The sequence below is a fragment of the Symphalangus syndactylus genome, chromosome 9 (genome assembly GCF_028878055.3).
Source record: "Symphalangus syndactylus isolate Jambi chromosome 9, NHGRI_mSymSyn1-v2.1_pri, whole genome shotgun sequence".
NCBI classification, from domain to species: domain Eukaryota; kingdom Metazoa; phylum Chordata; class Mammalia; order Primates; family Hylobatidae; genus Symphalangus; species Symphalangus syndactylus.
The window spans coordinates 55,826,482-55,887,839 of NC_072431.2; the positions used below are offsets into that span (position 1 = coordinate 55,826,482).

Consider the following 61,358-nt stretch of genomic DNA (forward strand, 5'->3'; position numbering starts at 1 on the left):
TGCTATGCACAACACACACACACACACACATATTACAAAGATGTGGAGATGTGGCCTCTCTCTTTTTTGTTGGTATAGTTATGTATATTTTCAGGTGGTTTTTTTTGGTTGATTGAAGTATAATTTACATATGGCAAAATTCACCTATGTTAGGTGTATAGTTCTATAAATTTTTTTTTTTTTGAGACAGAGTCTCGCTGTCACCCAAGCTGGTGTGCAGGGCACGATCTTGGCTCACTGCAACCTCTGACTCACAGGCTCAAGCGATGCTCTTGCCTCAGCCTCCTGAGATGCTGGGATTATAGGCGCCTGCCACCACACCTGGCTAATTTTTGTATTTTTAGTAGAGACAGAGTTTCATCATGTTGGCCAGGCTGGCCCTGAACTCCTGGCCTCAAGTGATCCACCCACCTGGAACTCCCAAAGTGCTGGGATGACAGGCATGAGCCACCGCACTCAGCCTGTTGTGGTTTAATTTGCAATTCCTTGTGGCCAGTAATGTTGTGCATCCTTTCATGTGCTTATTCGCCATCTGTATATCTTCTTTGATAAAAGTCTTTTCAAAAATGAGTGCATTTTCTGTTTTAGAGGGGGAGTCTTCCTCTTTTGCCCAGGCTGGAGTGCAGTAGTGCCATCATAGCTCACTGTAATCTCACAGTGCTGTGTGCACAGCTGTGGTCCAAGCTACTTGAGAGGCCGAGGTGGGAGGATAGTCGGGCCTCAGGAAGTTGACGCTGTAGTGAGCTATGTTTGTGCCACTGCACTCCAGCCTGGGTGACAGAGCAAGACACTGTGTAAAAAAAAAAAAAAAAGACTGGGCACAGTGGCTCACGCCTGTAATCCCAGCACTTCGGGAGGCCGAGGTGGGTGGATCACTTGAGGTCAGGAGTTCAAGAACATCCTGGCCAACATGGTAAAACCCCGTCTCTACTAAAAATACAAAAATTAGCTGGGCGTGGTGGCGCGTGCCTGTAATCCCAGCTACTCGGAAGGCTGAGGCAGGAGAATCATTGGAACCCGGGAGGCGGAGGTTGCAGTAAGCTGAGATCATGCCACTGCACTCCAGCCTGGCGACAGAGTGAGACTCAGTCTCAAAAAAACAAAACAAAACAAAAACCAAAAACAACAAAAAAGAAATCAATGACTTTTTTTTTTGTCAATAATAACCAAACACTGGAAACAGCTCAGGTGTTGATCAACAGCAGAAGGATTCAACAAATTATGGGGCATCTATGCCCTGGAAAACCACTTGACAATAAAAATAAGTGAACTACCAATGCCCACAACTTGCATGGATCTCAAACACGTTCTAAGGAATCTAGAATTATTCCATTTCTAAGAAGTTCTAGAACAGGCAAAGCTAGTCAGAACAGGCAGTGAAGATGGACTGGAACAGGCATGATGAAACTTTCTGGGATTCTTTTTTTTTTTTTTTTTGAGACAGGGTCTTGCTCTGTCACCCAGGCTGGAGTGCAGTGGTGCAGTGGCATGATCATAGCTCAATGCAGCCTCGACCTCCCGGGCTCAGGTGATCCTTCTGCCTCACCCTCCCGGCTGGCTGGGACCACAGGCACGCCACCACATCTGGCTAATTTTTGTAGTTGTTGTAGAGGCAGGGTCTCGCCATGTTGCCCAGGCTGGTCTCAATCTCCTGGACTCAAGTGATCCGCCTGACTCAGCCTCCCGAAGTGCTAGGACTGCAAGCGTGAGTCATCACACCCGCCCCATCATTTTTTTTAAATGCGTTTCAAAGTAGCTGACACTTTGCATGCATAAGCACTTCAGCATGCATACCATTAACTAGAGTTGAACATGTGCTTACGGCTTCGTTTTTGGCAGGGGAAATTTACACAGTGAAATGCACAACTCTTGAGTGAATGTTCACTGATGGTTAACAAATGCAGATACATGTGTAAGCCAAAGCCCTTTAAATATATTTAGACTCAGCCGGGCACGGTGGTGCATGCCTGTAATCCCAGCTCTTTGGGAGGCCGTGGCTGTGGATTACCTGAGGTCAGGGGTTTGAGACCAGCCTGGCCAACATGGTGAAACCCCGTTTCTACTAAAAATACAAAAATCACTCGGATGTGGTGGCACATGCCTGTAATCCCAGCTACTCAGGAGGCTGAGGGAGGAGAATTGCTTGAACCCAGGAGGCAAAGGTTGCAGTGAGCCGAGATCACGCCACTGCACTCCAGCCTGGGTGACAGAGTGAGACTCCATCTCAAAAAAGGCAAAAACAAAAACAACAACAACAACTATATATATATATGTGTGTATATATGTATGTATACATACATATATGTATACATACATATATATATAATATATATGTATATATATAATATATATGTGTATATATATATGTATATATATATATAATATATATGTGTATATATATATATATATATATATTCTGGCCAGGTGTAGTGATTCATGCTTTGAGAGTACTTTGGGAAACAAAGTGGGGGGGTGGTGGGAATGGCTTGAGGTCAGGCGTTTGAGACCATCCCAGGCAACGTGGTGAAACCTCATCTCTAGTCGAAATACAAACTATTAGCCGGGGGTGGTTGCAAGACAGCACCACTGTGCTTCAGTCTGGACACAGAGTGAGACTCTGTCTCAAAATTTAAAAAAAAAAAAGGATGGATGAATGGTTGAATGTATCAAGGGATAGATACATGATAGGACAAATAGGCAAATAGGGTAAGATGCCAGTAGTAGCATCTGGGAGGTGGCCATATGTGTGTTCATGATACAATTCTGTTAAACTTCTCTGAATGCTTGAAAAAGTACAAGATAAAAATGTTGGCAAAATTAACTGTCAGTGATTTATCTTTCTGTCTTTTTTTGCTTGTTTCTGTTTTAGAGACAGGGTCTGGCTCTGTTGCTGAGGCTGGAGTGCAGTGGCATGATCATAGCTCTCTGTAGCCTCAACCTCCTGGGCTCAAGTGATCCCCCTGACTCAGCCTCCCCAGTAGCTGGGATTACAGGCATGTGCCAACACGCCCAGCTGATTTTTAAAATTTTTTTTATAGAGGCTGGGCTTGGCGGCTCATGCCTGTAATCCCAGCACTTTGGGAGGCCAAGGTTGGTGGATGACCTGAGGTCAGGAGTTCGAGACCAGCCTGGCCAACATGGTGAAACCCCATCTCTACTAAAAATACAAAGGAAAAAAACAAAAGAAAAAAAAATTAGCCAGGCGTGGTGGCATGTGCCTGTAACCCCCAGCTACTTGGGAGGCTGAGCCAGAAGAATCGCTTAAACTGGGGAGGCAGAGGTTGCAGTGAGCAGAAATCACGCCACTTCTCTCCAGCCTGGGCTACAGAGCAAGACTCCATCTCAAAGAAATTAAAAATTTTTTTTTTTTTGTAGAGATGGGTCTTGCTCTGTGGCCCAGGCTGGTCTCAAACTCCTGGGCTCAGGGGATCCGACCCCTTCAGCCTGCCAAAATGCTGGGATTACAGATATAAGCTACCTTGCCTGGCCTGATTTCTCTTTCTTAGTAGTACCTAAGAGAAACATGCATCTTACAGGTGCCCTAGATCTGATGAAATATGGTGTTATTGTTAAGCTCAGCCAGTCCAGGTGTGGTGGCTCACGCCTATAATCCCAACACTTTGGGAGGCCGAGGCAGGTGGATCACTTGAGGTCAGGAGTTTGAGACCAGCCTGGCCAACACGGTGAAAGCTTGTTTCGACTAAAAATACAAAAATTAGGTGGGCGTGGTGGTGCACGCCTGTAAACCCAGCTTCTGGCAAGGCTGAGGCATGAGAATCGCTTGAACCCAGTAGGCAGAGGTTGCAGTCCACCAAGAATGTGCTACGGCACTCCAGCCTGGGTGACAGAGAAAGACGACTCTCTCAAAAAAAAAAAAAAAAAAAAAGATGAAAAATAAAAGAAGCTCAGCAGCCAGGAACCTAGGCACTGCCCTCAGTGGCCATCACCTACCAATTTCCTTTGAAAACTCTGGACTCTGTCTCCTGGAATCTCCATTCTCTGATCCCCCAAGTCAATGCAGAACCCCCAGCTCCTGCCCTAAATGGCAGCATCACCTTTTCCCAGCACCCATGCCACACCCTCCTGTGACACTGAGTGTGTGGTTCCCCCACTTCCTTCCCTCCCTGGCACGTGGAGGACAGAAGCCAGACTCCTCACTCCAATTCTAGGAACCAGAGGGACTCCAATCACACCACACTGCTGCATGCCGCTGAGCCTTTATGGGTGCTGGTGTTTTTGTTTTGCTTTTTGTTGTGGTGTTTTTTGAGACGGATTCTCTCTCTGTCCCCCAGGCTGGAGTGCAGTGGCGTCATCTTGGCTCACTGCAACCTCTGCCTCCCCGGTTCCGGCTTTTCTCCTGCCTCAGCCTCCGAAGTAGCTGAGATTACAGGTGCCCGCCACCACACCCGACCTAATTTTTGTACTTTTAGTAGAGATGGCATTTTACCATGTTGCCCAGGCTGGTCCTGAACTCCTGATCTCAGGTGATCCGCCCCCCTCGGCCTCCCAAAGTGCTGGGATTACAGGCATGAGCCATCGCGCAGGCCGACTCCACTTTTTTTTTTTTTTTGAGACGGAGTCTCGTTCTGTCACCCAGGCTGGAGTGCAGTGGCACAATCTTGGCTCACTGCAAGCTCCGCCTCCCGGGTTCACGCCATTCTCCTGCCTCAGCCTCTCCGAGTAGCTGGGACTACAGGCGCCCACCACCATGCCCGGCTAATATTTTTTTTTTTTGTATTTTTAGTAGAGACGGGGTTTCACCGTGGTCTCGATCTCCTGACCTCGTGATCCACCCGCCTCGGCCTCCCAAAGTGCTGGGATTACAAGCGTGAGCCACCGCGCCCGGCCTCCGACTCCACATTTTTAAACAAAGCTTCTCTTCCTTAACCAATTAGAAATAAAAATATATATATTTGAATCTACCTATGACCTGTAAGCCCCTACTTTAAGATATCCCACCTTTTAGGGCCAAACCAACATATAGCCTCCATATACTGATTTATGACTTCATTGTAATGTCTGCCTCCTTACCTTTAAAGATGCCTACCTGCAAGCCAGCAGGGAGTTCTGGATGTAAACATGAGCTGCCAGATTCTCCTTGCTTGGCGCCCTGCAAATAAATGCCCTCTTTTTTCTCACTGTAAACCTTGGTGTGGATGGTTGGCCTTACTGTGCCAGGCATCTGGATCCCATGAAGGTCAGTCCTTGCTTCTTCTCATTGATTTTTTTTTTTTTTTTTTTGAGACAGGGTCTCACTCCCTTCTCCCAGGCTGCTGGAGTGCAGTGGTACAATCATTGCTCACTGCAGCCTCCACTTCCTGGACTCAGGTGATTCTCCCACTTCAGCCTCCTGAGTAACTGAGACCACATGCATGTGCCACAATGCCCGGCAAATGTTTTGTATTTTTAGTACAGGCAGGGGTCTTGCTATGTTGCCCAGGCTGGTCTCAAACCCCTGAGCTCAAGTGGTCCTCCCACCTCGGCCTCCTAAAGTGCTGGAATTACAGGTGTCTGCCACCGTACCGGGCCCAAGATGTTATCTTTAATTTCTATAGAGAACCAAATATCTGGTGACTCTAACTCCCTTGGCTATTGGTTTAAGCTACTTTTTTTTTTTTTTTTTGCAGACAGAGTTTCGCTCTTGTTGCCCAGGCTGAAGTGCAATGGCGCGATCTTGGCTCACCGCAATCTCCGCCTCCCAGGTTCAAGCGATTCTCCTGCCTCAGCCTCCTGAGCAGCTGGGATTACAGGTGCATCCCACCACACCCAGCTAATTTTTGTAGTTTTGTTTTGTCTTGTTTTTGAGATGGAGTCTCACTCTGTTGCCAGGCTGGAGTGCAGTGGCGCAATCTCGGCTCATGGCAGCTTCCGCCTCCTGGGTTCAAGTGATTCTCCTTCCTCAGCCTCCCAAGTAGCTGGGACTACAGCGTGTGCCACCACACCCAGCTAATTTTTGTACTTTTAGTAGAGACGGGGTTTCACCATGTTGGCTGTGCTGGTCTCGAACTCCTGACCTCAGGTGATCTGCCAGCCTTAGCCACCCAAAGTACTGGGATTACAGCCGTGAGCCACTGTGCCCGGTGGATTAAGGCTGTTATCATACGCATCCTGAGATCTGTTCCTTCTGGCTCTTTCATCCCCCCACAACCCTGTAGTTGCTTCTCTTGCAGTTACCCGCCATGATCCAGTGCTATTTAACCTGAATCCACGCTCAACGCTTCCCTATAAGTGCTAGGCTCCCTCCTGTTGGAAAGAAATAATTTCTTTTTTTTTTTGAGATGGAATTTCACTCTTGTTGCCCAGGCTGGAGTGCAATGGTGTGATCTTGGCTCACTGCAACCTCCGCCTCCCAGGTTCAAGCAATTCTCCTGCCTCAGTCTCCCAAATAGCTGGGATTACAGGCACCCACCACCACACCCCGCTAACTTTTTTTTGTGTTTTTAGTAGAGACAGGGTTTCGCCATGTTGGCCAGGCCGGTCTTGAAGTCCTGACCTCCGGTGATCCGCCTGCCTCCACCTCCCAAAGTCCTGGGCTTACAAGTATGAGCCACCACGTCTGGCTGGAAAGAAATATTTTCTGAGATTTATAAGCTTTTTTAAAAAATTGTCGGGCGCGGTGGCTCACGCTTGTAATCCCAGCACTTTGGGAGGCCGAGGCGGGCGGATCACGAGGTCAGGAGATCGAGACCACAGTGAAACCCCGTCTCTACTAAAAATACAAAAAATTAGCCGGGCGTGGTGGCGAGCGCCTGTAGTCCCAGCTACTCGAGAGGCTGAGGCAGGAGAATGGCGTGAACCCGGGAGGCGGAGCTTGCAGTGAGCCGAAATTGCGCCACTGCACTCCAGCCTGGGCGACAGAGCGAGACTCTGTCTCAAAAAAAAAAAAAAAAATTAAGGGCCAGGCAGAGTGGTTCACATCTGTAAGTGCAGCACTTTGGAAGGCTAAGGCAGGAGGATTGATTGAGGTCAGGAGTTGGAGGCTACAGTGAGGTATGATTGCACTGCTGCACTCTAGCCTGGGAGACAGAGCGAGACCCTGACTCTAACAATAATTACATCAATAACATTTAAAAGTTAAAATTAAGATTCTTCAGCCTCTTTTGGGCCGGGCATGGTCGCTCATGCTTGTAATCCCAGCACTTTGGGAGGCTGCAGCAGGTGGATCACTTAAGGCCAGGAGTTTGAGACCAGTCTGGTCAACATTGTGAAAGCCCATCTCTACTAAAAATGCAAAAATTAGCTGGTGTGGTGATGCATGCCTGTAATCCTAGCTATTCGGGAGGCTGAGACAGAAGAATCGCTTGAACTTGGGAGGTGGAGGTTGCAGTGAGCTGAGAGCATGCCACTCTACTCCAGCCTGGGGGACAGAACTAGACTCTATCTCAAAAAAAAAAAAAAAAAAAATTCTTCGGTCTCTTTTGATCTTCCTGTGCCTGCTTTATGGTGCCCGCAGCTGCTCATGTTCAGATTTGCCATGGGCTGGGCGCGGTGGCTCACGCCTGTAATCCCAGCACTTTGGGAGGCCGAGGCGGGTGGATCACAAGGTCAGGATATCGATACCATCCTGGCTAACACGGTGAAACCCCATCTGTACTAAAAAACAAAAAATTAGCCGGGCATGGTGGCAGGCGCCTGTGGTCCCAGCTACTCGGGAATCTGAGGCAGGAGAATGGCGTAAACCTGGGAGGCAGAGCTTGCAGTGAGCCGAGAGCATGCCACTGCACTCCAGCCTGGGCGACAGAGCGAGACTCTGTCTCAAAAAAAAAAAAAGATTCTTCAGTCTCTTGATCTTCCTGTGCCGGCTTTATGGTGCCCAGAGCTGCTCATGTTCAGATTTGCCATGGGTGGTGCTCCCCTACATCTGAAGATGCAAAGTTCTCTCTCCTTCCTTGTCACCTAATCTTGCTGGCCTTCTCAGGCTCACATGCAGGAGACCCCACTCAAAAGTAGGGTCTGGCCGGGTGCAGTGGCTCACGCCTGTAATCGCAGCACTTTGGGAGGCTGAGATAGGTGGATCACCTGAGGTCAGGAGTTCAAGAACAGCCTGGCCAACATGGCGAAACCCCATCTCTACTAAAAAATACAAAAATTAGCCAGGCGTGGTGGTGGACTCCTGTAATCCCATCTACTCGGGAGGCCGAGGCAGGAGAATAGCTTGAACCTGGGGGTTGGAGGATACAGTGAGTCAAGATCATGCCATTGGGTGAAAGAGCGAAACTCCATCTCAAAAAAAAAAAAAAAAAAGAAAAGTGGAGCCTTCTTCAGAAGATATGTTTGCATGATTTCCATGAGGAAGGCATGTGCCCTGTCCCTTTCTTCCTAATGCTCACTGAGTCTTTTTTTTTTTAATAGACTTTACTTTTTTAGGCCAGTTTTTGATTCATAGCAACACTGAGCAGAAGGTACAGAGAGTTCTCATATGTTCCCTGCCCATGCTAATAGCCTCTCCCTTTAGCATCTTCCACCAAAGTGGTACATTTGTTACAATTGGGGAACCTATACTGACACATAATTTTCACCCTAAGTCCACAGTTTGCATTAGGGTGTGTCTTGGTGTTGTGCACGTCGTGGGTTTGGATAGATGTGTCAGAACATGCGTCCACTGTTCCAGCTCTCTCACAGGAGTTTCCCTGCCCGAAAAATCCTCCGTGCTCTGCCTCTTCACGCGTCCCTCCCTTCATGCATCCGTCCCAGGGACAAAAGGTTGTCCCTGGCAACCTTTTGTTTCCAGACCCTGGCAACAGATCCTTTTACTGTCTCCATAGCGTGGCCTTTTCTGAATGTAATATAGTTGGAATCATACAGTATACAGGCTTTTCATATTTTTTTCCTTGAGACAGAGTCTGGCTCTGTCACCCAGGCTGGAGAGTAGTGGTGCCATCATATCTCACTGCAGCCCTAACGTCCCGGGCTCAATTGATCCTCCTGCCTCAGCCTTCTGAGTAGCTGGGACTATGGGTATGCGTCACCACGCCCAGCCAAGTGTCCTGGATTTTTTTTTTTTTTTTTTTTGGAGATGAAGCCTTGCTCTTGTCCCGTAGGCTGTAGTGCAATGGCGCGATCTCGGCTCACTGCAACCTCCACCTCCTGGGTTCAAGCAATTCTCCTGCCTCAGCCTCCCAAGCAGTGGGATTACAGGCGCCCACCACCACGCCCAACTAATTTTTGTATTTTTAGTAGAGACGGGGTTTCACCATGTTAGCCAGGATGGTCTTGATCTCCTGACCTCCTGATCTGCCCGTCTCGGCCTCCCAAAGCGCTGGGATCACAGGTCTGAGAAAAAAAAAAAAGCATTTTAGAGATGATGTCTTGCCATGTTGCCCAGGCTGGTCTTGAACTGGGCTCAATCGATCCTCCCACCGTAGCCTCCCAAAGTGCTGGGATTACAGGTGTGAACCACCAAGCCCAGCTAGAGCACTCATCTAGGAGTCTAGTTTTCTGACTCCTTTGGAGCCACATGGATTTTTTCTATGAGAAATAATCATTGGTGATTTTTTTTTTTTTTTTGAGATAGTCTCACTCTGTTGCCCAGGCTGGGGATTAGTGGCATGATCTTGGCTCACTGCAACTTCCACCTTCTGGGTTCAAGCAATCCTCCTGCCTCAGCCTCCCAAGTAGCTAGGACTACAAGTGTGCACCACCACACCTGGCAATTTTTTTTTTTTTTGAGACAGAGTCTCGCTCTGTTGCCAGAATGGAGTGCAATGGTGTGATCTTGGCTCACTGCAACCTCTGCCTCCTGGGTTCAAGCAATTCTCCTGCCTCAGCCTCCCGAGTAGCTGGGACTACAGGTGTGCACCACCACACACAGCTAATTTTTGCATTTTTAGTAGAGACAGGATTTCACCGTGTTGGCCAGGATGGTCTTTATTGGCACCCAGGATACAGGTGCCTGTAATCCCAGCTACTCAGGAGGCTGAATCATTTGAACCCGGGAGGTGGAGGTTGCAGTGAGCCGAGATCGTGCCACTGCACTCCCGTCTGGGTGACAGACCAAGACTCTGTCTCAAAAAACAAAAATATTATTTTTAATAATGATAATTATTGAAGGCCTTGGTCTTTCAAAGTGTTGGGATTACAGGCGTGAGCCACTGTGGCTCACATTGATTTATAATTAGTTCTGTCTGTGTTTGTTTCTCAAACCATAATGAGGAAAATGTATTCCCAAAGATGCTCAGTGACACTGGGCTGAGCTGAATGCTAGGTCAGGAACCTAGGCTAATTTCCCAGCCCGCACTGTAGTTTTGAACAATTAACCCGGATATACTTGAAATATTGTTAGCTTTCCCGTGTGTCTCTTTGACCTCTCGTTACATCTCATTACAACAGGCTTCTTACCTTGCCCAGTTTAGCTTTGTGGTAATTTTGCTTGCCATTGTTTATGGCAACCAAATGTCTTGTTAAAATAACTCTCTGCCTAGGTAGAAGGATGGCTTGAGGCCAGCGGTTCCAGACCAGCCTGGGCAACATAGTGAGAGCCTATCTCTACCAATAATAATAATAATAATAATAAATAAAATAAAAAATTAGCTGAGCATGAGCCAGGCGTGGTGGCTCATGCCTGTAAACCCAGCACTTTGGGAAACCAAGGCGGGCAGATCACCTGAGGTTGGGAGTTCAAGACCAGCCTGACCAACATGGAGAAACACCATCTCTACTACACATACAAAATTAGCTGGACGTGGTGGCACATGCCTTTAATCCCAGCTACTCAGCAGGCTGAGGCAGGAGAAATGCTTGAACCCAGTAGGTGGAGGTTGTGGTGAGCCAAGATTGCATCATTGCACTCCAGCCTGGGCAACAAGAGTGAAACTGTGTCCCAAAAAAAAAAAAAATTAGCCGAGCATGGTGACGCATATCTGTAGTCCCAGCTATTCAGAAGGCTGTGGCAGGAGAATGGCTTGAGCCAGGGAGGTTCAGGGTGCAGTGAGCTGTGATTATGTCACTGCACTCCAGACTGGGCAACATAGCAAGACCTCTCACTTTGAAATAAAATTTTTAAATGCCTCACTGCCACAATGGCATTTAGAGACAAAAAAATGAGTAACTAGGGAGGAGATGTATGCATGTGTGTATGACTCTGGGTGTGTGTGTGTGTGTGTCTGTACATATACATGTACCTATATCTCTATATATAATCACATGTTACCTCAGCCCATCTGGTCTTTCCACATAGTTCAAATAAACAGGACTGACAAATTTCCACCAGTGAAAATCTCTACAAGCCTAAGAATAAATTTAGCTGATCTTCAAGCCTGTTTACACATTACCAGATTGATTCTGTGTTTTCTGGCAAATGTTCCATCGAAGACTCTACCCTTTAAAATGTTTAAATTATTTGCCTAAATACTGCATAAAGACATTTTCATTTTACTTTTTATCAAGAGGATAGCTTGAAAAACAGCAATTCTGCAGCATGTGCACTGCGGTGCTGAAGGAGCGCATGCAATGTGCACTGAAAGGAAAAAATAGCTTCCAAAAAAAGGAAGTGAGCTTTTTAATGTCAACGATAAATGTGACAAAATATAATGCTGCAAAAATAAGGGAAACTAAAGGTTTGTGAATTTTTTTTTTTTTTTTTTTTTTTGAGACAGGGTCTCACTCTGTTTTCCAGACTGGAGTGTAGTGGTGTGATCATACCACACTGCAGTCTCGAACTCCTGGGCTCAAGCATTCCTCCCACCTCAGCCTCCCAAGTAGCTGGGACCACAGGCATGCACCACCATGCCTGGCTAGTTTTTTTCACTTTTTGTAGAGACAGGATTTTGCTATGTTGCCCAGGCTGGTCTTGAACTCCTGGGCTCAAAGGATGGACCTGCCTTGGCCTCCCAAATGCTGGGATTACAGGAGTCGGGCACCGCAACTGGCCTATTTTATTTGATTGATTTAAAAAATGCTAATCCCAGCACTTTGGGAGGCCGAGGTGGGCAGATCACCTGAGGTCAGGAGTTCGAGACCAGCCTGGCCAACATGGTGAAACCCCCTGTCTACTAAAAATACAACAATTAGCTGGGCATGGTGACGTGAACCTGTAATCCCAGCTACTCGGGAGGCTGAGGCAGAATTGCTTAAACCCGGGAGGCAGAGGTTGCAGTGAGCCAAGATCGTGCCACTGCACTCCAGCCTGGGCAACAAGAACAAAATTGAGGCAGGGCGCGGTGGCTCACGCCTGTAATCCCAGCACTTTGGGAGGCTGAGGTGGGCGGATCATGAGTTCAGGAGATCGAGACCATCCTGGCTAACACGGTGAAATCCCGTCGTCTATGCTAAAAAAAAAAAAAAAAATACAAAACATTAGCCAGGCGTGGTGGTGGGTGCCCGTAGTCCCAGCTACTCGGGAGGCTGAGGTGGAAGAATGGTGTGAACCTGGTAGGTGGAGCTGGCAGTGAGCCACGATCGCGCCACTGCACTCTAGCCTGGGCGACAGAGGGAGACTCCATCTCAAAAAAAAAAAAAAAAGCAAAACTGAGTCTAAAAAAAAAAATGCTCCTCAGCAGCATTTTTAATTCTGTTAAAAGCTACATAACATAAGATTTAGCACTGTAGGCCGGGCACGGTGGCTCACGCCTATAATCCCAGCACTTTGGGAGGCCAAGGCGGACAGATCACTTGAGGTCAGGAGTTCGAGACCAGACTAGCCAACATGGTGAAATCCCGTCTCTACTAAAAATACAAAAATTAGCCGGGCGTCGTGGCACGCGCCTGTAATCCCAGCTACTCGGGAGGCTGAGCCTGGGGAATCACTTGAACTCGGTAGGCGGAGGTTGCAGTGAGCCGAAGTCACGCCATTGCACTCCAGCTTGGCAACAAGAGCGAAACTCCATCTCAGATAAAAAGAAAAAAAGATTTAGTACTGCAACAATTTTTTTTTTTTTTTGAGACGGAGTCTTGCTCTGTCGCCCAGGCTGGAGTGCAGTGGCTCGATCTTGGCTCACTGCAAGCTCCGCCTCCTGAGTTCACGCCATTCTCCCGCCTCACCCTCCCGAGTAGCTGGGACTATGGGCGCCCACCACCACGCCCGGCTAATATTTTGTATGTTTAGTAGAGACGGGGTTTCGCAGCGTTAGCCAGGATGGTCTCGATCTCCTGACCTCATGATCCGCCTGCCTCGGCTTCCCAAAGTGCTGGGATTACAGGCTAACAGCGGCGTTAAATACATTCACTTTGTCTGCAACCATCGCTACCGTCCTTCGCCTCCCTTTGTCTTCATTTTCAGACTCACCAGTAGGGGGCGGACGGAGACAGCGCATCAGCCTCGACCCCCACGCCCCCTCTCCGGCGCATGCGCATCTTACCTGCAAAAAAAGGTGGCAAGGGCGTGTCCAGGGGCGGGGCTTGTGGGCCGCGCAGGCGCGTGGCTGGCTTTGTGACGTCAGGCTGCGCGGCCAGGCTGGGACAGGCGGCGGCTCGCGGAGGCGCTTCTTCGAGCGTGACGTGCGGTCTCCGCTCTGCTGCGGCCCGCCCGCCCGCCGGTCTAGCCGCCGCCTCCCTCGCTCCCTGAGCGCGCCAGGCTAGGGTCAGCGGCCGGGGCGACGCGGCGCGGAGAGGGCGGGCGGGCTGTGGGAGCGCCGGTTTCTATATGGCGGCGGCTCTGTCGGGCCTGGCTGTCCGGCTCTCGCGCTCGGCCGCCGCCCGCTCCTATGGGGTCTTCTGCAAGGGGCTGACTCGCACGCTGCTCATCTTCTTCGACCTGGCCTGGCGGCTGCGTATCAACTTCCCCTACCTCTACATCGTGGCTTCCATGATGCTCAACGTCCGCCTGCAGGTGGGTGAGCAGTGCCTGCCCGGTACCTCCCCGAGCGCCCGCCTCGCCCGCGGGATGCAGACGTCACGGCAGCTGCCACTGCCTAGAAGCTGAGTGTATGTCAAGCACCGTGCATTTTCCGTGCGACCACTGAGGTGGTCCTTATCCCCGTTCTGCAAACGCGGCACTGGGGGTCAGGTTAAGGGACTTGCCTTGGGGAAGGTCCCGCATCTCGGGAGGTGGGGTCCGAGATTGCATGGGCTGGAAAGGTGTTGAAGAGGACCTTTACTAAATGTTGGGTGAATTTTCTAGTTCCCAAACTTTGCAATCCTCCCCCCCTTTTTTTAATTGTAAAGACAGGGGTCTCGGCGGGGCGCGGTGGCTCACGCCTGTAATCCTAGCACTTCGGGAGGCTGAGGCGGGCGGATCACCTGAGTTCAGGAGTTCGAGACCAGCCTGACCAACATGGAGAAACCCTGTCTCTACTAAAAATACAAAATTAGCCGGGCGTGGTGGCGCATGCCTGTAATCCCAGCTACTCGGGATGCTGAAGCGGAAGAATCGCTGGAACCTGGGAGGCGGACGCTGCGGTGAGCCGAGATCGCTCCATTGTGCCTGGGCAGCAAGAGGGAAACTCCGTCTCAAAAAATAATAATAATAATAATAAAGGGGTCTCGTTATGTTGCCCAGGCTGGTCTCGAACTCCTGGCCTCAAGAGATCCTCCCATCTTAGCCTCCCAGTGCTGGGATTATAGGCATGAGCCACCACATCTGGCCTGCAAAGAGGTTTTATGTTATCCTTGAAGCTAAAAATGGATTGGAAGTTAACAGTGTTTTGATAAAGGTACCTTATTTTGGCCAGAGGTAGAACTGAGGTGTGAGGGTGAAGACCAGGGAAAATAAAGTGGAAGAGGTGGAAGTACAAAACGTTTCAGAGGCCTGGAACCATTCAGCTGATCTTAGAGTATGCTCACACCCCAGCACCCTGGAGACCGCCTATGCTATAAAAAATGGGCATTTCCTTTTTTTGTTGTTTGTTTTTTTCCTGAGACAGACTCTTACTCTTGCCTAGGCTGGAGTGCGGTGGCGCCATCTCGGCTCACTGCAACCTCTGCCTCCCGAGTTCAAGCGATTCTCCTGACTCAGCCTTCTGAGTAGCTGGGACTACATACAGGGCCCGCCACCACGCCGGGCTGATTTTTGTATTTTTAAGTACAGTTGGGTTTTCACCATGTTGGCCAGGCTGGTCTCAAACTCCTGACCTCAAGTGATCTGCCCGCCTCGACCTCCCAAAGTGCTGGGATTACAGGCGTGAGCCACCGCGCTCAGCCAAGAGACTGATATTTCTACATCCCTTGAATTTCTGTTGCGTTTTTCTTTTTTTCTTTTCCTTTTTGGTAGAGACAGGGTCTCGCTATGTTGCCAAGGCTGGTCTCGAACTTCTGGCCTCAAGTGACCTCCTGCCTTGCCCTCCCAAAGCACTAGGATTACAGGCAGAACCCAGTGAGCCCAGCCTCAGATGACTTTTTCTAGTGGAAGGAAAGGTTGTCAACTCGAGAATTCTTCCTCAAGGAAAGGTGGCTAAGTCCTGAGCCCCTCTTGCATTCTGTTTGCATACCTCTGTGATGAAGGAGGGACCCTCCTTTGGGGAGTTTACAGTTGGACGGTCCTTGGGTTGCTCCCTGGCGTGCAGAATGAACCAGTCTGAGCAGTAGAACCACCCAGTTGTGAGACACTGCAAGTGCCTTCCCTTTCTAACGTTGGTTTGGCCATATCAAAGTATGATTGTCCCAGTAGCGGGTCTTCAGGTGTCTGGTGCCTGACACAGGTGATGGTAGTTAACATGAAACCTAACACTGGCTGTTGATCAAAATTGAGTTAAGGTGGCCGGGCGCAGTGGCTCACTCCTGTAAGTAATCCCAACGCTTTGGGAGGTCAAGGCGTGTGGGTCGCTTAAGCTCAGGAGTTTGAGACCACCCTGGGCTACACGGTGAAACCCTGTCTCTACTAAAATACAAAAAATTAGCTGGGTGTGGTAGCCGGGCAGTGGTGGCGTGCGCCTGTAGTTCCGGCTGCTTGGGGGGCTGAGGTGGGAGGATCGCTTGAGCCTGGGAGGCAGAGGTTGCAGTGAGCCGAGATTGTGCCACTGCACTCCAGCCTGGGCGACAGTGAGATTCTGTCTCAAATAAGTAAATACATGAGTTGAGATTAACTGGCCTCTTTATTTTGAGGTCCAAATTGAGGTACTTTCATGGGATCAAGGGCTTGTAGCATCCTGAAATTATACCTGACTAGAGGGGTCAAAACCTCCACCAGGTGGCTTGAATTGAGTGAAGGGTGCTCCTGTGTCAGGTCAGGGGACTGGTAAACCAGAAGGCCTGCGTCCTCCCCAGTTACCACCTTTGGAAATAGGGGCCCAGTGTTTGCCGGATCTAGTCAGCACCAAGAGAAATCAGAAGTCAAGATTTTTAGATTTCCAATCCAGATTTTTAAAAAAGAAACTTTGGCTGGCCATGGTGGCTCATGCCTGTAATCCCAGTATATTGGGAGGCTGAAGCAGGCGGATCACTTGAGGTCAGGAGTTCAAGACCAGCCTGGACAATATGGCAAAACCACATCTCTACTAAAAATACAAAAATTAGGCGGGCGTGATGGTGCACTCCTGTAATCCCAGCTACACGGGAGGCTAAGGCAGGAGAATCACTTGAACCCGGGAGATGGAGATTGCAGTGTGAGCCAAGATCGCGCTACTGCACTCCAGCCTGGGAAACATAGCGAGACTCTGTCTCAAAAAAAATTAATAATAATCACCACTACCAAAAAAACAGATTTAAAAAAAAAAACTTTGAGGGCAAAACAAAAAGTGTCTGCGGGCTGTATTTGGCCCCTGTACTCCCCTTTTTGAAACCTATTGTCTAGAGTAACATAATTTGCAGTCATCTGTAAAAATCACAAGAACGACTGTAAGAGAAAACCTACTACATGATGCTGTTATGGTGAAAATTGTATGCTTTTTACCATTGAAAAAGTTACCTTTTTCATATATCCGCTTCTCTATTTATAACCACCTCTCTAGTCTACCCTACTGTATCCACTTGCCTGGACTATACTATCTGCTATCTCCACCAAGCAATCAGAGGCAACTTCTAAAAAACAGAAATCAGATCGAGGGCTGGGTGTGGTGGCTCATGCCTATAATCCCAGCACTTTGGGAGACTGAGGTGGGAGGATCACTTGAGCCCAGGAGTTCCAGACCAGCCTGGGCAACACAGCAAGACCCCAGTCTGTACAAAAAATAAATTAGCCGAGTGTCATGGTGCGTGCCTGTAATCCCAGCTACTTGGGAGGCAGAGGTGGGAGGATCGCTTGAGCCAAGGAGGCCGAAGATGCAGTGAGCCGTGATCATGCCACTGCATACCAGCCTGGGCAACAGAGTGAGACTCTGTCTCTAAAATTAAACAACAACAAAAAAAAACACATACCCTCCCATAAATCTGATCATGTCATATCTAAAAGAAAGCTAAACTCTGGCCGGGCGTGGTAGGATTTACGCCTGTAAATCCCAGCACTTTGAGAGGCTGAGGCAGGCAGATCACCTGAGGTCAGGAGTTTGAGACCAGCGTGGCCAACATGGTGAAACCCCGTCTCTGCTAAAATACAAAAATTAGCCGAGCGGGGTGGCGTGCGCCACTAATCCCAACTACTTGGGAGGCTGAGGCAGGAGAATTACTTGAACCCCGGGAGGTGGAGGTTACAGTGAGCCAAGTTCGTGCCACTGCACTCCAGCCTGGGCAACACAGTGAGACTCCGTCTCCAAAATAATAATAATAATAATAAAATTCAAAAAAAGAATTGTGTGGGCCAGGTGCAGTGACTCATCCCTGTAATCCTAGCACTTTGGGAGTCCAAGGTAGGAGGATCACTTGAACTGAGGAGTTTGAGACCAGCCTGGGCAACATGCGAAACTCCGTCTCTACAAAAAATACAAAAATTAGCTGGGTGTGGTGGTGTATGCCTATAGTCCCAGCTACTTGGGAGGCTGAGGTGGATCACTTGAGGCCAGAAGGCGGAGGAGGCAGTGAGCTATAATTGTGCCACTGTACTTCAGGCTGGGCAACAGAGCAAGACCCTGTCTCTAAAAAAAGAAACAAGTGTGAAGATTGTAGGCTTGGGCTTGACCAAGTGCAGCAAGCAGCCATGTCACATCCTGGGGGTGGGGAGTGGGGTGTCTGTCTTCTTGGCGGTGATATTTACCTCTGCTACTTTAAACTCCCCTGCAGGTTTTAGAGTTTTTGTTCATTTGTGAAAAACCACTAACTTACCTGATTTGAAGGTTTAATTTTTGTGTGTTTCTGGTAAAGGGAAGTGCAACAGGAAATAGAATCCGAAGGAATAAGGGGGACAGCCCCACGCCTTCTTTTTTTTTTTTTTTTTTTTTTTTTTTTCTTCAGAACATGCTTTACCCTTGCTTGAGGCCAGGAGCTTGAGAAGCCTGGGCAACATAGTGAGATGCCATCACTACAAAAATTAGCTGGATATAGTGGTGCATTCCTGTAGTCCCAGCTACTTAGGAGGCTGAGGTGGGAGGATCGCCTGTGCCTGGGAGTTCAAGGCTACAGTGAGCTACGATCCCACCACTGTTCTCCAGCATGGGTGACAGAGTGAGACCAAAAAGAAAAAGCCATACCCATGCTCTTCATTGCAGGAATGTTAGAATCTGTTTCGCGAGTAATAAGGCATAAAGAACTCCATTTTCCAAATTTATTTAGGGAGCCCCTCCCCCCTAGATCTCTAGTTTGTAGGGCAGTGAGGCATTTTAAGGAGGTTAATACCTCTTTAGGATGAAAGATGATTAAATGAGAAAATGATGCAGACAATTGTATATTGAGAATGGTTATGATTTTAAAATACTATTTGCAAGCAAGCCTTAATCTCCTGGAGTTGTTAGCATCCTTCTTATTTATACAGAATCCGAAATACAAGGCAGTTAAACAGAATCAATACCAAATACTAAATTTAGTAAAAGCAAGATTAAAAATGGTACTTTGAATCTGCTATAATTTAACAAGTCATGCCTACAACTTTTCAGTTATATGGCCTGTGGGAAGAATCAAGTGTTTCTTAGTCCTAGATCATATATATATATATAAAATTATTATTTTTTTTTGAGACGGAGTTTCGCTCTTGTTGCTCAGGCTGGAGTGCAGTGGCGTGATTTTGGATCACTGCAACCTCCGCTTCCCAGGTTCAAGCGATTCTCCTATCTCCGCCTCCTGAGTAGCTGGGGTTACAGGTGCCTGGTACCACGTCCAGCTAATTTTTGTATTTTTAGTAGAGACGGGGCTTCACCATGTTGGCCAGGCTGGTCTTGAACTCCTGACCTCAGGTAATCCACCTGCCTCGGCCTCCCAAAGTGCTGGGATTACATGTGTGAGCCACCGCACCTGGGTGATTTTTTTTTTTCTTTTTCTCTCTCTTTTTTTTTTTTTTTTTTTATGAGAAAGCGTCTTCCTCTTGTCATCCAGGCTGGAGTGCAGTGGTGCGATCATAGCTCACTACAGCCTCCAACTCCTGGACTCAAGCAATCCTCCCACTTCAGCCTTCTGAGTAGCTGGGGCTACAGGCATGTGACACCATTCTTGGTTGATTTTTTTCATTTTTTGTCTAGACAGGGGTCTCACTATGTTGCCCAGGCTGGTCTCGAACTCCTAGCCTCAACTAATCCTCCTGCCTCAGCCTCCCAAAGTGCTGAGATTACAAGTGTGAGCCATCATACCCGGCCCTCCTTAGTCTTTTGTTTTTGTCTTTTATGTCTTTTTATGTTGGACTTTTGGGTTGCTTTCACTTTTTGGCTATTGTGAAAAATGTTACTACGAACATTTGCATGTAAGCTTTGTGTGGACATCGGTTTTTATTTCTCTTGGATGTATACTTAGAGCAGAATTGCTGGATCATATGTAACTCCTCTTAAAAAAGATCACTCTTTTTTTTTTTTTTTTTTTTTTTTTGAGACGGAGTCTCACTCTGTCACCCAGGCTGGAGTGCAGTGGCGCAATCTCGGCTCACTGCAACCTCTGACTCCCAGGTTCAAGCTATTCTCCTGCCTCAGCCTCCCCAGTAGCTGGGATTACAGGTGCCCACCACCATGCCCAGCTAATTTTTGTATTTTTAGTAGAGATGGGGTTTCGCCATGTTTTCTGGGCTGGTCTTGAGCTCCTGGGCTCAAGAGATCCATCTGCCTCGGCGTCCCAAAGTGCTGGGATTACAGGCGTGAGCCACCGCGCCCGGCCGAGACACTGTTTCTGTAAGACAGAAAGAGAGAGAAAGAGAAAGTAAGAAACAAAGAAAGAAAAAGAAAGGAAAGAAAATAAAGGAAGCTTTAAGAAGAGACTGTCGGCTTGGTATACCAACCTAATACCAGCACCTAGAACAGCACCTGGCACCTGGCTTAGGGTAGGGGCTTAATGAGTGATTGCTCATTGAAAGTGTGGCAGAAAATCTTTAGAATCTCGAATCAAAGGTTTCCAGCCCTTGTGATTTTTTTTTTTTTTTTTTTTTTTGAGATGGAGTCTTGTTCTTTTTTTTTTTTTTTTTTTGAGACGGAGTCTCGCTGTCACCCAGGTTGGAGTGCAGTGGCGTGATCTCGGCTCACTGCAGGCTCCGCCTCCCAGGTTCACGCCATTCTCCTGCCTCAGCCTCCCTAGTAGCTGGGACTACAGGCGCCCGCCACCTCACCTGGCTAACTTTTTGTACTTTTAGTAGAGACGGAGTTTCACCGTGTTAGCCAGGATGGTCTTGATCTCCTGACCTAGTGATCTGCCTGCCTCGGCCTCCCAAAGTGCTAGGATTACAGGCGTGAGCCACCGCGCCCGGCCGAGATGGAGTCTTGTTCTTGTCGCCCAGGCAGGAGTGCAATGGTGTGATCTCGGCTCACTGCAGCCTCCACTTCCCGGGTTCAAGTGATTCTCCTGCCTCAGCCTCCTGAGCAGCTGGGATTACAGGTGCCCACCATCAAGCCTGGGTAATGTTTGTATTTTTAGTAGAGACAGGGTTTCACCATGTTGGCCAGGCTGGTCTTGAACACCTGACCTCAGGTGATCTACCCACCTTGGCCTCCCAAAGTGCTGAGATTACAGGGGTGAGCCACTGCGCCTGGCCAGCACTCATAATTTTTTTTTTTTTTTTTTTTTTTGACAGTCTTGCTCTGTGGCCCAGGCTGGAGTGCAGTGGCGCGATCTCAGCTCACTGCAAGCTCCACCTCCGGGGTTCATGCCATTCCCCTGCCTCAGCCTCCTGAGTAGCTGGGACTACAGGCTCCTACCACCACACCTGGCTAATTTTTTGAATTTTTTTTTTTTTTAGTAGATATGGGATATCACCGTGTTAGCCAGGATGACAGCGTTCATAATTTTTTTTGTTTTTTTTTTTGAGACGGAGTCTTGCTCTGTCACCCAGGCTAGAGTACAGTGGCACAATCTCGGCTCACTGCAAGCTCCGCCTCCCAGTTCACGTGATTCTCCTGCCTCAGCCGCCCGAGTAGCTGGGACTATAGGTGCCCGCCACCACGCCTGGCTAATTTTTGCATTTTTAGTAGAGACAGGGTTTTACCATGTTGGCCAGGCTGGTCTCGAACTCCTGACCTCAGGTGATCCTCCCGTCTCAGCCTCCCAAAGTGCTGGGATTACAGGTGTGAGCCACCACGCCCTGCCAATAATTTTTTAAGTCATTGTCAACCTGCCATCCTTTGAGTCTGTTACCCTGAATTCCCTCCCTGGCAATGTTGGGGGAGCTGTGAGTGGTCTGTATTTGCCCTTCGGCCGACTCCAAGTGCAGCACGGCCTCTGCACTTCAGCTGACCCCAGGTGCGGCACGGCCTCTGCCCTTCCACTGAAGTGTACTTACCCATGTTGGGGCTGTGTCTGTACACACATGCAGTGGTCGCTTCTCCGTCCTCCACCACACCGACCCTCTCAGCAGCGTTTTGTCCTTCCCTGAAACACTTTTGGTCATGATGATAGCAGCTGCTGTAGATTCTGATCAACAGCAGCTGGGATGCCCTTGGGATGCTAGTCAGAGAAGATTCTGGCTGCTTCTCATACATCGAATCTTCACAGAATCCTGGGAGGGGCTGGGCACGGTGGCTCATGCCTGTAATCCCAGCACTTTGGGAGGCTGAGGTGGGCGGATCACCTGAGGTCAGGAGTTTGAGACCAGCCTGGTCAACATGGAGAAACCCCATGTCTACTAAAAATGCAAAAATTAGCCGGGTGTGGTGGTGCATGCCTGTAATCCCAGCCACTCAGGAGGCTGAGGCAGGAGAATTGCTTGAACTCGGGAGGCGGAGGTTGCAGTGAGCTGAGATCGTGCAACTGCACTCCAGCCTGGGCGACAGAGACTCATTCTCCCTGCGGAAAGTCAGTTGCCTGACCCCGAGCTGGCACCTGGCCTCTGCACACTCTCCTCTCCTTGTGATCGCACCTGTGAGCATCCAGGGGACTGGAAGGGGGAGACAGGGCAGTGGTTAAGAGAGGGGTATGGCTGGGCGCAGTGGCTCTCGCCTGTAATCCCAGCACTTTGGGAGGCCGAGGTGGGTGGATCACGAGGTCAGGAGATCGAGACCACGGTGAATCCCTGTCTCTACTAAAAATACAAAAAATTAGCCAGGCATGGTGGTGGGCACCTGTAGTCCCAGCTACTCGGGAAGCTGAGGCAGTGGAATGGTGTGAACCTGGGAGGTGGAGCTTGCAGTAAGCCGAGATCGCGCCACTGCACTCCAGCCTGGGTGACAGAGCAAGACGGTGTCTGAAAAAAAAAAAAAAAGGGGTACACAGCTGGTTTTATAGGGGCAGGTGTGATTTATTTTTTGTGGAAATGGGGTCTTGCTATGTTGCCTAGACTGGTCTCAAACCCCTAGGCTCAAACGATCCTCCCACCTCAGCCTCCTGAGTAGCTGGGACCACAGGTGCGTGTACCACACCCAGCTAATTTTTTAATTTTTTTCGTAGAGATGGGGGTCTTGCTGTGTTGCCCAGGCTGGTCCCCAGCTCCTAGGCTCAAGTGATCTCCCCACCTCGGCCTCCCAAAGTACTGGGATTACAGGTGTGAGCCACCACACCTGGCCGTCAGGTGTGATTTAGACGCGCCAAGTGGTGAGTAGCAGGAACTCAGTGATGTTAGTGTGTTCCTTGTGATCATGATTCAGCTTAATTTAGAAGCGATGTGGTCATTCCTGTTTCTCCTCTAGGCTGTGTGGAAATCCGGGGGTCTGTTTCCGCTACCTCCAGTCTGAGCATTTGGGCCATGAGCATAGTGAGTTAAGGTGTGCCAGCATTCACACCTGAGGGGTGTGGAGCCAGCCCATCTGGGAGCGTGTGTGAGCTCTCCTTGCATGCAGGAGTCCCTCAAGGCCCACCGTGGCCCTGCTGGTTTTAGCTGTGTCTTCTCCCCTTTGGGACTAGCCTTGCCAGCCCTCTTTCAGAAACATTGGGGCCAAGATATTTTTAGTTTACAAAGCAACAGCACCGTCATGCCCTGGAGGCCAGGAATAGCTCGGGTTGGGGAAGGCGAGGGTACAGGCACCCATGAGGGCAACAGCTAAATGGGTCAGGCCATTGTTGTCCGGCAGGTCAGCTGGGCAGGGATCTGCGAGGAGGGTGACCGCTCCTGTTGTGGTGAGGATCGGGTATACCTGGACAGCCTCGTTTCCCCGGCACCGCGCCCCTGTGACCTCCCTGGCTTTGTGTTCAGCCTTTGTCATCCTTGGTGGGAGGCAGAGGGAGGTATAGGCTGCAGGATTTACCCTCTGGAACCCAGGGCTACACTTTATTTTTCCTGAACCATGCTTTCTTGAAGACTCCTTCCCCATTCTAGTGGTCTGAGCTTTGGTAGCTACCTTTGTAATACCAACATTTACACTGTTTTTTAAATTTTGTAGAATTGACATGGCATGAGGAGGCCAAAAAGAGCTGATTTTGTATACACTTAGGCATACTTTATCTGGTACAATATATCTCTAGCATACTGAGAATAAACTATGAAAAAACTCATAAATGACTTAAATTGCCTAGAAATTATTTAGAAGTTGTTTGTGGCCCTCAGAATACAGGTAATATGTGTAAGAGTCTAATATCAGAAGAGGTTAGTTGAGGGCTCTGAGCCAAAATGTTTTTGATAACCTATTGAAGTCTTTTTGTGGCTGGGCATGGTGGCTCACGCCTGTAATCGCAACGCTTTGGGAGGCCAAGGCGGGTGGATCACCTGAGGTCAGGAGTTCGAGAGCAGCCTGTCCAACATGTTGAAACCATGTCTCTACTAAAAATACAAAAATTAGCTGGGCGTGGTGGCGGGCGCCTGTAGTCCTAGCTACTTGGGAGGGTGAGGCAGGAGAATTGCTTGAACCTGGGAGGCGGAGGTTGCAGTGAGCCAAGATTGCACCATTGCACTCCAGCCTAGGTGACAGAGCAAGACTCTGTCTCAAAATAAATAAACCTATCGAAATCTTTTTGATGAGGGAATTAAATTGTTTATTACTGAATACTACAGTACTAGAACTTCAGGGAACAATTATATCATGATTGAATACATGATTACCTTATTAAATGATTTTTTTATGTTTCTGAGTTATAAAATAAGTGATTATTAATGGTACCTTATACTGCATTAGTTTGCTAAGGAAAATGAAAAAAAATAATGGTACCGTATTTAAAGTACTTTAACACAATTCTAGAAATGTTTCACCTTTCTGAACAATGCTAAATCCTTGTACAAGGACTTACTAAAAATGGTTAGAAACTTAATTTTTCTGAGCGCTGTCCCATATTATATGACCTGTTTTTCTTGATAATTAAAATACTGGGCAGGCTCACGCCTGTAATCCCAGCACTTTGGGAGGCTGAGGCGGGTAGATCACCTGAGGTCAGGAGTTAGAGACCAGCCTGGCCATCATAGTAAAACCCCATATCTACTCAAAATACAAAATTAATGGGCTGGCAAGGCTAGTCCCAAAGGGGAGAAGACACAGCTAAAACCAGCAGGGCCATGGTGGCATACACCTGTAGTCTCAGCTACTTGGGAGGCTGAAACAGGAGAGTTGCTTGAGTGCGGGAAGCAGAGGCTGCAGTGAGCCGAGATTGCACCACTGCACTCCAGCCTGGGTGGGACAGAGAGAGACTCTTCTCTCAAAAAAAAAAAAAAAAAAAGGAATTAAAATACCTATTTCAATCTGTATTGAAATATATTTAGGAATGCTTCCATTAAAAAAAAAGAAAAAGAAAAAGGAATGCTTCCATTTAAGGATAATGTTCATTCTTAGCACATTTTCATCAGCAAAATAAATGTAAAGTTTGAAAGAATATGGCCAGGCATGGTGGCTCATGCCTGTAATTCCAGCACTTTAGGAAGCTGAGGTGGGTGGATCACTTGAGCCCAGGAGTTCAAGACCAGCCTGGGACATGGCAAAACATTGTCTCTACAAAAAATACAAAAAATTAGCTGGGTGTGGTGGCACACACCTGTGGTTCCAGCTACTTGGGAGGCTAAGGTGAGGTGATGACCCAAGCTTGGGGAAGTCGAGGCTGCAGTGAGCCGTGACTGTGCCATTGCACGCCAGCTTTTTTTTTTTTTTTTTTGAGACAAAGTCTTGCTCTGTCTCTCAGGCTGGAGTACAGTGGTGCCATCTTGGCTCATGGCAGCCTCTGCCTCCTGGGCTCAGGTGATTCTCGTGTCTCAGCCTCCTGACTAATAGCTGGGATTATAGGCACATGCAACCATACCCAGCTAATTTTTGCATTTTTAGTAGAGATGGGGTTTCCCTGTGTTGGTCAGGCTGGTCTCGAACTCCTGACCTCGAGATCTGCCCACCGTGGCCTCCCAAAGTGTTGAGATTACAGGCGTGAGCCACCGTGCCTGGCCTGTATTCTTTTATGTGATTCATATAGATACAGTTTTTTCTTTTCTTTTTTGAGTCACAGTCTTGCTCTAATTGTGCAGGCTGGAGTATAGTGGTGTGACCACAGCTTACTGCAGCCTTGAGCTTCCAGGCTCAAGCAGTCCTCTCCCACCTCAGTCTCTGAAGTGACTGGGACTACAGATGTGCACCACCACCCCCAGCTAATCTTTTAATTTTTTTTTTTTTTTTTTTTTTTGAGACAGAATCTCACTCTGTTGCCCAGGCTGGAGTGCAGTGGTGCTATCTTGGCTCACTGTAACCTCTGCCTCCCAGGTTCAAACGATTTTCCTGCCTCAGCCTCCCGAGTAGCTGGGACCACAGGCGCACACCACCATGCCCCGTTAATTTTTGTATTTTTAGTAGAGACGGGGTTTCACAGTGTTGGCCAGGCTGATCTCGAACTCCTGTCCTCAAGTGATCCACCCGTCTTGGCCTCCCAAAGTGCTGGGATTACAGGTGTGAGCCACTGCTCCCGGCCACTCTTTAAAATTTTTTTGTAGAGACAGGGTCTTTCTGTCTTGCCCAGGCTGGTCTCACACCCCTGGGCTCAAGCCATCCGTCTGTCCGTGCCTCCCAAAGTGTTGGGATGACAGGGCTGAGCCACTGCACCTAGCCTGGTTCAAATATATTTTAGTGAAGTATATAGAATAATGGTCACAATTCTATCAGTAAAAACTTTTGAACATGTCCTACAAGATATATATAAGTATCCATAAAGTATATATTTTGCTCACTCAGAATATGATACATATTGTAAAACATAGAAAATGTTAAAAGGGAGAAGAAAGAAGAATGATAGACCAAGACGTTCTAATATTTTCTCCCATATTAACAACGGCTAGGCTGGGCGTGGAGGCTCATGCCTGTAGTCCCAACACTTTGGGAGGCTGAGGCGGCCAGATCAGCCTGGCCAACATGGCGAAACCCCATCTCTACTAAAAATACGACAACTAAAATTAGCCCGGCGTGGTGGCGGGTGCTTAGAATCCCAGCTACTCAGGAGGTTGAGGCAGGAGAATCGCTTGAACCCAGGAGGCGGAGGTTGCAGTGAGCCGAGATTGTGCCATTGCACTCCAGCCTGGGCAACGAGCAAGACTCCATTTCAAAAAAAAAAAAAAAAATTAGCTGGGCATGGTGGTGGGTTCCTGTAATCCCAGCAACTTGGGAGGCTGATGCAGGAGAATTGCTTGAACCCAGGAGGTGGAGGTTGTAGTGAGCTGAGATTGCACCACCACGGTCCAGCCTGGGTGACAGAGTGAGACTGTCTCAAAAAAAACCACTGGCCGGGCGTGGTGGCTCATGCCTGTAATCCCACCACTTTGGGAGGCCAAGGTGGGCGGATCACCTGAGGTCGGGAGTTTGAGACCAGCCTGACAAACATGAAGAAACTTGTCTCTGCTAAAAATACAAAATTAGCCAGGCGTGGTGGCACATGCCTGTAATCCCAGCTACTTGGGAGGCTGAGGCAGGAGAATCACCTGAACCCAGGAGGTGGAGGTTGCAGTGAGTCGCGATTGTGCCATTGTACTCCAGCCTGGGCAACAAGAGTGAAACTCCGTTTCAAAATAACTAACTAAGTAACTGTCCAGGCCGGAGTGGTGTGGTGGCTCCCGCCTGTAATCCTAGCACTTTGGGAGGCCAAGGCAGGTGGATTGCCTGAGCTCAGGAGTTTGAGACCAGCCTGGGCAACTCATGGAACCCCGTCTCTACCAAAATACAAAAAATTAGCCAGGTGTGGCAGTGTGCACATGTAGTCCCAGCTACGTGGGAGGCTGAGGCAGGAGAATTGTTGAACCCGGGAGGCGGAGTTTGCAGTAAGCTGTGATCCTGCCACTGCACTCCAGTCTGGGTGACAGAGCGAGACTCCGTCTCTTTTTTTTTTTTTTTTTTTTTTTTTTTTTTTTGAGATAGAGCCTCTGGGGCTCAAGCTGTTCTCCTGCCTCACCCTCCTGAGTAGCAGGGACTACAGGCATGTGCCACCATGCCCAGCTAATTTTTGTATTTTTAGTAGAGATGGGGTTTTACCATGTTGTTCAGGCTGGTCTTGAACTCCTGACCTCAGGTGATCCACCCATCTAGGCCTCCCAAAGTGCTGGGATTACAGGCGTGAGCCACTGCACCCAGCCAGTCAACAACTTTAAAAAAATACTTTAGCCAGGCATGGTGGTACACACCTGTAATCCCAGCTACTTGGGAGGCTGATGCAGGAGGATCACTTAAGAGGCCAAGAGTTCGGCCGGGCGCGGTGGCTCATGCTTATAATCGCAGCACTTTGGGAGGCTGAGGCGGGCAGATCATGAGGTCAGGAGATCGAGACCATCCTGGCTAACACGGTGAAACCCCGTCTCTACTAAAAATACAAAAAATTAGCTGGGCATGGTGGTGGGCGCCTGTAGTCCCAGCTACTCGGGAGGCTGAGGCAGGGGAATGGCATGACCCCAGGAGGCGGAGCTTGCAGTGAGCTGAGATAGCACCACTGCACTCCAGCCTGGGCAAAAAAAGAGCAAGACTCTGTCAAAAAAAAAAAAAAAAGGCCAGGAGTTCGAGACCATTCTAGGCAACATGGGGAGACCCTGTCTCTACAAAAAAAAAAAAAAACAACATCAACAAAAAAAACTTGTTCTTTAAGTCACCCACTTGGATCTCTTCGAAGTGCACTTTCCTTTCTCACTCTAGAGCTTTGTAATAAACTTCCGTTCCTGCTCTGGAAAAAAAAAAAATTTGCCAGGTGTGGTGGTGCCTGCCTGTAGTCCCAGTGACACAGGAGGCTGAATTAGGAGGATTGCTTGAGCCCAGAAGTTCAAGGCTGCAGTGAGCTGTGATCATGCCATTGTCCTCCAGCCTGAGTGGCAGAGTGAGACCTCGTCTCAAAAACAACAACAACAACAATATGAAACTTTAGTCTGTCTCTCCTTATGATCACAGCCCTCTTTCTTTTTCCTGCTCTATGGAATAGCCTCCTAACTAGTGTGTCTATTCTGAACCATTTCCAGTCTGTCCATCACAGTGCAGCCAGAATAATTCATCTGAAATGCAAATCCAGCCGACCTGTCCTTGTTGAAGCTTCTCGGCTGGCTCCCATCACTGGCTCCCTGTGACATGGCCCAGGGCCTCTTTCTCTAAACTCTCCCTGCTTTCTCCTTCAGCTTCCAATAATAATTGCATCGTTCATTTTCTTCCCAGTGTGTTTTTTTTTTTTTTTTAATTTTTTATTTGAGATGGAGTCTTGCTCTGTCACCAGGCTTTTTTTTTTAAATTTTTTATTTGAGATGGAGTCTTGCTCTGTCACCAGGCTGGAGTGCAGTGATGGGATCTCGGCTCACTACAACCTCCGCCTCCCGGGTTCACGCAATTATCTCACTTCAGCCTCCTTAGTAGCTGGGATTACAGGCACCCGCCAGCACGCCTGGCTAAGTTTTCTATTTTTAGTAGAGACAGGGTTTCACCATGTTGACCATGCTGGTCTCGAACTCCTGACCTCATGATTCGTTCGCCTTGGCCTCCCAAAGTGCTGGGATTACAGGCATGAGCCACTGCACCTGGCCAAAATGTATAACAAATCTTAATGCGGTTATACATCCATTTAGCATCAAGAGTCTCCTAGTTCCATAAGATGAGAGAAACAGCAGTCTCCTACCTGCCATTTCTCCATCCCCGTCAGCCACTTTCAGCTGTAGCTGATCCTTTCAGTGTTGCTGCTTTTTAATTTTAATTTTTATTTTTTGAGACAGGATCTGACTCCACTGCCCAGGTCGGAGGGCAGAGTGACTTGATCTCAGCTCACTGCGGCCTCTGCCTCCCAGGCTCAAGCAATCCTCCTACATCAGCCTCCTGAGAATCTGGGACTATAGCTGCTGAGTTTACAAGCGTGAGCCACCACGCCTGGCGGAGGGTGGTGGTGTTTTTTAAGTGAACACATCGTGTCAAAATTACATTTAACTTGTCAATTAATAAGGGAACTAATATGATGTTATAACCAGTTTAAAGGAAAATTCAGACAACACTCGAAAGTGAATTTACAGATAGATGCAAAGCTGGTCAGTATCCATAGGGCAGTAATCAGTCCATTCCATGAGACTAATTTAATTAGTTTAATTAAACTAATTAGACTATTTTCTTTGGACAGGAACTTTTTTGCCTTACTCTTAAGGTTTTTGGCAAATGACAGAGTTGTAAAGCAGCTCAGAGACAATGAAGGCGCTGGTCCCTATAAAATTACATAATCTGAAGGATGCACTAGGTAGCATGCCCAGTCATCTTATTTTTTGTTCATTTCAAAGCCTTTTTGCAATTTTTTTTTTTTTTTCCCTGTGATGGAGTCTAGCTCTGTCGCCCAGGCTGGAGTGCAGAGGCATGATCTCGGCTCACAGCTACTTCCACCTCTCGGGTTCAAGTGATTCTCCCACAGCCTCCCGAGTAGCTGGGATTACAGACACCTGCCATCACACCTAGCTAATTTCACTTGGCCAACATGGTGAACCCTCATCTCTACTAAAAATACAAAAAACAAATTAGCTAGATGTGGTGGCAGGCACCTGTAATCCCAGCTACTCGAAAGGCTAAGGCAGGAGAATCGCTCAAACCTGAGAGGTGGTGGTTGCAGTGAGCCGAGATTGTGCCATTGCACTCCAGCCTAGGCAACAAGAGCGAAACGCCATCTCAAAAAAAAAAAAAAAGCCTCTATTATTTGCTAATTTGAGGGTGGGGAACTAAGCCCACAAAATGTTCTCCACTAGGCGGGGCATGGTGGCTCACACCTGTAATCCCAGTACTTTGGGAGGCCAAGGCGAGTGGATCATGAGGTCAGGAGATGGAGACCATCCCAGCTAACTTGGTGAAACCTTGTCTCTACTAAAAATACAAAAAATTAGCGGGCTTGGTGGCACGCGCCTGTCGCCCAGTGTGGGTGACAGAGCAAGACTCTGTCTCAAAAAAACAAAAACCAGAAATATGGCTGGGCATGATGGCTCACACTTGTAATCCTAGCACTTTGGGACGCTGTGGTGGGTGGATCACCTGAGGTCAGGAGTTCAAAACCAGCCTTACCAATATGGTGAAACCCTGTACCGGAGACTGTCAGAAAGATCTTAGTGTTTGTTAGGAAATATTTGGTGGGTGTAGATGCTCTTAAGACCCATGTGTCTTTATTTTAGAACTTTGATTCCCTTTCCTAGGTTCATATTGAGATCCATTGAAGGCCCTCCCAGACTGACGAAGGCGTGACGTCAGGCCCACTGCATCCAAGAAGACGAAGCATGAGGGACAGAAGAGGGCCTCTCGGCACCTGCCTGGCACAAGTGCAGCAGGCCGGAGGAGGTGACTCGGACAAACTATCATACAGCCTTAAGAAAAGAATGCCAGAGGGCCCTTGGCCTGCAGATGCACCCTCCTGGATGAATAAGCCTGTGGTTGATGGAAATTCACAAAGTGAGGCATTATCACTGGAAATGAGAAAGGATCCGAGCGGGGCTGGCCTCTGGCTTCACAGTGGTGGCCCAGTGCTTCCGTATCTGAGAGAATCACTAAGAAGAAATCCAGCCTCAGCAGCCACTCCGAGCACAGCTGTGGGTTTGTTCCCTGCTCCAACAGAGTGTTTTGCTCGAGTGTCCTGCAGTGGTGTTGAAGCTCTGGGGCGGCGGGACTGGCTGAGAGGAAGGCCCAGGGCCACTGACGGCCACAGAGGACAGTGCCCCAAAGGAGAGCCTCGGGTGTCACGACTGCCACGCCATCAAAAACTGCTGGAAATGGGAAGTTTTCAGGATGACCCACCAAGTGCTTTTCCCAAGGGTCTGGGCTCTGAGTTGGAACCCTCTTGCCTGCACTCCATCCTGTCTGCAACACTGCACGCGTATCCCAAAGTGCTCCTGAGTGATGAGACAAAATGCATTTTCCTTGACCGTTTAAAGCCCATGTTTTCACAGCAAACAATAGAATTCAAGAAAATGCTTAAAAGCACCTCAGATGGTCTGCAGATAACACTGGGGTTACTGGCTCTGCAGCCTTTTGAATTAGCAAATACATTATGCCATAGTTAAGGTACAAGCAGAACAATACCAATAGATTAATTTTAAGAGTTGTCTTAGAATGATTTCTTTCGCATTAAGTCTGGATGCAAGCTGTGCAGCCCTTAGGTTCCTGCTGTAGTTTTGTACGACCCGGCAGACTTAAATTGAGTTTAAATTCAAAGCCGGTTGATGCGGAAGGAACTTTTTTAGCATGTGTTAAATTGTGCTTTAAAAGACATATAAAGAATTGGGAAACATTTCAGGAGACAATCATAGCCTGTATAAATACCAGATTAGAACATACGGATTTACCATGAAGTTCTGTCTTCAACACCCATTCTAAAGGGCTACTGTCCCAAATCCTGTGTGTCCTTTCGGCTTGTCTGATCACCCAATGGAAATGGATACTTGTAAAGTCTACACCACTGTACTTGGCGTTAAATCTTGCTGAATTCATGGTAAGCTGTTATCATTTCTACATTTTGTAGAATGATTTTGGTCTGCAGCAAAATTCGATTTCACTTCTCACACCCCTTTCCTTCCATTTGAAATGCAATTTAGACAGAGGCCGTGTGGTGAAAGTTGCAATATTAAGTTTATCTTTAGAAGATCCCTTCTCAAACTCGGAACCCTAGCAGTGTTACCTTAAACAAAAATGAGTTTGAGAAAAAAGTAGCTCAGTTACAGAGAAGCAAATCGAATTATTTCCCACATAAAAAGTTTCTCAGATTCTAGGAATTGCAGTATCCTGTACCCTAAAATTTTTCCAGGTGACTCCTTTTGTTGTCTGTTAACTTTGATAAAGGTCATTTAAGGACATAAGGTTTTAAAGACTCCCAAAGTGAGACTTAACCATTTTTGGGATTATTGATTGCATATATCAGTTTATGTTGTGTGCCGAATTACTATGCCATGTGCTATTTTAGTGTTTGGGGAAAATGAAAAATAAAATTTGTTCTTTAGCTTAATAAATAAGTCTTATTTTATATGTGTGGTCTTGGTTCTTCTTGTGCTTTTATTAATGCCATCGTCGTCCTGATGGTTTTTATTATTTGAGACAGGGTCTTGCTCTGTCACTCAGGCTGGAGTGCAGTGGTGTGATCACAGCTTACTATAAACTTGAACTCCTGGGCTCTAGCAATCCTCCCACCTCAGCCCCCTAAGTTGCTAGGACTACGGTTGCATGCCACTGTGGACAGCTATTTTTTTTTTTTTTTTTTGGTGAAACGGAGTTTCACTCTTGTTGCCCAGGCTGGAATGGAATGGTGTGATCTCAGCTCACTGCAAACTCCATCTCCCGGGTTCAAGTGATTCTCCTGCCTCAGCCTCCCAAGTAGCTGGGATTACAGGCACCCACCACCACTCCCCGGCTAATTTTTGTATTTTTATTAGAGACAGGGTTCTGCCACGTTCGTCAGGCTGGTCTCGAACTCCTGACCTCAGGTGATCCACTTGCCTAGGCCTCCCAAAGTGCTAGGATTACAGGCATGAGCCACTGCATCTGACCCCCTAATACTTTTTTGAGACGGAGTTTTCACTTTTGTCGCCCAGGCTGGAGTGCACCACAACCTCCGCCTCCTGGGTTCAAGCGATTCTCCTGCCTCAGCCTCCTGAGTAACTGGGATTACAGGCATGCACCTCCATGCCCAGCTAATTTTGTATTTTTGGTAGAGACGGGGTTTCTCCATTTTGGTCAGGCTGGTCTCGAACTCCTGACCTCAGGTGATCCACCCGCCTTGGCTTCCCAAAGTGCTAGGATTACAGGCGTGAGCCACTGCGCCCGGCCCTTTTTTTTTTTTTTAAACGTGGAGCTAGGTTGCTGATGCACAAGATTAGAAGCAGAGCTTGAAAAACTTTAAGGCTAGACGGGAACTCAACTCTCACTCTGCTTACAGGAAACAATGCAGTCCTGCCTTGTGATCCTTTGGGTTGGTGCTCAGAGTCCCAAAGAAAAAGTCCTTACAAGACAAACCATCTCGGCCAGGCGCGGTGGCTCACGCCTATAATCCCAGCACTTTAAGAGGCTGAGGCGGGCGGATCACAAGGTCATGAGATCGAGACCATCCTTGCTAACACAGTGAAACCCTGCCTCTACTAAAAATACAAAAAAATTAGCCGGGCGTGGTGGGTGGCAGGCGCCTGTAGTCCCAGCTCCTCGGGAGGCTGAGGCAGGAGAATGGCGTGAACCCGGGAGGCGGAGCTTGCAGTGAGCCAAGATCGCGCCACTGCACTCCAGCCTGGGCGACAGAGCGAGACTCCGTCTCAAAAAAAAAAAAAAAAAAAAAAGACAAACCATCTCCATCTAATCTAAGTGACGCTGCCTTGGTGGAGCAGTTAAAACCCTGTTGAACAGCCATTCCCTTTTGGTGTCACTGTGATTGACTGCAAAATGAGATGAAGACAGTTTTAAGTGTTTTAAAATAGAGACTGTTTTCTTGCCAAGCCCTCCTTTTACTTCCCGTTTTTTTTTTTTCTTTTTTGAGACAGAGTCTTGCTCTGTTGCCCAGGCTGGAGTGCAGTGGCGCGGTCTCCACTCACTGCAAGCTCTGCCTCCTGGGTTCTCGCCGTTCTCTTGCCTCAGCCTCCCGAGTAGCTGGGACTACAGGCACCCGCCACCCTGCCCGGCTATTTTTTTTTTTTTTTTGTATTTTTAGTAGAGATGGGGTTTCACCGTGTTAGCCAGGATGGTCTCAATCTCCTGACTTCGTGATCTGCCCGCATCAGCCTCCCAAAGTGCTGGGATTACAGGCGTGAGCCACCGCGCCCGGCCTTTTTTTTTTTTTTTTTTTTGAGATAGAGTTTTGCTCTTGTTACCCAGGCTGGAGTGCAATGATGCTATCTCGGCTCACTGCAACCTCTGCCTCCCGGGTTCAAGTGATTCTCCAGCCTCAGCCTCCCGAATAGCTGGAATTACAGGCATACAACACCATGCCCGGCTAATTTTGTATTTTTAGTAGAGACGGGGTTTCTCCATGTTGACCAGGCTGGTCTCGAACTCTCTACCTCAGGTGATCTGCCCACCTTGGCCTTCCAAAGTGCTAGGATTACAGGCATAAGCCACCGCGCCCGGCCTTCCTTTTTTAAAAAAACAAAGTTTACTCCTTTGGGATTGAACTTTCCATGCCCCACCAACTGTTTTATTTCCTTTGTTTTGTAGGTTGCAAGTATACAAATGTTCAACCAATTGCAAAAAGTACAGAATTCCCTATTAAGCATCCAGTGATACAGTAATAAATTTTTTTTTTTTTTTTTTTTTTTTTTTTTGAGAAGGAGTCTCACTCTTTCACCCAGGCTGGAGTGCAGTGGCGCGATCTTGGCTCACTGCAGGCCCCGCCCCCCGGGGTTCACGCCATTCTCCTTCCTCAGCCTCCTGCGTAGCTGGGACTACAGGCGCCCACCACCTCGCCCGGCTAATTTTTTGTATTTTTAGTAGAGACGGGGTTTCACCATGTTAGCCAGGATGGTCTCGATCTCCTGACCTTGTGATCCGCCCACCTCGGCCTCCCAAAGTGCTGGGATTACAGGCGTGAGCCACCGCGCCCGGCCATTAATAAATTTTTTACAGTTTTTTTTTTTTTTTGGTAGAGACAAGGTCTCACTATGTTGCTTAGGCTGGTCTTGACTCCTGGCCTCAAGCAATCCTCCTGCCTCAGCCCCCAAAGTGCTAAGATTACAGGCACGAGCCACCACGCCCAGGCTGACATGCTTTCATATTGTGACGTTAAAATATGGTGTGCATGCCGGGGGTTATGGCTCACGCCTGTAGTCCCAGCACTTTGGGAGGCTGAGGTGGGTGGATCATCTGAGGTCGGGAGTTCGAGACAAGCCTGACCAACATGGTGAAACCCTGTCTCTAATAAAAATACAAAAATTAGCCGGGGCGTGGTGGTGCGTGCCTGTAATCCCAGCTACTTGGGAGGCTGAGGCAAGAGAATCACTCAAACCCGGGAGGCAAAGGTTGCAGTGAGCCGAGATCGTGCCATTGCTCTCCAGCCTGGGCAACAAGAGCAGAACTCTGTCTCAAAAACAAAACAAAACAAAAAAAATCCTGCACTTTACATGCATTTTTCCCTTTCTTCCTTTCCTCCTTTCTCTCTCTTTCTCTCTTTCTTTCTCTCTCCCTTTCTTTCTTTCTTTCTTTCTTTCTTTCTTTCTTTCTTTCTTTCTTTCTTTCTTTCTTTTCTTTTTCTCTCTCTTTCTTTCTTCTCTTTCTCTCTCTCTTTCTCTCTTTCTTTCAGACGTAATCTTCTTGCTCTGTTGCCCAGGTTTGAGTGCACACATGCCATGATCTAGGCTCACTGCAGCCTCAGCCTTTCGGGTTCAAGCAATTATCTTGCCTCGGCCTCCCGAGTAGCTGGGATTACAGGCATTTGCCACCACTCCCAGCTAATTTTTGTATTTTTAGTAGGGACGGTGTTTCACCATGTTGGCCAGGATGGTCTCGATCTCCTGACCTCATGATCCGCCCGCCTCGGGCTCCCAAAATGCTGGGATTACGGGCTTGAGCCACCGTGCCTGGCTGAAAAAAAATTTAATACATTTACCTGAACAGTATGTATAAACTCAGAGATGGAAACTGCCAGTGAGTGGTAGAAGTTTTGAAACACACCCTGTTCAATGGATAATATATTCAACATAAAAACTCAACATGAGAAGCCTAAGTAAGATTTGATTCTTATTAAATGAGTTTAATGGCTGCTCCTACTTGGCTCTCCTTTGTTTCCAGAATGTTCTCTCTCTTTTCTCCAAACATTTTATGTTTATTGAAACTTGATGGCTGGCCTTGGTGGCTCATGCCTGTAATCCCAGGACTTTGGGGGAGGCCTAGGCAGGAGGATTGCTTGAGTCCAGGAGTTGGAGACCAGCCTGGACAACATAGCAAGAACCCCATTTCTACAAAAAATTAAAAAGTTAGCTGGGCATGGTGGTGCATACCAATCATCCCAGCTACACAGACGGCTGAGGCAGGAGGATCGCTTGAGCCCAGGAGCTTGAGGCTGCAGTGAACTATGATCACACCACTGCACTCCAGCCTGAGTGACAGAGACTCAAGTCGCAGGAAAATAAAAAATAATAAAAAATTAAAAAGCTTCATTAATCAGATAAATTTAAAAAAACATCTGATGGCTGGGCGCAGTGGTGCATGCCTGTAATCCCAGCACTTTGGGAGGCTGAGGTGGGTGGATCACCTGCAGTCAGGAGTTCGAGACCAGTGAAACCCCGTCTCTGCTAAAAATACAAAATTAGCCAGGTGTGGTGGTGCACGCCTGTAATCCCAGCCACTTGGGAGGCTGAGGAAGGAGAATCGCTTGAACTCAGGAGGTGGAGGTTGCAGTGAGCCGAGATCACGCCATTGTACTCTAGCCTGGGTAACAGAGCAAGACTGTCTCAAAAAAAAAATAAAAATCTGACTACTTTCATTTGCCCTTTAAGCCCTACAAACCATTCATTGAGAGCTATAATCTGTATGAGAAACATTTGGAAAAGATTTTCAAAGGTGCTTGCTTAGGAATGGTAAACTTCGTAGGATAATTTTTTTTTTTCTGCAATCAGTGGTCTTGTTTTATCGAGGTGTATCAAGACTTTTAACAAAGTGTTTTGGTTGAGTTGGGAGGGCATGTTCCATGTGGCCTGGTGTGTCTGAGAAGTCCTTGAGTGTGATGCTTTCGTATTTTTATTGCATTTTGTTTTGTTTCATTTTATTTTAGACAGAGTCTCACTCTCTCACCCAGGCTGGAGTGCAGTGGCACTAACTCGGCTCCCACAACCTCCGCCTCTTGGGTTCAAGCAATTCTTGTGCCTCAGCCTCCTGAGTAGCTGGGATTATAGGCGCCCCACCATACCCAGTTAATTTTTGTATTTTTAGTAGAGACGGGGTTTCGCCATGTTAACCAGGCTGGTCTTGAATTCCTGACCTCAAGTGATCCACCTGCCATGGCCACCCAAAGTGCTGGGATTAGAGGTGTGAGCCACCTCACCCAGATGTATATATATACTATTTTTTTTTTTTTTTCGAGACAGAGTCTTGCTCTGTCACCCAGGCTGGAGTGCAATGGCGCAATCTCGGCTCACTGCAAGCTCCTACTCCCGGGTTCACGCCATTTTCCTGCCTCAGCCTCTCCGAGTAGCTGGGACTACAGGCGCCCGCCACCACACCCGGCTAATTTTTTGTATTTTTAGTAGAGACAGGGTTTCACCGTGGTCTCGATCTCCTGACCTCGTGATCCGCCCGCCTTGGCCTCCCAAAGTGCTGGGATTACAAGCGTGAGCCACCGCGCCCGGCCTGTATATACTATTTTTATATCGAGATGAGGGTCTCGATATGTTGCCCAGGATGCTGCTGCCTCAGCCTCCTAAAGAGCTGAGATTACAGGCATGAGTGCCACTGCGCCTGGCTTGCTTTTAGTTTTTTTTTTAATGCAGTGGACTTAACCTGTTTTCTTTTTTTTTCTTTTTTTTTTTTTTTTGCATACAAAAACAATAAACATTTTCTAAAAATACATACAAACAAAAAGATGCGTATCAAACATATTAGGAAGGTTGCACATGGGAAGTCGGGGAATAGAAATGGGGGGTGGGAGTTAAAATAAATGAGAGAGGGACTTTATATGGATCAGTGATAATAACTCAATCCTCTATTTGACAAAGAAGAGGGAGAAGGAAGAGGAAGAAAAAGAAAGTGGGATAAAGGATCAGAAAGGGAGGAAAATAGAAAAAATTAGAGTATGACTCCAGGGTAGACCTGTTTTGTTGTCACTGAGTTGGTTGGTTGGTTTGTCTGTTGTATTCTTCATGTTTCGCCAAGTTGGCCAGACTGGTCTTGAACTCCTAGCCCGAAGTGATCAACCCGCCTCGCCCCCAGAGTGCCGGGACCACAGGCATGAGCCACCACGTCCAGCCCCCACATTGCTTCTGGCCTCCGTGGTAGACCTCCCAGACGGAGCGGCCAGGCAGAGGAGCTCCTCACTTCTACCCAGACACGGGGCGGCCGGGCAGAGGGGCTCCTCACTTCCCAGACGGGGCGGCCAGGCAGAGACGCTCCTCACTTCTTTCCAGACGATAGGTGGCCGGGCAGAGGCGCTCCTCACTTCCCAGACGATGGGTGGTCGGGCAGAGGCGCTCCTCACTTCCCAGACGATGGGCGGCCGGGCAGAGGCGCTCCTCACCTCCCAGACGATGGGTGTCCGGGCAGAGGCACTCCTCACTTCCCAGATGGGGCAGCCGGGCAGAGGCGCTCCTCACTTTCCAGACGATGGGTGGCCGGGCAGAGGCGCTCCTCACTTCTTCCCGACGGGGCGGCCGGGCAGAGGCGCTCCTCACTTCTTCCCGGACGGGGCGGCCGGGCAGAGGCGCTCCTCACTTCTTCCCGGCCGGGGCGGCCGGGCAGAGGCGCTCCTCACTTCTTCCCGGACGGGGCGGCCGGGCAGAGGCGCTCCTCACTTCCCAGACGGTGGGTGGCTGTGCAGAGGCGCTCCTCACTTCTTCCCAGATGGGGCGCCCGGGCAGAGGCGCTCCTCACTTCTTCCCGGACGGGGCGGCCGGGCAGAGGCGCTCCTCACTTCTTCCCGGACGGGGCGGCCGGGCAGAGGCGCTCCTCACTTCTTCCTGGACGGGGCGCCTGGGCAGAGGCGCTCCTCACTTCTTCCCGGACGGGGCGGCCGGGCAGAGGCGCTCCTCACTTCTTCCCGGACGGGGTGGCCGGGCAGAGGTGCTGCTCACTTCCCAGACGGGGCGGCCGGGCAGAGGCGCTCCTCACTTCCCAGACGGGGCGGCCGGGCAGAGGCGCTCCTCACTTCCCAGACGGTGGGTGGCCGGGCAGAGGCGCTCCTCACTTCCCAGACGGGGCGGCCGGGCAGAGGCGCTCCTCACTTCCCAGACGGGGTGGCCGGGCAGAGGCGCTCCTCACTTCCCAGACGGTGGGTGGCCGGGCAGAGGCGCTCCTCACTTCCCAGACGGTGGGTGGCCGGGCAGAGGCGCTCCTCACTTCCTAGACGGTGGGTGGCCGGGCAGAGGCGCTCCTCACTTCCCAGACGGGGCGGCCGGGCAGAGGTGCTCCTCACCTCCCAGACGGGGCGGCCGGGCAGAGGCGCTCCCCACCTTCCAGATGGGGCGGCGGCCGGGCAGGGGCTGCAATCCCAGCACCCTGGCAGGCCAAGGCAGGCGGCCGGGGGGTAGAGGCTGCCGCGAGGCCAGACCACGCCACCGCCCTCCAGCCCGGGCAACACCGAGCACTGGGTGAGCGAGACTCCGTCTGTAGTCCCAGTACCTCGGGAGGCTGAGGCGGGCAGAGCACTCGGCGTCAGGAGCTGGTGACCAGCGTGGCCAAGATGGCGAACGCGTGCCTGCATCCAAAGGAGAAAAAGCAGGCAGCGGTGGCGGGCGCCGGCAGTCCCAGGCAGTCCGCGGCGCGGGCGAAAGAAAGAGAGAAAGAGAGAAAGAGAGAGAGAGAGAGAGAGAGAGAGAAAGAAAGGAGGGAGGGAGGGAGGGAAGGAAGGAAGGAAGGAAGGAAGGAAGGAAGGAAGGAAGGAAGGAAGGAAGGAAGGAAGCTGTTTTCTTTTTCCTTGTTTGCCTCCTAAGAGTTCTGATCCTGGGTGGTGCATAACTGGCTCACACCTGGAATCCTAGCACTTTGGGAGGCAGAGGCAGGCGGATTGCTTGAGCTCAGGAGTTCTAGGCCAGCCTGGGCAACATAGCAAGACCATCTCTACAAAAATACAAAAAATTAGCTGGGTGTGGTGGCGTGCATCTGTAGTTCCAGCTACTCAGGAGATTGAGGAAGGATCACTTGGGCCTGGGAGATTGAGGTTGCGGTGAACTGTGCTTGCACCACTGCACTCCTGCCTGGGTGGCAGGGAGAGACTCTATCTCAAAAACACCCCCAAAAACCCCACAAAGAGTTCTGATTATGCTCTAAGATAAAAAACGATCAGTAATTTGAAGATTACTAAGTAGGCTCAGTTTTGTTTTTTTTTTTGAAACAGAGTCTCGCTCTTGTCGCCCAGGCTGGAGTGCAGTGGCGCGATCCCAGCAAATTGCACCCTCTGAATCCTGGGTTCAAGCGATTTTCCTGCCTCAGCCTCCTGAGTATCTGGGATTACAGGCGCCCGCCACCGTGCCCGGCTAATTTTTGTATTTTTAGTAGAGACAGAGTGTCACCATGTTGGCCAGGCTGGTCTTGAACTCCTGATCTCAGGTGATCCACCCACCTTGGCCTCCCAAAGTGCTGGGATTACAGGCACAAGTCACCGCACCTGGCCCTGTTTCTCTTTTTCAGAAGGGGTCTTGCTCCATTGCCCAGGTTGGAGTGCAGCGGTGCAATCAGCTCACTGCAGACTCCACCTTCTGGGTTTGAGTGATCCTCCTACCTCAGCCTCCTGAGTAGCTGGGACTACAGATATACACCACCACACCTGGGCAATTTTTAAATTTTTTGTAGGAACGGGGTCTTACTGTGTTGCCCAGGCTAGTCTCCAACTCCTGGGCTCAAGCAATCTGCCTGCCTCAGCCTCCCAAAGTGCTGGGATTACAGGTGTCAGCCACCACACCCGGCCAGAAAGCACTATTTCTTTTCACACTCCCACATTCCAAGACTTATGACTCATACTTGTTCAGGAAAACCTATTATGTGAGGGTGAGCTGAGAAAAGAGGGGAGTTTGGTTGATTTTAAATGCAGGTGCTTTGTTCCGTGTCTTAATTCATCTGGAAATTGAGAATGCGGCCGTAGAACAGCGCTTTTTAGCTTTGTGTCGTGATGCCTTTGGGAAAGTGGGAGGAGTAGGTTAAGTCGCAGGCAGGTTCATTGTTAAATAAATGTTCACGTTTCCTACTCCACGGTGTAAAAGCAAGGTTTGGCAAATACGTTAATTTAAAAATGTTGAAGCATTTGGAATTTCCATTAAAATCAGCTTCTCCTGGCTGGGGAGGGTGGCTCACGCCTGTAGTCCCAGCATTTTGGGAGGATCACTTGAGGCCAGGAGTTCCAGACCAGCCAGAGCAACATAGGGAGACCCCCATCTCTTTTAATTATAATTAACTAACTTATTTATTTATTTATTTATTTATTTATTTGACAGAGTTTCACTCTTGTTGCCCAGGCTGGAGTGCGGTGGCACAATCTCAGCTCACTGCAACCTCTGCCTCCTGGGTTCAAGCGATTCTCTTGCCTTAGCCTCCCGAGTAGCTGGGATGACAGGCATGCACCACCAAACCTGGCTAATTTTTTTTTTTTTTTTTTTTGAGACGGAGTCTTTCTCTGTCCCCTAGGCTGGAGTGCAGTGGCACGATCTCGGCTCACTGCAAGCTCCGCCTCCCGGGTTCACGCCATTCTCCTGCCTCAGCCTCCCAAGTAGCTGGGACTACAGGCACCCGCCAACACGCCCGGCTAATTTTTTGTATTTTTAGTAGAGACGAGGTTTCACTGTGTTAGCCAGGATGGTCTCGATCTCCTGACCTCGTGATCCGCCCGCCTCGGCCTCCCAAAGTGCTGGGATTACAGGCTTGAGCCACCGCGCCCGGCCTATAATTTTTTTGTATTTTTAGTAGAGACGGGGTTGCACCATGCTGGCCAGGTTGGTCTTGAACTCCTGACGTCAAGTGATCCGCCCGCCTCGGCCTCCCAAAGTGCTGGGATTACGGGTGTGAGCCACCGCGCCCGGCCTAATAATGCTTATTTTTGAAGCAATACGGGCATATATATATGTATTGCGTTTAAGTTGGCGGATGAGGTCATGTGTCATTGGAGGATGCCAAATAATCAGTTTAAGTGACCTTTATTCTGGGCAAATTTTAAGCTAGAATGTGAAATTCTCACCTCCCTCTGAAGGTGAAAGGCTGAATCAAGCCTCACTGGATGGAACGCTGCTGCGGGACAGACTGTTTCGTGAATCTCATGGTAATTTATGTAGCTGCATAATAATTTGCGGGGAGTGGGTGAGGTTGGGAAGAAAGCCCCGGGGCTGTGCCCGTGAGGTTCGCGTTGACCACAAGAGGGAGCCATGTGTTCACCTAGGGAGTGTGCTGTTTTGGGATGTTTTTATGGTTATTTTGTTTATCCAAATTCTTAAGCAAAAATTAACACAAAAACGTCAGACTTAGTTCAGTATGGGTTGTTAACGCAAGTGTGTGTAATGTATTAAACCTTACAACAAGATCGTAACTATTTCCTTTTTTAAATTTAAAATTTTTTTGTAGAGATAAGTTCTCACTATGTTGTCCAGACTTGTCCCCAACTAATAGGCTCAAGCGGTCCTTCCCCCTTGGCATCCCAAAGTGCTGGGATTACAATGTGAGCAACTGTGCCCGACCCAGCTGCAGCTCTTTATTTATTTGTTCATTTAATTTATTTTGAGATGGAGTTTCACTCTTGCTGCCCAGGCTGGAGTGCAATGGCATGATCTCGGCTCACTGCAACCTCTGCCTCCCAGGTTCAAGCAAAATTCTCCTGCCTCAGCCTCCCAAGTAGCTGGGATTACAGGTGCCCACCACCACGCCTGGCTAATTTTTGTATTGTTAGTAGAGATGGGGTTTCACCATGTTGGCCAGGCTGGTCTCGAACTCCTGACCTCAAGTGATCCGCCTGACTTGGCCTCCCAAAGTGCTGGGATATCAGGTGTGAGCCACCGCGCCCGGCCCAGCTGCAGTTCTTTAATTCAATACTCATAGATGGTGCTTAAAGAAAGAAGATAAATGTGATAGAGAAGTAAAATGTGTTTTTTTGTTTATTTTTATTTTGGTGCATGGCTTTCAGTAAGAAACCACATTTTCACACTGCATCAACACAAACAGTAGTTTTAGGGCCAGGCGTAGTGGCTCATGCCTGTAATCCCAACATTTTGGGAGGACAAGATGGGAGGACTACTTGAGGCCAGGCATTCCAGATCAGCCTGGGCAACACAGTGAGACCCCATGTCTATAAAAAAAAGATATAAAATAAAATGAAAATTTAAAAGAGCAGTAGTTTTCTTCAGAGTGGGCTGGTCAGAATTTTTACTTCTGCCAAGGATGTTCATAGGCTCCCAATGTTGGGAGCTTTTCTGGGCCCTTTCAGGTGGACGGCACAGGGGCAGGGAGGACCTGTGCTGATTTGCGGGCACACAGCGGGTTCCTCCTCAGTCTGTTCCTTTGCATGAGAGCCTCTTAGAGGCCCTTACAGGGAAATCTGTCACACAGAACAAGTCCATTATGGCCGAGCATGGTGGCTCACGCCGGTAATCCCAGCACCTTGGGAGGCCAAGGTGAGAGGATTGCCTGAACCTGGGAGGTTGAGGCTGCAATGAGCCGTGATCATGCCACAGCCCTCTATCCTGCAAGGCAGAGCGAGACCCTATCTCAAGAAAAAAAAAAAAGGCAATTTTTTACTATAGAAATCACAACTTTAAATTTCTTTCTTGGCTTGTAGTGAAATATCCTTAGAACGTAGGAATCTACTAAAAAAGATTGAGAACTGCTATTGTATTATTCTATAACATCAATAAATGATGGCTTTTTCTTTTCTTTTATTTATTTAATTTTTTTGAGATGGAGTCTCGCTCTGTTGGCCCAGGCTGGAGTGCAGTGGCACGATCCAGTTCACCGCAACCTCCACCTCCCGGGTTCACACCTTTCTCCTGCCTAAACCTCCCTAGCGGCTGGGATTACAGGCACCCACCACCACACCCAGCTAATTTTTTGTGTTTTTAGTTGAGACGGGGTTTCACCATGTTGGGCAGGATGGTCTCGATCTGCTGACCTCACGATCTGCCCGCCTCGGCCTCCCAAAGTGCTGGGATAACAAGTATGAGCCACTGTGCCCCGCTAATTTTTGTATATTTAGTAGAGACGGGGTTTCACCATGTTGGAACAGACTGGTCTTGAACTCCTGACCTCAAGTGATCCTCCAGCCTCAGCCTCCCAAAGAGCTGGGATTATAGGCGTGAGCCACTGCACCCGGCCAGGTATAAGTTTATTATAAAATCATATCTTTTTGTTATAAAAGCTCATATCTTTATGCACATAGTTCTCTCCCATATTCACTATTCTTCTAATATATGTTATTAAGAGAGAAACTGACAATAGTGGCATAATTCCTAAGAATATTTCATCCGCAATCAGGCAACTGATGATCTTAACAGCTAATAGCAGCTATTCATTGAGCTCCCACCTCTAGGTGTGAACAGGTGGTGAAGCTGCTGGGTGTAATACTATCTCATCTTCAGAACAGTCCTGAAAAGCAGTCGTTTTCATTTTCCCGCTGAAGCCATGGAGGTGGGGCCACAGCTCAGAACTGGCAGAGCTGGGAGTTGCTTGTTTGTTTTTTGAGACAGGGTCTCACTCTGCCACCCAGGTCGGAGTGCAGTGGCACCAACATTGCTCATTGCAGCCTCAAACTCCTGGGCTCAAGTGATCCTCCTGCCTCAGCCTCCTGAGTAGCTGGAACTACAGGTTTTTGCCACCATGACTGGCTAATTTTTAATGTTTTTGGTAGAGACGGGAGTGTCTCACCATGTTGCCCAGGCTGGTCTCAACCTCTTGGATGGCCTCAAGTGATCCTCTCACCTTGGCTTCCCAAAGTGCTGGGATTACAGGCATGAGGCACCACACTCAGCTTACTGTCTTTTATTTATTATTATTTTTATTTTTGAGATGGAGTTTTTCTCTTGTTGCCCAGGCTGGAGTGCAGTGGTGCTATCTCAGCTCACTGCAACCTCTGCCTCCCGGGTTCAAATGATTCTCCTGCCTCAGCCTCCCGAGTAGCTGGGACTACAGACGTACACCACCATACCTGGCTAATTTTTGTATTTTTAGTAGAGACGGGATTTCACCACATTGGGCAGGATGGTGTCAATCTCCTGACCTCATGATCTGCCTTCCTCAGCCTCCCAGGTGGATTACAGGTGTGAGCCACTGCGCCCGGCCCCACCATCTTTTATTATTATTATTATTTTATTATTATTATTATTATTTTTGAAACAGAGTCTTGCTCTGTTGCCCAGGCTGGCATGCAGTGGCACGATTTTGGCTCACTGCAACCTCCACCTCCTGGGTTCAGGTGAGTCTCCCACCTCAGCCTCCCAAGTAGCTGAGACTGCAGGCACCTGCCACCACACCCAGCTAATTTTTTGTATTTTTTAGTAGAGATAGGGTTTTGCCATGTTGGCCAGGCTGGTCTCAGACTCCTGGCCTCAAGTGATCTGCCTGCTCTGGCCTCCCAAAGTGCTGGGATTACAGGCGTGAGCCACCGCACTCGCCTTTATTATTATTTTAGATATGGTGGGGGGTACACGTGTAGGATTGTTACATAGATATATTCATAACGATGAAGTTTCCAATTCCAGTATACCTGTCACCCAAATAGTGAATGTTGTACTCAATAGATAATTTTTCAGCCCTCATTTCCCTTCCACGCTCTCCCCTGTTGGAGACACCAGTGTCTTTTTTTTTTTTTTTTTAATTGAGATGGAGTTTTGCTCTTGTTGCCCAGGCTGGAGTGCAAAGGTGTGATCTCAGCTCACCGCAACCTCTGCCTCCCAGGTTCAAGCGATTCTCCTGCCTCAGGCTCCGGAGTAGCTGGGATTACAGGCATGCACCACCACGCCCGGCTAATTTTGTATTTTTAGTAGAGAGGGGTTTCACCGTGTTAGCCAGGATGGTTTCGATCTCCTGATCTTGTGATCCACCTGCCTCGGCCTCCCAAAGTGCTGGGATTACAGGCGTAAGCCACCGTGCCCAGCCGCCTGGCTGCTAATTTTTAATAAATAAAATTTGAAATTCAGTTCCCCACTTACACCAGTCACATTTCAAGTGCTCAATAGCTGTATGCAGCCAGTGACTACTGTATTAGTATGCATAAAGAACAATTCTGTCATCACAGAAGTTTCTATTGGACAGCCTCTTAGCCCTTGTAGACATACTTGGGACAACTTTGCCTCTTCAGGAAAAGATCTGGCTTTAATACATTAGAGTATGTGATTTTTTTGTCTTGCTTTTAACCACCGTCCATCAATATAAGAGAAGGACACCATTCTCTCAAACTGATGGAAAAAAAAAGATCGTGAGTCTGCACATGCTTTTCTGTAAGCTTTTGTTCTACAAAAAGTGACTATCTTTGCCTCTCACTTTTTATCTTGTTTATGAGGTATTTCTTAGTTCTCGTTGAGTAAAAAATGTAAGAATTCAGCACAGTGCCAGGTACCTAGTTGGTTTCCCATGAGTGGCAGCATCACTTTGCCTTGATTTTATATTATTTTGTATATTTTAAAATGTAGGCGGCCGGGCGCGGTGGCTCACGCTTGTAATCCCAGCACTTTGGGAGGCCGAGGCGGGCGGATCACGAGGTCAGGAGATCGAGACCACAGTGAAACCCCGTCTCTACTAAAAATACAAAAAATTAGCCGGGCGTGGTGGCGGGCGCCTGTAGTCCCAGCTACTCGGAGAGGCTGAGGCAGGAGAATGGCGTGAACCTGGGAGGCGGAGCTTGCAGTGAGCCGAGACTGCGCCACTGCACTCCAGCCTGGGTGACAGAGCGAGACTCCATCTCAAAAAAAAAAAAAAAAAAAAAAAAATGTAGGCTAGGGGTGGTGGCTCACACCTGTAATCTTAGCACTATGGGAGGCTGAGGCAGGAGGATTGCTTGAGCCCAGGAGTTCAAAGCTGCAGTGCACTATGATTGCACCAGTGCACTCCAGCCTGGGTGATGGAACAAGAACCTATCTCTAAAATAAATAAATAAATAAATAAATGCTTAATCTTTTGCATTTTAAGTGCTTTATTGCACAATAGCAATTGGTTTCAATGTCTCATTGTCTCGAACCTTTTGAAAAACTTCTTTCTCAGCCCGGCGCAGTGGCTCACGCCTGTAATCCCAACACTTTGGGAGGCCGAGGCGGGTGGATCACCTGAGGTCAGGAGTTCAAAACAAACCTTGCCAACATGGTGAAACTCTGTCTCTACTAAAAATGCAAAAATTAGCCTGGCATGGTGGCAGGTGCCTGTAATCCCAGCTGCTCGGGAGGCTGAGGCAGGAGAATTGCTTGAACCCGGGAGGTGGAGGTTGCAATGAGCCGAGATCGCTCCATTGCACTCCATCCTGGGCAACAAGAGGGAAACTCCGTTTTTTTTTTTTTTTTTTTTTTGAGACGGAGTCTCGCTCTGTCGCCCAGGCTGGAGTGCAGTGGCGCAATCTCGGCTCACTGCAAGCTCCGCCTCCCAGGTTCACGCCATTCTCCTGCCTCAGCCTCCCAAGTAGCTGGGACTACAGGCGCCCGCCACTACGCCCGGCTAATTTTTCTGTATTTTTAGTAGAGACGGGGTTTCACCTGTTAGCCAGGATGGTCTCGATCTCCTGACCTCGTGATCCGCCTGCCTCGGTCTCCCGAAGTGCTGGGATTACAGGTGTGAGCCACCGCGCCCGGCGAAACTCTGTTTTAAAAAAAAGAGAAAAAGGAAAGATAAGAAAAACTTCACTTTTGGCTGGGCACGGTGGCTCATGCCTGTAATCCCAGCACTTTGGGAAGCTGAGGTGGGAGGACTGCATGAACTGGCGAAGCTGATGCTGTAGTGAGCCGCGTTCATGCCACTACACTCCAGCTTGGGTGACAGAGTGAGTCCCTGTCTCAAAAAGACAGAACAAAGAAAAACTTCAATTTCTCTTACACTGCAGCCTGAGCATGTGTCTTGTAGGAGAGTGCAGTTACCCTTTAGCACACTCCAGAGGAAATACATACTCAGGTTTAAAGCTTGACCTTGGCTCTGGTAACCGGACAGTTCATCGAACAAGGGGTGATTCATGAGAACATCCTGTACCGCCCCCTCTCCCTCTAGAGCCACTGGGGGCCTCAAAACGTGAGAGCGGAACCGCTCGAGGAATGGAGGCAGGTTTTGCAAGCGTCTGTCTCCCTGGAACGGCAGGCTTACTGAGGAGTCTCTGGGCTCCTTCCAGCTACAGGCTGGACTTGGCCTCCCCCTTACTGCCTCCAACGTTACCTCTTTTCCCAAAAATAGGATTTGGAACTTATTCCCCAAGTGACATAATACATCTTACAGTCATGGGCAGGAAGTGGCTGTTTTCCTGCCAGGCCTGTGAGGTCCTCTGGAGATGAGCTGGGAAGGGTACTCCTTCCTCGTCCTACTTCACAATAGAACGTCAACGCCTTCATTTTAAGGCGATTTTCTTCCATTTGGAAGCACAGCATGCTCTTCCACACTATGCAGCGAAAGAGGTTAGATTGGCTGGATTTGGAAGCTCTTGGATGTTTCTGCTTCATAAACAAAGCATGCTTGAATATTAATAATGATGCCCTCCAACATGGCGAGACCCCGTCTCCACGGAAAATATAAAAATTAGCCAGGTGTAGCCGGGCGCGGTGGCTCACGTCTGTAATCCCAGCACTTTGGGAGGCCGAGGTGGGCGGATCGCTAGGTCAGGAGATGGAGACCATCCTTGCTAACATGGTGAGACCCTGTCTCCACTAAAAATACAAAAAATTAGCTAGGCATGATGGTGGCACCTGTAGTCCCAGCTACTCAGGAGGCTGAGGCAGGAGAATGGTGTGAACCTGGGAGGCGAAGCTTGCAGTGAGCCGAGATCGCACCACTGCACTCCAGCCTGGGCGACAGAGCAAGACCCTGTCTCTAAAACATAAATAAAATATTATTTATATAATAATATTTATATATAATTTTATAATAAAATATTATATTTTATATATTATGTAAAATAAAATGTATTATATTTTATGTATTATATAAAATAAATTTATATTTTATAATAAATAAAATATTTAATATCTAAAATGTTATATATTAATATATAAAACATTATTTTATTTATTAAACATATATAATATTTTTTATTTATTAAAAATAAATAAAATATCATTTATATTTTAGACAGGGTCTCCGTCTGTCACCCAGGATGGAGTGCAGTGGTGCGATCACAGCTCACTGAAGCCTCGACCTCCCAGGTTCAAGGGATCCTCCTGCCTCAGCCTCCCGAGTACCTGGGACCACAGGCACGCGCCACCACGCCTGGCTTTATTGTAAGTTCTAGTGTAGGCACAGCCCCAGTTACTTAAGATGACAAATGGGGAAAATCCACATTAACTGGGTTTGCTATTAAGTGAGTGTGTTGAGGGCCGGGCACAGTGGCTCATGCCGGTAACCCCAGCACTTTGGGAGGCCAAGGTGGGCAGATCACGAGGTCAAGAGATTGAGACCATCCTGGCCAACACAGTGAAACCCCATCTCTACTAAAAATACAAAAATTAGCCGGGTGTGGTGGCATGTGATGTGTAATCCCAGCTACTCAGGAGGCTGAGGTAGGAGAATCGCTTGAACCCGGGAGGTGGAGGTTGCAGTAAGCCAAGATTGTGCCACTGCACTCCAGCCTGGCAACAGAGTGAGACTCCATCTCAAAAAAAAAAAAAAAAAAATTGTTCCCCTCCCCAAACTGAAAACACTGCCCAGGCGAGACTTCCTGACGTTGATATCATGCATTTTAGCACTTTGCTACCCAAGGCTGTAAAAAGCTCTGTTGCACTTTGGCAATGATAGGAATAAGTCTCTGCATCAGCTTTGACCCTGGCTCCAGAGCAAACTAAGCCAAGAACTGAGAATCTGTTGGCTCTGGCTTATTTTATTTTATTTTATTTATTTTTTTGAGGCAGGGTCGATTTTGGCCCACTGCAACTTCTGCCTCCTGGGCTCAAGCAGTTCTCCTACCTCAGCCTCTTGAGTAGCTGGGATTATAGGCATATGGCACCACACCCAGCTAATTTTTGTGTTTTTTGTAGAGAGGGTTTCACGATGTTGCCGAGGCTGGTCTTGAACTCCTGAGCTCAAGAGATCCTCTTGCCTCAGCCTCCCAAAGTGCTGGGATTACAGGTGTGAGCTGCCGCACCCGGCTGGGTCTGGCTTCTTATACTGGGCCTTGCCCAGGTTTTGTTATTTGTTTGGAGGTTATTTTTAGCCCTCTGGAACAGCTTTGAGACAAATCGTTTGGGTACTTATGCAGCATTATTTTTTTTTTAACCGATCATGACTATTTTCAACTCAGTAGAAGTTCTAAGGCAGAAACATTTCCTTTTTAAGGCGGTGTTTCTCTGGCAGTCATAAAGACTAATCCAAAAGATTAGCAAAAATAGCCACTTGTTAAATAGCTCAAATCTGGTAAATACAGGAGATGTTTCTGTTCAGGGAACCTCTTAGGGTGAGAGAAGAAAGGAAGAAAAAGAGAAGATTGCTATGGATGTCTATGAATAGTGAATTCCTTACTGGAACCAAGATTTGTCTTTTTTAACTGGAAAACTTACATTCATTGATGATAAATAGTATATATCTGACCCAAAACTGTGTTGCCCAAAATTTAAGTTATATTAAGAAACAGTCGGCTGCGGCCGGGTGCGGTGGCTCACACCTGTAATCCCAGCACTTTGGGAGGCTGAGGCAGGCAGCTCACGAGGTCAGGAGATAGAGACCATCCTGGCTAACACGGTGAAACCCCGTCTCTGCTAACAATACAAAAAACAAAAAATTAGCCAGGCGTGGTGGTGGGCGCCTGTAGTACCAGCTACTTGCAAGGCTGAGGTCGGAGAATGGCATGAACCCGGGAGGCAGAGCTTGCAGTGAGCCAAGATGGCGCCACTGCACTCCAACCTGGGTGACAGTGGCTCATGCCTGTAATCCCAGTACTTTGGGAGGCCGAGGCTGACAAATCACGAGGTCAGGAGTTCAAGACCAGCCTGGCCAACATAGTGAAACCCCGTCTCTACTAAAAATACAAAAAAAATTAGCTGGGCGTGGTGGCAGGCACCTGTAGTCCCAGCTACTCGGGAGGCTGAGGCAGGAGAATGGCATGAACCTGGGAGGCAGAGCTTGCAGTGAGCCGAGATCACACCACTGCACTCCAGCCTGGGCGACTGAGTGAGACACCATCTCAAAAAATAAAAATAAAAATAAAATAAATAAATAAATGCAGTGATCTTCTATAGGCCCATTTATGGTGATCTGGGGCCCTCAGCACCACTGTTAGTACTTTTTTTTTTCTAGCTAGCAGTCTGGTAAAAATTAACATTAAAAACTGATTTTTGCTGGGCACTGTGGCTCAGACCTGGAACCCAGTGCTTTGGGAGACCAAGACAGGAGGATCGCTTGAGGCCAGGAGTTCAAGACCAGCCTGGGCAACATACAGAGACCACCGCCCCCAATCTCTTCCAAAAAACAAAAAAACAAACAAAAAAAAACACCACAGGAGGCTGAGGCAGGAGAATGGGTGTGAACACCCGGGAGGTGGAGCTTGCAGTACGCCGAGATGGCACCACTGCACTCCAGCCTGGGCGACAGAGCAAGACTCCGTCCCAAAAAAAGAAACAACAACAAAAAAAAACGCAAAACAACAAAACAAAGCTAATTTTCAGCCTCATGGTTGCTAATCTCACATGCTTGTGTGCCTTTTTTTTTTCTTTTTTTGAGACAGGGTTTTACTCCTGTTGCCTAGGCTAGAGTGAAATGGCAAGGTCTTGGCTCACTGAAACCTTCACCTCCTGGATTCAAGTGATCCTCCTGCCTCAGCCTCCCAAAGTGCTGGGATTACAGACATGAGCCACTGCGCCCGGCTTGTTTTTTGTTTTGTTTTGTTTTGAGACAGGGTCTTGCTTTGTCACCCAGACTGGAGTGCAGTGGTGCGATCATAGCTCACTGCAACTTGAACTGCGCTCAAGCAATCCTCCTGCCTCAGCCTCCCAAGTACCTGGGACTATAGTTTCATGCCATTATGCCCAGGTAATTACTATTTTTTTTGGGGGGGGAGACAGGGTCTTGGTCTGTTGCCCAGTCTGGATTTGAACTTTGGAGCTCAAGCAATCCTTCAACTTCAGTCTCCCAAAGTGTTGGGATTGCAGGCATGAGCCACCACATCTGGCCAAATTTACCATTTTAAAGTAAACAATTCCAGTAGCATTTAATATACTTTGTGCAAATACTACCTCTATCTAGTTCCAAAACATCACCCCAAAAGGAAACCTGTACCCATTAAGCAATTGCTCCCCATTTCACCCACCCCTAACTGGCAACCACCAATCTATATTATTTTTCTATGGATTTCTTTCCTTTTTATTTTTATTTTTTTTCTGAGTCTGCTTGCTAGGGAATATGGATTTCTTTTCTTTTCTTTTTTTTTTTTTGGTGACGGAGTCTGGCTGTGTCGCCCAGGCTGGAGTGCAGTGGCATGATCTCGGCTCACTGCAAGCTCCGCCTCCCGGGTTCACGCCATTCTCCTGTCTCAGCCTCCCGAGTAGTTGGGACTACAAGTAGCTGGGACTACAGGCGCCTGCCACAACGCCTGGCTAATTTTTTTGTATTTTTAGTAGAGACGGGGTTTCACTGTGTTAGCCAGGATGGTCTCGATCTCCTGACCTCATGATCTGCCCGCCTCGGCCTCCCAAAGTGCTGGGATTACAGGCGTGAGCCACCGCACCCTGCCGGATTTCTTTTCTTTTCTTTTGAGATGAGGTCTCACTGCTCCCCAGGCTGGAATGAAGTGGTGCAGTCCCAGCTCACTGCAGCCTCAGCCTCCTATACTCAAGAGATCCTCCTGCCTCTCAAAGTGCTGGGACTACAGGTGTGTACCACCGCAACTAGCTTCTATGGCTTTTCTTATTTTGAATATTTCTTTTTTTCTTTTGAGACGGAGTCTCGCTGTCGGCCAGGCTGGAGTGCAGGGGCGCGATCTCGGCTTACTGCAAGCTCCGCCTCCCAGGTTCACGCCATTCTCCCGCCTCAGCCTCCCCAGTAGCTGGGACTACAGGCGCCTGCCACCACGCCCGGCTAATTTTTTTGTATTTTTAGTAGAGACGAGGTTTCACCATGTTGGCCAGGGTGGTCTGGATCTCCTGACCTTGTGATCCGCCCACCTCGGCCTCCCAAAGTGCTGGGATTACAGGCTTGAGTCACCTCACCCAGCCTTGAATATTTCATATAAATAAAATCATACAATATGTGACCCTTTTGTGTCTGGCTTCTTTCACTTAGCATAACGTGTTTGAGGCTCATCAGTGTTATAGCATGAATCAGTGCTTCATTCCTTTTTATGGTTGAGTAATATCCCATTGTATGGACATACCATTATGTTTAACCATTTCTCTGTACATGGACATGGGATATTTCTGGCAGACTAATGAGCCCAGTTGGCCCTTGGAACTGATGGAATAATGGCAGATGTAATAACTGAAATGCCCTGACAACTTACAACATTTTCTTCTTTGTGTGCCAGAGCAGTTGTTACGCATGAAATTAGATGAATAAAAATTAAGTTCACTGAAGTTCCTAGATCTAGGGTTTGTAAATTATCACCCCTTGGGGACTATTATCCTCATAGGATTCATTTTTGTATTTGACATTTGGAAGACTTCGCGCTCTTTTAACAACAGAAAATTACATAAGGTCATTGTCACTTTCGTCGACTCCCTAGTGTTTTATTCCAAACCATGCAAAATGTTTGTTTTATTTGGAGCGTTCCCTAACTTCAGTTGTATAAACTGTATCAGTAGCTCTCAAGCACGACTGGTCATAAAAATCACTGGAAAAACTTAACAGAAGTACAGATGGCCAAGTGTAATCCCCCAATCTGCAAGGATGCGGATTCTCCTAGGGTCCCCAGCGCCTATTCAGGCACCCCAGTTTATGGACTACACTTTGTGAACAGTGGCATACACAGATGTCTTCAATTATCTAATAAATTTATCAGATTGGGCCAGGCATGGTGGCTCACGCCTGTAATCCCAGCACTTTGGGAGACCGAGGGGGGGTATCACTTGAGGTCAGGGGTTCAAGATCAGCCTGGCCAACGTGGCCAACAACTCTGTCTCTATTAAAAATACAAAAAATTGGCTGGGAGTGGTGCACACACCTGTAGTCCCAGCTACTCAGGTGGCTGAGGCAGGAGAATCATTTGAACCTGGGAGGCAGAGGTTGCAATGAGATCGCACCACTACACTCCAGCCTGGGCAACAGAGAGAGACTCTGTCTCAAATAAAATAAAATAATAAAATAAAATAAAATAAATAAAATAAAAATCAGATCACATGATAGAACTTTAATTAATTAATTCATTAATTCATTAACTTTTGAGGCAGAGTCTAGCTCTGTCACCCAGGCTGGAGTGCAATGACTGCAACCTCCACCTCCCAGGTTAAAGTGATTCTCCTGCCTCAGCCTCCCGAGTAGCTGGGATTACAGGTGCCTCCCACCACGTCTGGCTAATTTTTTGTATTTTTAGTAGAGACGAGGTTTCACCATGTTGGTCAGGCTAATCTTGAACTCTTGACCTCAGGTGATCCACCCGCCTCAGCCTCCCAAAGTGCTGGGATTACAGGCATGAGCCACCCCGCGCCTGGTCGGAACTTTATTTTTGACATAACAAATTGAAAGATATATTGAAAATAATTCAATAAAATTCCAAAGAACATCATAAAATATATGTATGTTAAAATGGAAGAAAGGTTTTAAAAATGTTGATGAAAATAGGTTTTCTAAATCCTGAGGAAATTTATATCTGCTCCCATATATTTTCTTTTAATTGTAAGCAAAAATACATAACATGAAATTTATTGTCATAAACATTTTTATGTGTACGGTTCGGTGGAGTTAAGTATATTCACATTGTGGTGCAACCAATCTCCAGAACTTATTCATCTTGCAAAATGGAACTCTCTATCCATTAAATGATTCAGGCCAGGCGCGGTGGCTCACACCTGCAATCCCAGCACTTTGGGAGGCCAAGGCGGTAAGATCACCTGAGATCAGGAGTTCTAGACCAGCCTGGCCAACATGGTGAAACCCCGTCTCTACCTAAAATAGAAAAAAATTCACCAGGCATGGTGGTGCACGCCTGTAATCCCAGCTACTTGGGAGGCTGAGGCGGGAGAACCACTTGAACCCAGGAGGCAGAGGTTGCAGTGAGCCAAGATCATGCCACTGCACTCCAGCCTGAGCGACAGAGTGAGACTCGATCTCAAAAAACAAAATTAAAAACAATTCACCATTCTTTCTCCTCTTGACTCCTGGTAACCACCATTCTACTTTCTGTTTCTATGAATTTGACTACTCTAGGGACCTCATACAAATAGAATCACACAGTATTTGTCTTTTCTGTGACTGGCGTATGTGAACAAAAGTTTCCTGAAAAGGAATTTGGAGAAAAGAGACTTTATTCCAGTGAGCAGTTTGCAAACTGGGGCAATGCAGCCTTGGTGTAAAACAAAGGTGTCATCCAGAGAACAAAAGGAGGGCTCAGTTTTGTTTTTTTTTTGATATGGAGTCTTGCTCTGTCACCCAGGCTGGATTGCAGTGGCCTGATCTCAGCTCACTGAAACCTCTGCCTCCCAGGTTCAAGAGTTTCTCCTGCGTCAGCCTCCCAGGAAGCTGAGACTACAGGCGCCCACCACCATGCCTGGCTAATTTTTGTATTTTTAGTGGAGATGGGGTTTCACCATATTGGCCAGGCTGGTCTCAAACTCCTGACCTTGTGGTCCGCCCGCCTCCGCCTCCACAAGTGCTGGGATTACAGGCGTGAGCCACCGTGCCTGGCCAAGGAGGGCTCAGTTTTGTTTTGTTTTGGTTTTTGGAGATAGGGTCTCTGTAGCCCAGGCTGGAGTGTAGTGACGCAATCACCACTCTCTGCAGCCTTGACCTCCTGGTCTCAAGCAATCCCTGTGCCTCAGCCTCCTGAGTAGTTGGGACCACAGGTGTGTGCACCACACCCACCTAATTTTTGTGTGTAAAGATGGGATCTTGCTATGTTGCCCAGGCTGGTCTCAAACTCCTGGGCTCCAGCAATCTTCTCACCTTGGCCTCCCAAATTGCTGGTATTACAAGTGTGAGTCACTGAGCCAGCCAGTGTTTTTTTAGTTTGTTTTTTTGTTTTTTTGTTTTGAGACAGAGTCTCACTGTTGCCCAGTGTGGATTGCGGTGACACAATCAGCTCACTGCAGCCTTGAACTCCTGGGCTCAAATGATCCTATCCTCCTGCTTCGGCCTCCCCAAGTGGGGGATTACGGACTGAGCCACTGTAACTGGCCAAGGCTCAGCTTTTATAGTAAAAGTTCTCACAGACATTCTCAATCAGGTCTATTATGCAAATGAAGGATTCAAACTTGCTCAGCTCTGATTGGTTGAGGCAGCTGGGTACTGATTTGTTGATACAGATGAGCCCTGATTGGTTGAGACAGGTGAGCTCTGATTGGTTGGTTCAGATGAGTTCCGAAAGTCTCAAAGTTAGACAGAGGTGTGGGTTTTCAGGGAACTCAGAGTATGTGTGTGTCCTATAGTCAGCAAATGCCCATTTGCCTCTATTTCAATTTAGGCTCAGGTAACCACTTGGGATCCATCTTGAACGACTGGCTCTTTCAAGTTCACACATTTCACTCAGCCTAATGTCCTCATGCTTCATCCATGTTTTAGCAGGTCCCAGAATTTCCTTCCTTTTAAAGGCTGATTAATATTTTATTGTATGGGTTCTCAGAGGCTCTAACCTGTAAGCCCAGCATTTTGGGAGGCTGAGGCAGGAGGATCACTTGAGCGCAGGAGTTTGAGACTAGCCCTGGCAACATAGCAAGACCCCATCCATATTTGAAAAAAAAAGAAAAAAGCAGCAGCAGCCAAGACAACTTCCAAGTTTAACAGAGCTCGGCCGGGCATGGTGGCTCACGCCTGTAATCCCAGCACTTTGGGAGGCCGAGGTGGGCGGATCATGAGGTCAGGAGATCGAGACCATCCTGGCTAACACAATGAAACCCCATCTCTACTAAAAAAAAATACAAAAAATTAGCTGGGCATGGTGGTGGGCGCCTGTAGTCTCAGCTACTTGGGAGGCTGAGGCAGGAGAATGGCATGAACCCGGGAGGCAGACCTTGCAGTGAGCCGAGATTGTGCCACTGCACTCCAGCCTGGGTGACAGAGCGAGACTCCGTCTCAAAAACAAACAAAAAACAAAAAAACAACAACAAAAAACAGAGCTCATGCTTTCAATTGAGAAATTAGCGATGTGGACTAATGACTTATTACGTTTTCATAAAGTTCTCTTTCTTTTTTTTTCTTTTTTTTTTTTTTTGAGATGAAGTCTCACTGTTGCACAAGCTGGTCTTGAACTCCGGACCTCAAGTGATCCACCTGTCTTGGTCTCCCAAAGTGCTGGGATTACAGGCATGAGCCACCCGGTGTTTTCTTAACGGCCTGTAACTTCCTACAGTTTTCTTCATGGCCTGTAACTTCCTAACCCCTAGTTTAATTCTAGGAGTCTCCTGCTGTTGGTGTAAATTAAACAGCAGGGAAAAACAACTTCAGGTTTCAAGCTACCTTAAATCCTGGGAACAGAACTCTGTCTGCTACTTTCTTGAAATTGATGTGATGTTCTGCACAAAAGCTCCTGGCTGCCCTTCTGACTCAGATTGAAAATCAAAGTCCTAACAATGCCTCCTGACCCTGCCTCATCCATGCCCTTTTCCCTGACCTCTCTTGCCTCCCTTCTGACTGCGGCCACACCAGCCTCTGGGCCTTTCTGGAAGCCCAGTCGAGAGCTGCGGGCTGAGAGCTTTGCCTTGCAGCACCTTCTTTGGGCTATTTTTCCCCAGAAGCCCATATGGCCCACTTCCTCCCTGCCTTTTTTTTTTTTTTTTTTTAAAGACAGGGTCTTGCTCTGTGCCCAGGCTGGAGTGCAGTGGTGTGATCACACAGCTCACTGCAGCCTCAACCTTCCCAGGCTCAGGTAATCCTCCCATGCCAGCCTCTCAAGTAGCTGCCTCCCTGCCTTTACATCTTTGCTCCTAGTCACCTTCTTTAAAAAAAACAAAAACAAAACAGAATGTTATTTAAGGTTAGTATATTTGTCAAATTAGCACAGTATATGATTTCCCAATTTGCACATATTTACAATAAAAAAGTTGGGATAAATATTTCAGCCATGTAAGGCATTGCTCTTGAATATCTAGAATATTATTCCTTCATTCTGGATAACAGAAGCATATGAATTACATAATCCTCTTTGCATAAATATTATTCACAATCGCACAATGATTTAGAACACAATTCTATCTCTAAAGAGCAGGTTTTGGCCGGGCGCGGTGGCTCACGTCTGTCATCTCAGCACTTTGGGAGGCCGAGGCAGGCGGATCACGAGGTCAGGAGATCGAGACCATCCTGGCTAACACAGTGAAACCCCGTCTCTACTGAAAATACAAAAAATTAGCCGGGCGTGGTGGCGGGCGCCTGTAGTCTCAGCTACTCGGGAGGCTGAGGCAGGAGAATGGTGTGAACCCGGGAGGCGGAGCTTGCAGTGAGCAGAGATCGCGCCACTACACTCCAGCCTGGGGGACAGAGAGAGACTCAGTCTCAAAAAAAAAAAAAAAAAAAAAAAGAGCAGGTTTTAAAACCCTCTTTTTAATTGAGTGTGAATAAAAGTATGAAAAGGATTCTGACTGCCTGGGCTAAAATGGTAATCTTGCTCAGATTATCATTAAAAATTTTTTTAAAAATATGATAAGAGCTGTGGAAAAAGATCTCAGCCCTTATTGTCTTTAAAAAATTTTTATATTTTTGTTATATACATCATGTAAAATTTCCCGTTGTAACCATTTTTTAAGCAACCAGTTCAGTGTCATTAAATACATTCACATAGTGCAACCATCGTCACCATTGAGAACATTTTTTCTCCTTGCAGAACAGTAACTCTGACCCCATTAAACCCTCATTCCCCATTCCCCCTCCCCCAGAGCCTGGCATCTACCATTCTACTTTCCGTGTCTATGACTCTGACTACTCTAGTGACCTCATATAAGTGGAATCATATAAAGCATATATGAGGTGACTCACATAAGTGGCATCTAGTATTTGTCCTTTGTCTTCCAGGCTTGTCCGTGTTACAGCAGGTGTCAGAATTTCTGCCCTGTTAAGGTTGAATAATATTCCATTGTATGGATGGACCACATTTTGTTAATCCATTCATCCATGATGGGCACTTGGACTGGTTCCACCTTTTAGCTCTTGTGAATATGCCTGTGTATTAGTTCATTCTTACACTGCTAATAAAGACATACCCGAGACTGGGTAATTTATAAAGAATAAGAGGTTTAATGGACTCAGAGTTTCACATGGCTGGGGAGGTCTCCCAATCATGGTGGAAGGTGAAAGAGGAGCAAAGGCATATCTTACATGGCAGCAGGCCAAAAGGGTATGTGCAGGGGAACTCCCCTTTATAAAACCATCAGGTCTCATCTGAGGTCAGGAGTTCTAGACCAGCCTCGCCAACATGGCAAAACCCTGTCTCTACTAAAAATACAAAAATTAGCTGGGTGGCCAGGCGCGATGCCTCACACCTGTAATCCCAGCACTTTGGGAGGCTGAGGTGGGCGGATCACAAGGTCAGGAGATTGAGACCATCCTGGCTGACACGGTGAAACCCCATCTCTACCTACAAAAAATACAAAAAATTAGCCGGGCGTGGTGGCAGGCACCTGTAGTCCCAGCTACTCGGGAGGCTGAGGCAGGAGAATGGCGTGAACCCGGGAGGCGGAGCTTGCAGTGAGCCGAGATTGCGCCACTGCACTCCAGCCTGGGCGACAGAGTGAGACACCGTCTCCGAAAAACAAACAAACAAACAAAAAAAATTAGCCGGGCATGGTGGCACGTGCCTGTAATCCCAGCTACTCAGGAGGCTGAGGCAGGAGAATCGCTTGAACCCAGAAGATGTAGGTTGCAGTGAGCAGAAATCATGCTACTGCACTCCAGCCTGGGTGGCAGAGCGAGACTCTGTCTCAAAAAAAACAAAAACCAAAAAACAAAAAACACCAACATTTGGGGAAATGGAAGTCATTGTAATGAAATGCTTTACCTCACTTTATCCCAGCACACCCCCCAGATCCTCCCTGGAAAAAAAGGGTAAAGAATGTGATAATACTCAAGAGTGTTTGATGTATTTGGAAACAGAAAAGTAGGATGTTTACTTGGGAAACGTAAATATTTGGAGTCTACCCATCTAGGAAAAGTCATACACGAACCCTTTCAGGCACTGAGAATTCCAGATATAAAGATTAAAAATGATATATTTAATGGCAACATTTGCTACTTAAAAATTTGGCAGCCAGGTTTGTTAGCTCATGCCTGTAATCCCAGAACTTTGGGAGGCAGAGATAGGAGGATGGCTTGAGGCCAGAAGTTTAAGACCAGGCTGGACAGCATAGCAAGACCTTGTCTCTACTTAAAAAAAAAAAAAAAAAAAAAAAAAGGCCAGGCATAGTGGCTCACGCCTGTAATCCCAGCACTTTGGGAGACCGAGGTGGGTGGATCACCTGAGGTCCGGAGTTCGAGACTAGCCTGATCAAGATGGAGAAACCCCATCTCTACTAAAAATACAAAATTAGCTGGGTGTGGTGGTGCATGCCTATCATCTCGGCTACTCAAGAGGCTGAGGCAGGAGAATCTCTTGAACCCGGGAGGCAGAGGTTGCAGTGAACCAAGATCTTGCCATTGCACTCCAGCCTGGGCAACAAGAGCAAAACTCCACCTCAAAAAAAAAAAAAAAGCTGGGCGCAGTGGCTCACGCCTGTAATCCCATCACTTTGGGAGGCAGAGGTGGGCAGATCACCTGAGGTCAGTAGTTTGAGACCAGCCTGGCCAACATGGCAAAACCCTGGCTCT

The 61,358-nt window shown here is 48.0% G+C and overlaps 1 protein-coding gene across 1 annotated transcript; it reads left to right on the forward strand.

Annotated features, from left to right (window-relative positions):
* Nucleotides 1-13,346: 13,346 nt before the first annotated feature.
* SMIM10L3 (small integral membrane protein 10 like 3) lies at nt 13,347-32,682 on the forward strand. The gene is made up of 2 exons (XM_055292390.2): nt 13,347-13,765; nt 30,866-32,682. Exons 1-2 carry the CDS (start codon nt 13,580-13,582, stop codon nt 30,884-30,886), a joined length of 207 nt encoding a protein of 68 aa, XP_055148365.1. The 5' UTR covers nt 13,347-13,579; the 3' UTR covers nt 30,887-32,682.
* The last annotated feature ends 28,676 nt before the right edge of the window (nt 32,683-61,358 follow it).

Bases quoted from the DNA above. Each gene is read 5' to 3' on its own strand.
- SMIM10L3 (XM_055292390.2), top strand. From the start codon at position 13,580: ATGGCGGCGGCTCTGTCGGGCCTGGCTGTCCGGCTCTCGCGCTCGGCC. The intron at 13,766-30,865 runs GTGGGTGAGCAG...TCCCTTTCCTAG, and splicing joins TGCTCAACGTCCGCCTGCAG to GTTCATATTGAGATCCATTG.